This window comes from Crocodylus siamensis, chromosome 8 (assembly GCF_052110815.1).
Source record: "Crocodylus siamensis isolate JL-2025a chromosome 8, ASM5211081v1, whole genome shotgun sequence".
In the NCBI taxonomy this organism is placed as follows: Eukaryota; Metazoa; Chordata; order Crocodylia; family Crocodylidae; genus Crocodylus; species Crocodylus siamensis.
Window position 1 is genome coordinate 41,939,667 of NC_143402.1, and position 72,089 is coordinate 42,011,755.

Genomic DNA, 72,089 nt, shown 5'->3' on the forward strand with positions numbered 1-72,089 from the left:
CTTTTGCTGCTTGTTTTGATATCCAGTTCTGAGTCTTGATTTTTGGCCCTAGTTAACTCTTGGCTTACCCTTGCTCTGACTTCAGGTCCAGCACCAGACTCCTCTGTACCTCCAATTTCTGGGGATGTTGGCTACAAAGGATCAATTTGCAGGATCATAATAAATTCTAACTTATTGTACAGGATGTGAAGTTATCAATACAATCATAAATGCAAACTTTGAGTTATGAGGGGTACTGGTCACCTTGGCACACACGTGTGCATGCACTTACTCATTCAAGCCATGTCATTTAAACCCATGTAGGATAGTGTCTAGTAGCTGCTGCAGTGATTGTGAGAGCACTGGTGTCAGTATATCTACCTATCTGAGGCCCTGGAGCCTGCTGTCGATGGTCAGCTTCCTTTAAGGTGATGCCTCCAGAAAGGGGTTGCCTGCTTGTCCTTCTGTCTAGGTAGCTCAGGTGCTGGATGAAAGGGTACCACTGGGAGTCGTGCTTCACTGCCTTTTTATCCCTTTCTAGCAGACGTGTGTGATTTCCCCCCCCCCCCCCCTTCATCTTGGCTGCCCGATCTGGAGGTTGCTGTCCCATGTGGGTCTTAAGTAGTGCATGACAGCTGTCAGTCACAGAGGCCTCTGCCTGCTGGTATGTGCAGTTTTGGGAGTCTACCCTTCACTTAATTGACTCAATGGCTGTATTGTCATGGGTTATAGGAATAGTCAACGGAATGGGTGCTCAGTTGCAGGAATCAGTTCATTGGCTTGATTAGCCTAAAATGGCTTGTAGAACAGAGTTCTGTAATGTTAAGTTCCTCTGTCTAGGCTATTGTCAGTTAACAGCCAGAGGTTCTTGCTTTGTCACTTTAATTATCTGATTCATACATACTTGCATTCACTCAGGGGGACCAGCCCAATACAGCAATATAATTCCAGTGATTACAATTTCAATGCATTCTTACAATAATAGTTCTAGTAATACAAGGTATGACTTTAAAGAAAAATACATTAGCACTGTGAGAAATATATAAAAATGAAATGCAAGGTAGTGAGGATCAAAGAGTACTGGGGACAGTGAGTTAGGTTAGCACCAGGATATATGTACGGTCTTTTTACAGTGGATATTTTGGTTATTTTGTTTTCTTTAGTGACATTGAGCTTAATTAGTATGTAGATGTAGCTTCTAGGTTTCTCCTACAGAAAGCCACTTCAGTTTTCTGGCTTGCTCCGAGCCTTGTGACACCCATGCAGTGAGCATGCTAGGTCTCTGCCAATACTCAGAAGGAAAAAGAAATACACCAAATGGGGGGTGCAGGCAAGAAGGGGCTTCCTGTTATAGAGAAACTAACCTGGGCTGCACCTGTGCTTCAGGTGCCCAACTACTAAGTAAAACTACCCGTGCCCCAGTCCCTAATACCCCGCTGCTGCTGCAGCAGCAGCAGTAGAAGTAATGGGCAGAGCAGTAACTTGGTGTGAGCCTACAGGCCATTCATTAACTCTTCAAAGGCTAGATGCAGCCAATGTGCTGCCAGTTGGATAGCCCTTTTCTAAAATAATGGATTATGGGTCAAGTGTTGCAAGCAAGGCATTATTGGTCAGGAGTGGTGAACGGAGAGCTGCTCTGCTCTGGAACATTAGGAAGGCATTTGGCCTCAGGGTATCTCAATAACAAGATTGTTTGCCTTGGAGCAGGGGTTCTTAGCTGTGGTGCCATGATGCCCCGAAGTGTCATGAGATCCTTGTAAGGGTGCTGTGGTACCTAGCCCATGTACAAGGAGCTAAGTGCAGCACTTGCTACTCCTCCATCCACTCTAGAGTCCTGCAAACAAGGCACACCCATGTGTGTTCCTCCCACTTCCTGGCAATGCTTCTCAAGGCAGCTGGTACAACTTGTCCCACTGTGGGCAAGTGGATGTGCAGCTACAGAACCATGTTTTGTTTTGTTTTTAGCCTAGCTTGTCCATAGTTCTTTACATGCTCCAAGCCCTGGTGGGAGAGGCCACAGGTGCAGGTGGTTCTGGTCCTAACATGCAAATACCCGGAGGAGCAGCTTTGGATGTGCTTGACCCCTCGGATACGAACTGGAGGGTCCCCTCCCTGCTTCTTCACTTTTCTGGGCCTCATGTCCTGTTGGCCTATTGGCTTCTCATCCCCCCTCTTAGCTGCCCACTCCTATCACATGTGTAGCCTACCACCTCAGCCCTGCCAGCTGGGTATCCATGGGCATTTGATTTTTTTGCCTTGGGGGCTGCTATTCAGGTGGGATTACCCTGGGATAATTAAAGGGCAGAAACTGACTTACCGGCTCCTTGTCCTCAGAAGTGATCTGGACCCAATTGTAGAGAGTCCAGGTGCTGTACTGTGATCAAATGTGGGGGACCAGGCAGCACTATGGGAGCAGCCTGAAGGGGTGACTATTGCACTTATTACTATATATTAATATAATATAAAATGTACAAGACAATTGATAACACTTTCTTTCATCAATACAATTATAATGCTTAAAATATTCATACATTTTAGCAGTATCCATTTTAAAAGTTAATAAATTCAGAAGACTTGCAGAAGGATACCTTAAGTCTAAAAAGGTTGAGATCCACTGCCCTAGAGAATAGGGACAGCTGGCAGGCCCATGATGGGCTGATACAAAAGAGGAATGCATCTGTGCCCTTTTGAGGCCATGTACACTTCTAGAGGGCGCCCAGGGGCTGCAGCTGTAACTGGTTCTCATGTAAACAATGCAAGAAAAGGAAGATGCTTGGCATCACCTCCACCAGGTGCCAAGCCCTGTACCTTAAGTATCCACATCATTTTTGTACCATTGGTAATGACAGAGTAGTAATGGGTACGACGGTAAACTGCATTCAACCAGAGGGCCTGGTGGCAATGTGGTCGGGCTATGCTTGGCAGGATAGCTCCTATAAAATACCCCAATGTTGCAACTTTCAGACTAAGGCAAGTATAGGGTGCCTCAAAACTGTAGAGCCCAGTGCCTTGTAGATACTCCTAGGTTGGAGAAGGGTGCATTTCTGTCAGGATGATATCCCTTAGCTTTTGCTGAGATGTTAGGTAGTCAGCAACAGTTCTAATCTGTTGTTATCTGGCAGAAACTACAACTATCGAGGCACTGAATGTCTAGATTTGTTCTGGACTCCATCTCAATGGTCTAAAAGAGGGATGGTAGGTCTAGGGTAGCCTTCACTTCTCCATACTCTTGCCTAAGTGTACATGCTAGAGGGCTTACTGTGGTGGTCGCATAGACCTCTTGCGTGCACAATATGATCCAGAGCAGGGGTTCCCAACCTTTTTATGCTGAGGACCATCAAACTGCAGACTGGAAGTGACCGTGGACTTGTAAACTACAGACCAGCAGTGACCAGCATATTAGTAAGGCCAGCCAACCCTTTTTTATACTCGGTACTGGCTGCCGGTCCACAGTATGCTGGTCACTTTGTGGTCACCGGTGACCACAGACTGGCAAACTTCCAGTCTGGCAGCCAGTTCTCGTGCAGACCAGCAGTTTACCCTTCCCGGCCCAGCACTGAGCTGTGGCCTGGGGGTTGGCAACCCCTGATCCAGAGGATCGACTGTTGCCAAGAAGTAATGAGTAAGGAGTTCTTGCAATAGGGCAAGTAAAAAATGGAAGGTGAGGTTTTTTTTTTTTTTTTTTTTTTTTGGTCCAATCTTCCTGCTGTTATGCACCTACCTGAACCATAGAAGTACTCGCAGTCACGCATGTGAACCATTGCAGTAATATGCGGAATAGCAGCCTGGCTGCAGAGCTGTGTGGGACTGTCTATATCCACATGAGGGTGCTTCTTGCCAAGCTTTGCTCCAATGGTGCCTCAGCGTCTCTTATTTAGAGAAGGCATTAGGCATGGGTGGCTTTTACTGTTGAAGGAAATAAAACACAGTTAAGAGCAAGTGTAATTTAGGAATGTGAAATGCAGGGGAAAGAGTTTCCCTTTCTCTTAAACCCACCAAGTGAAGGAGGTAACACTGGTATATGCCAAGTTGATTCCAATAAAGAATAAAATCCATTTGCCCTGCCCTGTGCATCCACTCCATCTTCCCGGTGGCTCCATCACCCTCTGTTATACAGTACGCTGGGGACTCACCTTCCTTTTTTCCCCCCTCCAACCTTAGAGGTTGGTCACTTACCTGTACACATGCCCTTGGGGCCTCATTGCTTCACACTCAATTCAGTGGCTACTCTGAGAGATGCTCTTGCTACATTTTTCAGAAGCAGAATCAAAATATGCAACAGTTTCCAAAAGCAGCTTTTCTGGACCCAACCACCCCCTTCTTCCCACTATAAGTTTCTGCCATTCCTTACTCTAAAATTAAGGGGTTTTTTTCTCCTCACAGTAGTGCCTTTTGTGTTTCAAGCGGTGAACATAAGTAGCCTATCAGTTCCACAAAACTTTCTTTTCTCTTTCCAGTCTGCAAGCATGGCTGATGTGTGCATAAAATTCTCCTATGTATCTAAGGTAATTGCTACTACCAGATAACTGGCTCTGGATTCCAAACCCTAAGAATGCTAGCCACTGCCCATGAAGAATGTCACTGCCTTACCATGACTCCATGTGACTTCATACCATGAACCCTCTCCTTCATAGGATGGTCAGATCTCTGGGTACTGGCAAACAGGCCAAAGCCATAAACTGCATGCATATTCCAGATAAGCAGCAGTTCCTGCAAGGAACTTAACCAGTTAGACTACTTTTAAGTAGTTAAAAGAACTCTGACAGGAAGTCAGTGTTGAACCATCTCTCTAGTGAGACTTTCTTGGTTATCATCTATCAGTGATGATACTTATGTCATCTACAGCTGCATGTCATCCTTGCTTTACAAAACTGTTTTTTCCCCTTTGGGTTGGAACCAGATGTTCAGTTCAACAATGAGCCATCATATCCAGACAGAAGTTTGCAGAGTTTGCCCAGTGTCTGGATATTCATCCAAGCAAAATCACTTCTTGTTGACCTTAAGCAAGTAATTAATAGATTCATAGATGCTAGGATTGGAAGAGACCTCAAAAGATCATTGAATCCAACCCCCCTGCATAGGCAGGAAAGAGTGCTAGGGTATGACCTCAGCCAGATGCCTATCCAGCCTTCTATTAAAGACCCCCCACCCCCCAAGGTAGGGGAGAGCACCACCTCCCTTGGAGGCCTATTCCAAATGTTGACCACCCTTACTGTGAAAAAGATTTTTCTGATATCTAGCCTAAATCTGTTCTCTGTCAGTTTGTGATCATTGTTCCTTGTTACCCCAAGAGGTGCCCTGGTGAACAGAGCATCTCCAATCCCTTGCTGCATCCCCCTAATGAATTTGTAGGTGGTCACAAGATCACCTCTCAGCCTTCTCTTGTGGAGGCTGAAGAGGTCCAGGTCCCTCAGTCTCTCCTCATAGGGCTTGTCCTGTGGCCCTCCTCTGGACCCTCTTGAGTCTATCAACATAATTCTTGAAGTACGGCACCCAAAACTGGATGCAGTACTCCAATTGCAGTCTGACCAATGCTGCACAGAGGGGACGTATCACCTCCTTGGCTCTATTTGTCAGTTAAGTGCAATGAGCTTTGCTGATGATTTCATCACTATGACGACTCATGTTCATCTCGGAGTCCACTGTGACTCCGAGATCCCTTTCTGCTTCTGTGCTGCTGAGAGGGTCACTTCCCAGCCAGTAGATGTGCTGGATATTTTTACGCCCTTGGTGCAGCACTCTGCACTTGTACTTGTTGTACTGCATCCTATTGTGTACTGCCCACTGTTCTAACCTGTCCAGGTCTGCCTGCAATTGTTCCCTACACTCTGGAGTGTGCACTTCACCCCACAATTTGGTATCATCTGTGAACTTGGACAGAGTATACTTCACACCCACATCCATTTTGTGACCCTGTCATAAAACAAAATCAGATTGGTCAGGCATGAACTACCTGCTACAAATCCATGGTGGTTTCCCTGCTGCATTATTTTCCCCACTGGACTCCCACAAATATGATCCTTCATAATCTTTTCAAAGACCTTTCCAAGGATGGAGGTGAGACTGACTGACCTATAAGTACTGAGATTCTTCTTCCTCCTCTTCTTGAAAATAGGGACCCCCAGTCCTCTGAGACCTGACCTGAGCACCACAAGTGCTCAAACAGCTGTGCCAGTGGTTCTACTATGACACCAGCCAACTCCTTCAGTACCTTTGGATGCAGCTCATCTGGGCTTGCTGACTTGAACACATCCAGTCCATCCAAGTGACTCTGCACCAAGTCAGCCTTGACAGTTGGTGGGCTGATGTCCCTCCGATGCCCATCTAAGAACCCATTAGGAGATTTATCTTGAGCCCCGTTCAGGAACACTGAGGCAAACTCATTGAAGAGCTCAGCCTTGTCCCCCCTGTTTGTCACTAATTGCTTCTCCTTGTTCAACACGGACCCCCACCATCAAGTCCCTTTCCCTATGACCTCCATGTAGCCTAACCCATAATGCCTCAACTTTTTCCTCCTCTGATCCCATTTTGATTAGGGTAGATGTATAATACTCCTTTACATAGAGAGCAACCCCACCCCCTTTCCTCCCTACTCTGTCCCTTCTGTATAACCTGTAGCCCTCAGTGTGTACTGCCCAGTCATGGGTGGTGTCCCACCAGGTTTCCGGTAGCCCCACTAAATAGAAGTTATTATCCACAAGCAGAAGTGTGAATTCTTCCTGCTTGTTCCCCATGGCATTAGTATAGAGGCACTTCAGCGCCCCAAATGGTGCCTTTGCCCTCCCATTCTGATGCCCAAAGGGCCCCTTGGTCCTTACCTGGGGTGTACTGCTGCATGTCTTGCAGTTTGTAGGTTCTAGACGCTCTCCATCTCTTGCTTTCCTGCCCCCCATCGTGCTTAATTTTAAAATCTGACGTAGGAGGCTGGCCAAACCTGTAAGAAAAGAGACACTTACCTTTTGTGGAGAGATGAATCCCCTCATGTTTCAGGAGGTCGCTTGCACAGAAGTGCAGGTCATGGTCCAGGAAGCCAAAACCCACACAATGGCACTAACTCTGGACCTGTGGGTTGACTTCCCTGACACAGATGATGTGATGTCTACTGCGACTGCTGACCAAGAAGATCGACGAGAAGACCACCTGCACCCCTGTTTTCCTAAGTCTGGTCCCCAGAGCCCTGTAGTCACTTAGGATATGGTTTGGATTACTTCTGGCTGCATCATTTGTTTCTACATGGATGAGGACCATAAGATAGTTGTTGGAGGGCCAGGTGAAGTCAGGAATTCTCACCGTGATGACCCTGATCCTGGCTCTGGGCAGGCAGCAGACCTCATGTGCTGTGGGATCCAGACAACAGATAGGTCCCTCCGTTCCTCTCAGCAAGGAGTTGTCCACAACGATGACATGGCATCTCTTCTTGTGCTTACCTGGCTGGCCCTCAGCTCACTTGGTGATGGTGGCAGGCCCCTCCAGTGCATTTTCCCCCACCACACACCTCTCCAGTGCAGCCAGGGGCTCATATTTGTTCCCCAACTGCACTGGGGGTGCTGTCTCTGAGGCCAGAAGCCTGGCCCCTGAGATGACTGTCCTTCACTCGCCAGCATCTGCTTCAGGGCATTCCCTCGCAGCTTCTCCGCCAGGTGTCTTGTCCTGCAGAGAATGAAAGTAACCATCAATCTCTTCTTCAATTGCTCTGATCCCCTGCCTGGAGTTCCCTCACCTGCCCCTCCAAGGCCTCAGTCTGAGCACATGCGGGACAGCCATGGGAACCCCTGGCCCCCACAGGCCTCAGAGGTCCTGCCAGCCAACCCCTGCAGACAGGGGGCCAGGGCACTGCCAACCGCTCCGAGGCCTGTCTGGGTGGAGGCCTCACAGGAGCTCTGGGCTAGAGGCAGCAGCAGGGCAGGGGCCCTGGCTGTGCTCTGTGTCACCACCCCATAGTAGCCTCCCCCCTCATTCACTTACCTGAAGTCTGTCAGAAGCTCCCATGTACTCCTGCCCACAACCAGCCTGTGAACTGCCTGCAAACTGCTCCCCTGTTGGCAGTCCCTGGTTGCCTGTGGAGTTTCCTGTTATACCCTTCTAGGCCTGGGCTGACTCAAGCCCAGGCAGCAATCCCACAGCATTCACTCCCAGCTTCTCAGAGCACACACCCACCAAACAAACAGACAGGCAGGCAGCTAAAGCAAAGGTACAGGCAGCTGAATCACTTACCTTTCCTGGGCAGAATCTAGTGTCTGGCCTGTCTCCTCTCTTCCTTCCTCCCTCCTCTTGCCTCCTGCAATTGCCTGCAAACTGCTCCCCTGTTGGCAGTCCCGTTCTACCTTTGCTCTGAAAATCTTTGAAACATCTTCATGTGACAGGGGCTGCCAGAGAATATAGTGATGTTAGCATTAGTGGCATTAGCTTTTCCCTTTTTGTCAGCTTCAAGTCTAGTTGTCAAATGGCAGGGATTTCTAAAATATTTTTTTTTATTTCTGCTCTTGCATACTCAATGCCATATGAACCATTGTCTAATCTAATCTATCTTTTTGTCTGTCAGTATTGGTAGAGGGTTTCCTAATGCAACTTCTATACTTTGTAGATGAAGATACTAAACTGAGATTGCATGAGGTCATAAAACACCAGTTCATTTTATTGGAATTTGGTTGTGTAATTCTGATGGATTGACAGAAGGACATAAAGAAGCATGACATTCTACGTCTTATGCGGCAGTCCCCGCATCATTTTGTCGAGTCACCTTGAATTTTTGAAACTGCAGAGATTTTTATTTTCCAGACATAAAGCACTTTTCTTCCACAGCCACAAAATAATGCATTTTGCAGTGGGGTCATGACAGGAACATTAGAACAGCAGAGGAGACATTGTGAGGAAATGTCAGACCAGGGGATGGAGGGGCCTATAATAACAGTGAGTATTTTAGAGGCAGGAATTCTGGAAACCTTCCACTAGGGGGAGTGGAGGAACTTTCCTCACGCAGCCAAAACTGAAGCATGCAGTAACTGAGGCGTCTGTGCTGAGGTCTAATGGAGCGTTCTAGTTAGTCTTTTAGTGATCTGGCCTTCCCTTTGCCCTGCCTTTGACTTGCTGTCATGGCCTAATTGCTGAACTGCCCTAAGGGCTTATGAGCTAGGTGCTGAACTGCATGTGCAAAAAGAGATAAAAGCAGGAGGACGCCTGTAGACATATGGGGAAGCTGCTGCAATGCCCTGTAATTACAGTGCCAGATTCAGTTAAGCGAGTGTGGTGCAGCATGCTAATCAGTGTCTTCCAGGAGCCTCTGCATTTCGTGTGTCAGTGTTCCTGCACTTCAAAATGGCAGCAGGGTGCTTGTTCAGCAAGCTTTAGTTAAAGCACCCCGGCCACCATTTTTGAAGCATGGGGATGCTGATATGTGAGATGCTGCAGGTGCTTTAATTTGAGCAACTCTCAGAGCCACTCTAATTAAAGCTCCCCTACCCTGCCAACATGTGTAATAATGCCTGGAGAGCCCAGGCACCTATTGATGAGGTTATAGTTTCCCTCAGTAGCCGTTACTGAACCCTCCATTCCACCCAAGCTGCAAGCTGGTAGAAACGCCTCTGTGCAGGAAACGTTTAGAATGTCTGTCCAGGGAAGTAGCAGGAGTGATGGGGACATGCTTTCTGAGAGGGACACTAGTTTTCCCAAAACAGAGACTGACCTACCCACTTCTGCCTTTCTCCTTGCCCTGAGGTAGTATTCCCAGTATTTCCCCACCCCCTGCCCCATAAGAGGCCCTCCAGAGTCTGAGGGGAGATGTAGCTTTAGCCAGAGCATCCCAGCCTTGGGTACCAGCCAGTTTGGCTCAGCACCTGGGGCATCCAGCTGATCCCTCACACAGGCTAACACTTGCTGGGGAGAAAGACCTCTCCTAGGTGAAGTTGGGATTGATGGGGCAAACACCCAGGTATGGGGAACAGTGGCACCTTCTACAGGGAGGAGAAGGAAGGCAGGTTCTCTTATCAGTAGGCCTTGAAGGGCCTCCCAAGTGTCTTCATTAACTAGCACCCTAAGGCAGTGCTGCAAGGTCATGTGACTATTTGAAACTGGCTCAATAAAGAATTCAGCATTGTGGATGAAGCTGTTGATCAATGACTTCGGTGTGCCATTAATGAAATTCTTGTCACTGATCCTAGTGTCTTAACGATTGAAAAGATGTTACTCAAAGCACGTGGCTCTAATACCATTCTGGCTGAAGTCCTACATGGATAGTGAGTGCTGTGTAATCCAGCGTCTCATAATAATTTTGGGTAGAGCTCTCTTTCCCTTTGTGAACCTAAATGGCAGCTTCCTAGCCATGTGAATGATGTTTTGGCCCTTATGATAACATAATCACAGCCTGAGCATAAGTATATGGGCATAGACTAAGAATATGCACTAGGCTACTGTTGTTGAATATTCTGGGCTGACACAACAAGGTTTCTGGCCAAGCTTTTGACCGGGCTTCAACCTCCTCATTCTTACTTCTGGGCTCTCTGAGGTCCTGCTGCCTCATGACTATTTCACCTGCCACAACTTGATATTATAGGTATAATGTTTACTCTATGGCCCTGGGTTCCTGGGATGGGGCACTCACTCAGACCTCCATGCCGTTGGGGTTCTGTCCTTGAGTCAGCATTCAGCAGCGACCCGTGGGGTGGTAAACAGCTTTATCTTCATTAGGAACAGGATTCAGCAACTCACATGCTCACAGCTTGCAGGGAGAACTACAACTACCCACTACCACAAACTATACCCACAGGGCATCAAGGGGAGAGGCTGGGTCATCCTACTGCTGGCATCTTAAGGTACATTTCATATACCACATCCCCCTTCTTTACTCTGGGAGCTCCCTCTTAAACAGCTGGGTTTTCATCAGGTGCTACTTTAACATGAAACGTTTCAGGATCGTGGAACCAGAGGTTGCTAGCGCTTGGCTCACTGGTGGGGTCTAGCCTTTACTACTATCCCATTATATAGTCCTTGTACTTCACAGGCAATCTCACCACACATCCACTCTTAGTTTGTGTGGTGTCATCACATTCCTCTGTGGGTACTGGTGGATTCTCTGGACTGTGATTAAACTTTTGCTTATGGTAGTTTGGTTCTTCTTCTGACGTTTGTTCTGCTGCCATCTTTTGAGGTACATCAACATGTTCTGCTGGTACTGATGAGTAATCCTTTCTTAAGTGTCTTCTCTTCCTCCTGTAGACATTACTGCTGGGGTTTGTTACTACATAAGAGCATGGTTCAGCCCTTTTTGCTGTGACGGATGCTGGTGTCCAACCTGTACTTGTTTGCATCCTTACTTTCTCCCCCTCTCGTAGAGGTGGCAAGAATGCAGCTGTGCAGTCATAGTGCTCCTTTTGGCGCCTTTGAAGGTTCTGCAACTTGTGGGAGGCATTTGACAGTAGTCTAAGAGTTAGCACCGCCGTTGTAGCATGGAGGGTACTGTGCAAAAGTCTCCACATCAGAAGCTACACTGGAGCATACTCAAGACTCAGTGGGCGTGTTCCTCAGATTAAGTAAAGCCAGATATAGATCAGAGCTGTCCTGCAAAGTTTTCTTAAACATTGATTTGATGGTCTGAACTGTGCGTTCAGCTTGATTATTGGATTGTGGGTAACCTGGGCTACAATGGGTGATGGTTATGTCCCAGTCAGTCGCAAGTTGTTTCACCATGTGACTTGTAAATGGCATGTGATAACAGACAATTTCTTTAGGTCTGCCATGGCGAGCAAATGCAGACTTCACTTGGCTATTACCATGCCAGCTGTTTTGTCTGGCAGGTGCAAAACTTCAGGGGACTTGGAGTAATAGTCAACTACAATCAAGTAAGACTGTCCATGTAGGTCAAAAATGTCTGCTGCCAGTTTTAGCAAAGGCAGGTCTGGGATCTCACGTGAGAACATGGGCTCTTTTATGATTACTGGGTTGGAGCTCTTGACAAGGTGCACAATTTGCAACCCATTACTCAATGTGGGCATTCATTTTAGGCCAATACAACATTTGTCTAGCTCCTGCTTTTGACCTTTGTATACTTTTGTATACCTTGATGGGGCGAGTGGAGCACTGTCAACATGTTGGTCCTTGCACCACTTGGAATGATTATTTTCAGCCCAGTCATAAGCAAATCATCCTGAATCCGGATCTGGTCTCTGAGAGGCCACTGGCACCCAGCTGTGTCTAAACTGCTGTATTATTGTTTAACTGTTTAAACAATATAATTAGAGGAAGTTAAATGGATGATTTAAAAAATTATATTTACATCCAGAACACCATCCCATCCAAAAGCTGTGTTCATACACATTGCTTCTTTTCAGAGGTGACTGTTATTGTCCATCTTAAATGTTTGACTTGAATACAGTAAATAGCTTTCACCTTGGGAAGAAGGGAAAAATAGAAGAATTAATTAACACATTTAATTATCCTGTCTCGTTAGTTCCTGCTACAGAAAAACAAGAATGAAGAAGTGAATCATAAAATTACAAATATAATGACAAGGGTTGTGGCTAAAATAACAAATGTCTTGGTATAGGAAAGCGTGAAGAGAAAATAACAGCTACAAGAGAGTCAAGAATTGAGGAGACGGGACTCTCTTTAGATCATTCTGGTAGCTGTGCTGTGTTTGGAAATCTTCCTTCTCCTGTCTTTATAGATGCAAAGAGAAAACCCAGCAAGTCACCAGGTCATGTTGAGACTGTAAATTTTAAGGCAAGGAAGAAACAGAACAGTGTTGAACAGCCTTCCACAATGGTGAAGGAAAAGAGATGAGAAAACCTTCCTCTTTACTTTCCCAAGGACATTGATCCCAACTAATTGATACCTTCCAAGTCTACAAGACATCAGTCTAGTCCCAGAGTCTCAGTGAAACAAAAAAAATTAAATAAAACCAATCGGAGAACATTTGTTATAATATTTAGAACAAGCCGTCTCTAAATACGGGGTATTGGTTAAAGGGAAACTTGGAGAACTCGGCAAATTCAAGAAGACCTGCTGCCAGCCTGCATTCCCTCCCCCACGCCACTTTTGAGTCTCCCCAGCTGGTATAGGTATGTGGTGTTTATGTTGTGCTGTCATGTATGGCCAGAGGGACTTTGGGATAACTGTTTTTGTGTTCTGGGGTGTAAGCAACAAAAGGTCAGGCTGTAGACCTGTCTTGTGCCTCTTTTATCAGTAGCCAACTTGCAAGGGTACTTGTATTCCAGGTAACAAATTATCTGCAGAACAGTACTCCACAATAATTTCAAAAGCATAGTCCAAGCAGAAGTACAGTTCAGTCAGTCAGAGGTGCAGTTCAGTAGTCTACTGTTTCCCAATGAACTTCACAATTTAAACTTTACAGCTTATTTACTATGCATAACCCCTTACAGAATTTGTAAGATACTGCTACTCTACTGGCAGTGCAGTTTTATGCATGCACGTGCATAAAACATTCTCAGAAATATTCATACCTATGTGTGTTGTTACTTCTCCTTCTGCCTAGCAACAGGATAAGCAAGCTCTCTGTCTGGAGCCAGAATGATGTCTAATTGAAACCAGGGCAACTGTTTATCTTGTGGCTAGATGGCTATATCACCCAGCATCTCCCCAGTTCTCTGCATAGGAAAAGCATGAAATTTACTATCCCTTCCATTTTTTTATTATTGTATTTGAATATTCTTGTTATCCATGCAGCTGTCCAGTCTCTTTTTGAATTTTGCTATTTTGAATTGTCCTATGGCTGGCTGTGTGTGAGCGTGTGTGTGTGATTTTAGTCCTCTTTGTGTTAGAAGCACATGAGGCCAGATGAGAGGTCTGGATGTGTTAGAAGCACATGAGGCCTCTGACAGATGGACAGTAATGGCCCTCATGACAACTCTAATTGCAGAAATAGTCTTTAATTTCCCTTTCTATTACTTTTTTCAATGTCTTCTTCATCACTTTCCTTTCCCTGTTGGTTTCTATCTTAAAACTACATTTGGTAGAGCAAGGCTGCATGAGTACCTTTGCAGTACCTGAGGCCTTCCTGCTACAGTCTATTTAGGGAGTTTGGAATTTGTTTGCTTTCTTTTGCAATAAATTTCAAAGATGTATTTATTACCTAAAAGCATAGATGACAGTATAAGATCATCACTTTCTGGGAAGGGCCATCCAACTGTCATCGATGCTTATTCACCAACCATAAGAAACCCAGGTGACATCAACTTTTTTTTTTAAGATGATCAGGAATATACTGTCTCTCAGCTATCAAAGAAGACCAAGCTCCTTATACTCAGTGATTTCAATACTTGTGTTCGGTTATACCACCAAACCTGATGGGGGTATTATTGGACAGTCGTGGTATTGGAAAGTGTAGCAGCACTAGCTTTTTTTTTCTCCTGAGAGAGTTTACTGAATACAACCTTTCCTATCATCATTTTTGGCTCCCAAATAATAAAACTTCCTGGCTGCATCTCCATTTTAAATGTTGGCACCGGATTGCTTCATGATAATGTGAACAAAGAAACATTAATGTTGTCAGGATTACCAAGTTAATGGGAGCTGAATGCTGGACAGACCGTGGTCTTATCCTTGTAGAGTTCAGCATCTCTGTCAGATGCATCTAAGACTCAAAAAAGAAAAACCTCTGAAGAAGCTAAATATCAACATGCTGAAGACTGACACTGTAAAGCAAGAGCACTGTAAAGCAATAGAAATGACACTGTAAAGCAATAGAATTATCACCAGTACAACTTCTGCTAATGATGAGGCATGTTCAACCTGTTTGACTATCTGTTTTCAATTCTCTGGATTCAACAATTTAAAAATATTGACTGGTTTGATAAGAATGGGGAGGCTATAAAGAGATTGCTTGATGAAAATCACCATTGATATTTGTCTTTTCATAGTTAGTAGGGTCGGAAGGGACCTGAGCAGATCATCAAGTCCGACCCCCTGCCACGGCAGGAAAGAGTACTGGGGTCAAAAGACCCCAGCAAGGTGATTGTCAAGCCTTGTCTTAAAGACCCCCAGGATAGAAGCCAGCTCCACTTCGCTTGGAAGTTGGTTCCAGATCCTAGCCGCCTGGCCCTGAAGTCGCACCTCCTGATATCTAGCCTAAATCTACCCTCTGCCAGCTTGTGACCGTTGTTTCTAGTCACTCCTGGTAGTGTTCGGGGGAACAGAGACTCCCCGAACGCTTGCTGGTCCCCTCTGACTAGTTTGTAACAGGCCACTAGATCCCCCTTCAGCCTTCTCTTGTGGAGGCTGAACAGGTTCAGGTCCCGTAGCCTCTCCTTGTAGGGCCTGCCCTGTTGTCCCCGATCATGCGAGTGGCCCTCCTTTGCACCCTCTCCATGCTGTCCACATCCCTCTTGAAGTGCACCACCCAAAACTGGACACAGTACTTCAACTGCGGCCTGACCAGTGTCGCATAGAGTGAAAGGATCACCTCCTTGGATCTGCTTGAGATGCATCTGTGGATGCATCTCATGGAAAATATGTGAGTGAAACTAAACAAAATTAATGCACGAGAATGAACTTTCACAGGGTCTTGGATGAAGAGTGAAGCATTGGTAGGCAAGAAACTTACCTTTTACACTGTATATACTTTTTACACTGTAAGTACTTTTTAATCTAAACTGAGAGCCAGGTGTGATATTTCATGAAGCAAAAAAGCAGAACAGCTGTAGTCACTCTCTAACCAAAATAACACAGAATCAGAAAGATAGGGTTGGAAGGGACCTCAGGAGGTCATCTAGTCCAACCCCCTGCTCAGAACACGACCATCCCCAACTAGATCATCCCAGCCAAAGCATTGTCTAGCTGGGTTTTGAAAACCTCCAAGGATGGAGCTTCCACCACCTCTCTGGGTAACCTGTTTCAGTGTTATAATACCTTCCTAGTGAGAATATTCTTCCTAGTATCTAACCCGGGGCGAGCAATTATTTCAGGCGGAGGGTCTCTTATTGAGTGTTGGCAAGCCATCAAGGGCTGTATGACAGGCAGCCAGGGGCAGATAAATATTCATTTTCTAAATTCTTAGGGGCCCTGCGGGCCAGATGGAATGGCCTGGTGGGCAGCATTTTGCCCACCCCTGATCTAACCTAAACTTCCCTCTCTGCAACTTGAGACAATTGCTTCTTGTTCTGTCATCTGCTACCACTGAGAACAATTTAGGTCCATCTTCTTTCAAACCCCATTTCAGGTAGTTGAAGGCTGCTATTAAATCCCCCTCAGTCTTCTCTAGACTAAATAAACCCACTTCCCTGAGTCTTTCCTCATAAGTCATGTCCCCCAGTCCTCATACCATTTTTGTTGCCCTCTGCTGGACTCTCTCCAATTTGTCCACATCCTTTCTGTAGCAGAGCACCCAAAACTGAACACAGTACTCCAGATGTGACCTCCCCAGTGCAGAATAAAGGGAAATAATCACTTCTGTTGACCTACTGGTAACACACCTACAATGCATCCTTGTATGCCATTAGCCTTCTTTGCAACAAGGGCGCACTGCTGGCTCATATTCATCTTATTGTTCACTGTAACCCTCAGGTCCTCTTCTGCAGAGCTGCTGCCCAGCCAGTCAGCCCCCAACCTGTACTGGTGCATGGCATTGTTATATTATAAGTGCAAGACTTTGCATTTGTTTTTGTTAAATCCCATGAGATTCCTTTTGGCCCAATCCCCCAATTAGTCTAAGTCACTTTGAATCCTAGCCCTACCCTCCAGTATATCTACTACTCCTCTCAGCTTGGTGCCATCTGCAAACTTGCTGAGGGGCACTCTATACCATCTTCCAGGTTGTTGATGAAGACATTGAACAAAACTGGCCCCAGGACTGGGGCACTTCACTTGATATCGGATCCCAAGTAGACTGAGCCATTGATTACTACACTCTGAGCTTGATGCTCCAGATAGTTTTCTATCCACCTCACAGTCCATTCATCTAGTTCATACTTCCTTAGCTTGACTGCGGGAATGCTGTGGGAGACTGTATCAAAAGCCTTGCTAAAATCAAGGTACGTCACATCCACTGGTCTCCCCACATCCACAGAGCCAGTCACCTCATCATAGAAGGCAATCAGGTTGGTCAGGCATGTTCTTGCACTCTCAGTAAGGCTAGTACAGCCAGCTCTCCTGGACTCCTCTCCCACTCTGTCTGACTTCCCAGGGGATCCTGCCCATGAGTTTCCTGAGTGAGTCAAAGTCTGCTTTTCTGAAATCCAGGGTCCTTACTATGCAGCTCTCCATCCTTCCTTTTCTCAGGATCCTGAACTCAATCAATTTCATAGTCACTGCTGCCCAAATTACTACCCACTACTACATTACCCACCAATTCTTCCCTGTTTGTGAGCAGCAGGTCAAGAAAAGCATGGCCCATAGTTGGCTACTCCAGCATTTGCACAAATAAGTTGTTCCTAGCACTTTCCAAAAACTTTCTGGATTGTCTGTGCACTGCTGTATTGCCCTTCCAGGAGATGTCAGGGTGACTGAAGTCCCCCATGAGAACCAGGGCCTGTGATTGGGAAACTTTTGCTATCTGAAGCCTCATCCACCACTTCCTCCTGATCTGGTGGTCTATAGCAGACCCCAACCATGAACAACTCTTTTTGCTCTCCCCTCTGACCCTAACCCAGAGACTCTCAACAGGCCTGTCTCCAGCTTCATACTGGAGCTCTGAGCCATCATATAACTCTTTAACATAAAGTGCAACGCCTCCTCCTCTTCTCCCCTGCCTGTCCTTCCTGAACAGTTTGTACCCATCCATGACAGTCATGAGAGCTCCAGTCATGGGAGCTCCCACCAATTCTCTGTTATTCCAATCACATTATAGTTCCGTGATTGTGCAAGGACTTCCAGTCCTTCCTGCTTGTTTCCCAGGCTCTGTGCATTGTGTACAGACACTTGAGGTAACTAGTTGATTACTCCAATTTATCAGGAAGTATGAGAGCACCTCCCCTCTTTTTCCCTCTTGCTTGCTTTTCCTCTAGCTCTCCTGCTTCCCTACCTCAGGGCTTTGGTCTCCATCCCCTGGCAAGCCCAGTTTAAAGCTCTGAAGTTTGAAGCCCAGAGAACATGAAGCTCTATCATGCTCTTTAAACAATGTTGGGTCTTATCCAAGTGCTTGGGTCTTATCCTTGCTAGGAGTTCAGATGGAAGCACCCTATTTATGTATTATTTAGATTTATATCCTGCTCTATCCAGAAAGGGTCATACAAACTTACAGTGATAAACAAGCCACAAGAAAAAAAAATTCTCCAGTTGACACCCTAAAACCAGCCCATCCTACTCACCCCTGCTTCTCTGCCTATTACCCAAGAGAGCAAATCCTGTGGCCCATCCCAACTGTGCTTCTCAATCCCCATATATACAAAACCTATTTCTATTTCCCCTGACTCTTTTTTGCCTTCCCACCATATCCTACTCCCATGCCTAACACTCAGATGAGATCCCTCCCAAACCTACACTTCCCTCCCTTAGAGGGTCCGTGGCTCTGTAGGGCCTGCAGCCTGTCCTGGTCCTTCTTCAGTTCCAGCATCCCATATGATTTCTAGGCTGTCCACAGAAGGGATAGGGTTGGAGGAGGGAGTCATGATAACAGTTTAAAGAAGCAAATTCTGAAAGGGAGGGTTAACCACCTAAACACCTGCTCAAAAAATTCAGTATCATGGATGAAGCTGTTGATCCACTACTTCAGTATGTGGCCAATGAAATCCTTGCTACTGATCCTATTAGTAGTATATAGGGTACACCTCTGACAGGTGCCCCACCCTTAACTGTGTCCTGACCATGCCTCTAGCCCCACCTCTAGCTCTGCCCTCTGGCCACCATCTTGGGGCTGGAAGTCCCACCCCTAATCCCTGGCCTCTGATCTGTGACTTCATAACACCCAACCCCTGACTGCCATGTTGGTGGCCACCTTGACCACCATGTTACATCCTAGAACACCCTGTTCCCATCACATGCCCCTGTGACACAAGGGCCGCTCCTTGACTGGGAAATGCTACCTTTTGTAAGGACTGGTTTGTGGGTTAGGCCACTGGGGGAGTATTGTGTCCAGTTCTGGGTGCTGCATTTCAAAAGAGCTGTGGCTAGCATTGAGAGGGTCCAAAGGAGGGCCACTTGCATGGTCAGGGGGCAGCAGAGCAAACTCTACGAAGAGAGGCTACAGGGCCTGAATCTATTCAGCCTCCAAAAGAGAAGGCTGAGAAGGGATCTGGTGGCCATTTATAAACTCACCGGGGGGGCCAGCAGAAATTGGGTGAGACTCTGTTCCCCCAGGCACCACCGGGGGTTACTTAGAATAACAGCCACAAATTGTTAGAAAGAAGGTTCAGGCTGGACATCAAAGTGGACATCAGGAAACATTACTTCATGGTTAGGGCTGCCAGGCTCTGGAATGGACTCCCAAGGGAGGTGGTGCTCTCTCCTACCTTGGGGATCTTCAAGAGGAGGCTGGACTGATATTTGGCTAGGGTGTTATGACCCTAGCACTCATTCCTGCCCAGGGCAGGGGGCTGGACCTGGTGATCTGTTTAGGTCCCTTCCAACCCTAAACGCTATGATAATATGAAACAGGGAGTGGGAACTGGCCTGCTGCCACTGCTGTCCCTGAGCTTGGGACAAAATCCGAATCCACCCCAAATTTAACACTGCTTCATCCAGGGTTAATGGAGTGGGTTTGCTGCATTTGAATCTTTTTCAGCTTAATCACACACAAGTTAGAATAGGTGTAGGTAAAATACGGCCTGTGGGGTGGATCCAGCCCACCAGGCCATTCTATCCATCCTGCAGGGCCCCTAAAATTTTTTGAAAATTTAATATTAATCTTCCCCTGGCTGCCTGTGAAAGATGTCAGGTAACAGGGGCAGTAGGACCCAGGCGAAGCCATAGTAGAACCCAGCAGCAGCAAGGCCTGTCCCCTCAACCAGAAAACCTTGCCTAGCAGAGGCTTTGGGCCTAGGACCATGAGGCTGTTCATGCCTGCCTGATTCAGGTAAGAAAGGCGGGGAGGTGATCACCCCAGTCCTTGGGGTGAGGCTGGCTCTCGCTGAGTATTGCTATCATGGCCATGCAGCCAGGAGCCATGTGATACAGGAGTGACTGAAGGGCAAGCAGGAAAGTGGGGAAAGTGGTGGGTGTGCAGGAGCATGGGGCCCGGGCCAGTGTTGGCAGGGCCCAGAGTGGTGTGGCAGGAGTACAGGGCATGGGCTGGCAGGGGTCTATGGAGCTGGGCTGGGCTGCACCAGCAGGGAGAGAGGGGAGCTGGCCTGGATCCATAGAGCCCCTCCTGGCCAGGACCCTGCATTCCTGCTCTGGGACCCACTAGTGCTGGCCCCAGGACACTAGTGCAGACCCCACACTCCCACCTGGCTGTTGCTGTGCTCCCATGTGCCCACTCATGCCCAGTCCCCCCCACCCCTGCAGTAAAGGTGGGGACCAGTGTGCACAGCCCCAAACCTGTGCACCCTGCGCTTGCCCGACTGAGCTCAGCAGTGTCAGTGTGGCACAAACTGCTGTTCAGCGTGGGGTGAAAGCAGTCCCTCCCGCTGCTGGTGCTTCCTGGTGCTGCTGTCCAAAGCCCACATGGGGCTACCCTGCATCTCCTCTGTATCACCGCTATCTCTGGGTTGCCCTGTGGGGCAGGGGTGGCAGTGCAGAATAGATGCAGGACAGCCCCGGATAGGCTTCGAGCAGCTACACTGGGAAGCACTGGCAGTAGGAGGGAGAGGGGCCATTTTTCCTCTATGCTATAGCAGCAGTTTCTCTCCCATGCTGCCACTGCTGAGCCTGGGTCCTGGAGCCAGCTCCAGTTTCACCGGTTGAGGCTGAGTGGCAGCAGCAGCTGGGCAGAAACTGTTGCTTGGTGTTGGGGAAAGCAGCTCCTCCCCCTTGCTGCCGCTAGACAGTTTTTGGTGTGGCCTCCTGGAGCCTGCGCCATGCCATGCTGCCCTGTGGCTTCATCACTGCCACCTCTGGGCTGCCCAGTACAGCAGTGGTGACAGTGTGGAACAGCCACAGGGTTGCCCATCCATGTTGCTGCTGTTGGTGTCACTGAGCATAACCCTAGGTAACCCTCTGCTCTGGGCCCAGGTGAGCCAGGGCCCCCCCACTCCTGAACCTTTGTAACCCTTTCTTTGAACTTTTGTAACCTCCTGTAATACTGGAAAACAGGATGAGTATCAAGCAAACTGAAACTCCCTAAAAACTGTTATCTGTGGAATGCAAGAGCACCGCTCAGAGAGAGAAGGGAGGAGGGAAAGTGGGGGGGTGGGAACCAGCTAGTGGAAAAATACTGCAGAAAATGACCAAGGTATAAATATACACTGTTGCAGGGCTAGGGGCACAGGATTTGAGACCATACAGTCTTCCTGCGCCTTTTACTTGAGCTCAAATAAACTCTGTCTACTTCTCCCCCCAGTGTGTTTATTTGGCGTGACGCACACCGGGCGACGAACCCAATTGTTGCCTCCCTCGGGCACCTTGTGCCGGCAACAACGGTGTTATAAAATAGAACTAGAAAGGCCTTCTCTCTGTAAGCCAGCCATGGAGAGCGATGATACCTCACTGTATACACCACTGGGGTAGAGAATAATTCTTTTGTTTTACTACCTTTTGTAAGGACTGGTTTGTGGGTTAGGCCACTGGGGGAGGGCAAGAGCCAAACCACAGGTCAAGTCAGGGTCAGGGTCAGGAACCAGGGACAACCTGATCAGATCCAAAGGGAAATCCAGGGGTAGAGTCCAAGTCATAAACCGAGTCAGAAGCTGGTGTTGAAGCCAGGATGAGCCAGGAGTTGGAACCAAAGTCAGGGTATGCCAGGAGGTCAGAGCTGAATTTAGGATGAACAAAGAGTCAGAAACTGAGTTACCAGATCCAAGAGGAATATGCAAAAAAGCAGGAACAGAGCAGAGTAGGGTCAGAGAACCAGGAGAGCAGGTTTCAGAGATTTACCTTAGCAGATCTTCAGAAAGAGCTCTTGGCTGGCCTGCAGCCTGCTGCCACAGGTGGGATTAGATGTGGAGGCTGCTCTTCCCAGAAGCCAGTCAGAAGGCTCAGATGGTGGCTGGAGGTATCATTAGCTGAGGTAGCGCTGCCAGTCAGAGACCCAGGCAGGTGTGGCCCACTAGGCAATTAGCCCAGGCTGGGTTGCCTGTTAGACTCCCTGACAGTTTTGTTCCTGTATCTTCAAATAAACCTTGTTATTAAGATGGTTATTCTTGTCTGGGTAGGTTCATGAGCATACTCTAAAGAGAAAGACATATCGATATCTTCGAAGATGCACAGCAGAAAAGCCTTATCCTCAAACTCATCATGGTCAGAGTTGTCTTCTCTCCTTGGGAAAATCTGTAGAAAGTGCACATGAGGAAAGTATAAAACTCCTAAGGAGAAAATGTGGGTGGGCACAGCAGCTGTTGACATTGCCCATGACCAAGCACCAGGGGATATGTCCAAAGGAAAAAATCTGTAAGGCTGTGGAATTGTCTCCTGATGGAAAAGGCAAAACCTAGTTGTATTGGTCTGTTAAAACAAGAATAGACATAGCAGAAGACTGTACACCACAGAGCAACCTTACAGTGACAGGGAAATGAACTCAGTGATAAAATATGATTAAGAGAAATATAAAGGTTCTGCAAAGTAAAAGGTGGATTGCTTCTACTTGTCTCAAAGTATACCACAAGGTATTTGAATGTGTCCCAAAGTGTCCAAGTCAGTACCAGGTTTGTGTCTGAGAGGTGTCAGACATGTCTATTAGAAATTCATTATCTTTCCTGCCTCCCAGCTCCACTGTCTCATTGCTACTTTGGGGCCATTCATCACTCCATCTTTTTTATTTCTCAATTAAACATTTGATTAATTTTCTCTGTTTCACCCATACACATTCTTGATCTGTGAGTCCTGAGTTTTTAATAATTACTGAAAACCTCTGGCATTGCCTGGTGGCTGAAGACACCAATCATTCAAAATGTACTTACAGCTGTAAAAGTGATGCAGTGCCAATAGCTCCTAGTTTTCATTTACTCAATTCACCAACTGAAGGATGGTATTTCAGATTTCTAGGGCTGGTGCCTCCAAGTGGATATGCTGTGTCCTGTCTGCTCTGGGTAATATGCCAGGCAGAAACAGTTTGGGTCAAGATTGTCAAAAATGACCAGTGATTTGTGGTACTTCAGCACTTAGGAGATACCCAAATTGAGACATCTTAAAGGGACTAAGAGCACATTGCTTTCTGAAATACATCTCCCTTCAAGTGTCTCAAGCTGAGCACCTCAGATCACTACTCACTTTGGAGAATCTCAGACTGTATGGCAGGGATTCAGCTGGAGATGTGTTGGAATGAGTATCTGGTTGCTCATTTTCTCTTGTGAAACAGGAAACTGGTTTGCATCAGTGAAGTGGTCACAAAGGACCCCAAGTGCACAAGGAAGCCAAGATACTGGGTAAGAAATGGGCATAACTGGCCACTTTCCTTATCTATTCTTTCTTTACCACATGCCTCATGTTCTCCTGTGCCAAAGGTCAGTATTCTCTAGCTTGCCCTAGATATTTAGCAAGCATGGCTTACACTGAACAACTGAAAGAGAAATGATATCCCTGGCAGAACCTATAACCAATAGGAACTCCCTGGATTTAGTTTTCATTGTAATCCTGCTGTTTGGCCCTGCATTTGGGTTCATGCAGTCTCAGACCCAGCACCCTCAAGAGTCACCCCAAGCCCTCAGCAAGTCACCAGATTCTGAGCATTGAAGGTTGAGGGCTGGCCCTCCCTGAGCTTACTCCCAGGATCTCCAGGGATGCAAACTTATTCACGTTATTACTCACTCCCTGATCATTGTATTTTAAATTCAATTTATTGTTATTTGTATTGTACTTTAGTTATAGCTATCTGTAAAATAGTGGAAGCAACAAATGAATGAACAATATGTCTTGCTATTATGGAAGGAAAACAATAATAGAAGAATAGTAATGTATTTTTATTTCCTTGTTCTCTTTTAATGTATAAATTTAAGAAGTTTTAATATTAGTAATATTAGTCATTCTTAGCTTAAATATTATTGGCTATAGCCGTATTTGTACCGTCATGTTATATATGTCACTTATGTAAAATTTAGTGGCCAGGCCAGGTGCAGAAACCCTCCTGTGCAAAGGATGGTGGTCAGGGCAAGACTGAGTTGAGGTGGCGTGACTGCCACGAAGGCAATCAGTCTTCACTAGTGGTTGCGACCATTAGGCATAGAGAAAGTAGAGTTTGTGGCACCCAGTACTAGACCCATGCCATAAGATGGTAACAGTTATAATAGAGGCCAGGGCATGAGTGGATGAGGATAGTGAGAGAACTATCAAGAGGAACTAACAGTTGTTCCCCTGCTGGCTGCAATCCGGTAGGCATTGAGTTGGATAGGCCTCAACCCTCTACCACACCTGAAACTAAACATAAGAGTGAAGGCTCCTTTAAGGGGGGCATAAAGGAGGGGATTGTTGGCAAAGACCTGGCACAGTCGTCATTCAAAATGGGAGAAGGTAATGAGACTGTCAATAGGCCCTGTGCTATAGCCAAAGCTGGGGCTCAATGTCTTTCCCTTCTCCCCTACAGCAATAGGACATGGAACTTCAGGACTTTAGTCTGAAGGCTCCTGTCTGCCTATGCAACAACTTACTCTACCTTGGCATGACACTAGAGGTGCCTGTACACATCACAGGGTTTAAGCCTCATTAAATTAAATAGGTTTATAAAATTTAAAATGGTTCATTTTAGAGCGTTGTATCAATGTTTGTACATACTAGGCTTTTGAATTAATAAAGCCTGGTGTGCAATTCCCTGTAAATTCAGCAGGGGGAGCTGCTTACCAATCTACCCTGCTGTTGTCTTCCCTACCAATGTTCCCTCTAAGGTGTAGTGATCCGTGAGCACACCGCTTCAGTCTGTGAGCATACCACTTGTAGTGAAGTTCCCACTGAGTCTGAAAAAGGAGCCTCCCACATAGACTTAGCTTTACTCTGAGGTGGCCTTGAAAAAAGGGCCAGCACTATTCTGAAGTTTGACCCCAGATTGAAACAGGATGGTCAAACAGCAGAAAAAGCCCTGACCTGGATTTCCAGAGTCTACAGTCTGATGTGGCCAACCTGGGAATGCACCCTGGCCCCACCCTCCTCCCAGGCTGGGGGGAAAGCTCCTTCAGAAGGTGTATATATGCTGAGGTCACTCTCGCTGTGACTTAAAAATGCATGAGTGGGTCTGAGTGATTCTCTTGCATCAGAGGGAGTGTGTTCTTGGCTGAGCTGCACAGCCAAAGCCTCCTGAATGCTCGGAAGTCAAAGATCCGATGCCGATTATATATTTATTCCACCCCTCTTTGCAAATGAACTCCGCCTCTGGATGAATGCCAAAGTAGGCAATTGCTTTCCACCTACCTCAGGTTGAATCTACCCCAGCCCCTGCTCCACCTCGCCTCAGGGAGGCTCGCTGCGGGGATGCCGGTGCAGTGAGGAGTAGAGTGGAGTGGAGTGGCCCCCATGCAGCTGAGTGGTAACCTACCACTGGTAAGATGTTCCATGCCGGCTCCAGTGCCTTCGCCACGCTTCACACCCAAGGTTTATGGGAAGCTGCAGCCCAGCTCCTCTCTGGGCGGGTGCATGATATTAAAAAATTAGTGTGTGACAAGATTTTTTTATTGTGTGCTGCCGTGCACCTGTGCAGCTTAGAGGGAAACTTGTTCCCTACTGAATTACAGCTGGGGCCTCATGTAAACCAGTAATCACCACTAATCCCCTCCCTCCTCACTCTCAAAACTTACCTCCAGGCAGCCTCATGCTAGCCCCTCAAGCTATATTATATGCTGCATTGCTAAGGAAAGGGGCAGCCCTGAAAGCAGCAATGGCAATCTTTATACAGAAGAGTTGACTTAGACACCTTTTCTTCTACATATTGTCTTAGAGAAACAATTTCTACATACAGCTTGTGTGTGTAACCTTGAAGTGTTCTGTACCTGAGAGCTGTGGTCTCCTCTGCATGCAGATTGTTGATTAAGAGAGCTTCGATGATCTGGGCAGTCCCTGCCCACTGCAGCAGGGAGCTGGAGCCGGACTCAGAGCTGGTAAATAGGGGTGGGTGAGGGGAGCTAGAAGACAGGGGAGGGGACCATGGCTGCCCCACCAATGGCTGCCCCACCCACCCCAGATCCCAGTGCTTAAAAAAAAGCCCACACTCATCAGGTACTGCTGGGCGGGCGGTGATCCTCACTGCCCCCCACTGCCCCACGCTGTGTGGGGTAATCTGCATGAGCCCCCAAACCCCCTTCTCTCCCAACCCCCACATGGCTGCCCCACCTGCCCCAACTACGGCCCTTTAAGAAAGAAAACCCAACCCCCCCCACTGGGCTCATTAACTCCTGCAGAAGCCTTGGGGCTTCAAGGGGCTTGTGGAAGAGCCCCCCATGTGGCGGAGGGCAGCGGGCATTGCCCCCCACCGGGCAGAACTGGTGAGTCCAAGGTTTGTTTGTTTTTTTCCTTAAAGGGCTGGAGCCTTGAAGGGGTGGGCCTGGGTGATTTGGAGATTCAGCAGCAGCTGAATTTCCAAATCACATTCAGCCGAATCAATTCGGGATAGTGATTTGAATCACCAGATTGAATCACTGTCCCCTGAATTGTCCGAATCCAAAGTGAATACTAGCTGCTTTGCACAGGCCTAGTGCGCAGGGTCAGTGGTAAGTCAGTTGGTCCACATGGTGACTAGGAGGCCGCTGCAGCCTCCCCCTTCCCCACTGTGTCCATTGTGGGCTGTGTTCCGTTGGCCTCAGGCAACTGCGACTGCCACCCCAAACACTTCCCCCCTCGCCCCATCTGCCCTTGCAGGACAATTGCTCTAGTCTGCTGCTGCACAGCCCTTGGCATCGGTGGCCATGTCACTAGGGGCTGCAGGACAACCCTCATCCTGCTGAGCAGCCAAAACCCCCCTGGGATCCCCCCTGCCCCACACGCCAACGGGCACAGAGCGTTCCACTGCTGCCTGTACTCCAGGCCATGTATGATGAGCTCTTCGTGCAGGCTGAAGGTTGCCCTAGCCACTACACCCTGTGGCTGCTGATCCTGTTGGTGCCCTGTGCACACCTGCACTCGTCATTTGGGACACTTAGCTCTGACAGTGCGGGGGCCAAGCCAGGTCTGCCTCCCAACCTCCACAGAAGGCTGGATGAATACCTGTCACAGTGCTACATGACCCTGACCCCTGGTACTGAGGACAACATTGCCCAGGAATTGACACCTTCCTTGGCATATGAGGGGCGCACTTGCTCTCACCCACTTCTGGGGAAGGGAAAGGGCATTTTTGACATGTAAAATGGAATGTGAACCTTATCTTGCCTGTATGTGTGCTGTGCTGCCCTGTTGTGAGTTGTTGTGACCTAAAGGGGCCAGGGAGGGTCTGTCGTGCCATTCTGCCTTCCCTACAATGAGTTCAGTGTGCATTCATACATGCATGTTGGGAGATAAAATAATCCATTATTCATAAAGTGGACAGCCATGCTTAATGGTCCTGTATTACACCAGTTCTTCCTGTCATCCACATAGCTAAGATGTTTTTCACAACCCATGTGAGCAGGGACCAGTGCCCTGACACATGGGTGACTTGTGTCTAGGTGTCAGTCATGCCATGGCCCAAAAGGGACCCTGTTGGTGACCCTCCTTAGCATACCTGACAGTACTTGAGTCATTTGTTACCTAGGCAGATTTCAAGAGCCCTGATGCCATGAATCTGACTGTGGGGTGACCTTCCTTGTGTAATCCCAGACAGCACAAAGGGAAAAAAGTGGCTATTGCACTACATTCAGTCAGAGTCAGGGGAAGATTATGGGGTGAAGGTGCTGTTTTCACCCTGGTCAAGGCAAGGCAGGGGCAAGCAGTAGTGGGGAGAGGGGGTGGTGCAAGGATGTGGGTCTGACTGCAGTCGTGATTGGCGGCAGCACAGGGAAGCGTGGTGACTATGGGCTGCTTGCAATCTCTATGTAATGCTTTGACACATGGGTGACTTGGGGGTAGCCCTTGGGACCCTGTGGGCAACCCTCCTTGGCATACCCATTATTACATGGCTCACTTTTTACCTACGCACTTTTTGGGTGCTTTTTTCAAAAAAATGTGCCAGGATGGTGCCAGCATGTCTGCACTGAGTGATTGTTCTGCACCCAAATTTGTGGTGGGGGGGGAAGAGAAACTAGGCAAATTTTGGGCACCCTGATGCCATGAATCTGACTGCAGGGTGACCTTCCTTGTGCAATCCCAGCCAGCACAAAGAAAAAAAACCCTGTGGCTATGGTGCTGCATTCAGCCAGGGACAGAGGCAGATTATGGGGTGAAGGTACTGTTGTCTCCCTGGCCAGGGCAAGGCAGGGAGAGGCTGTAGGGTGGTGGGGGTGAGGATGTGGTTGTGATTGTGACCTGAGACTGTGCAATTGGGACTGGTGGCAGCACGGGGGAGCATGGCAGCTATGGGCTACCTGCAGTTTCTACATAGTGTCTTGACACATGGGTGACTCGTGGGTAGCTCTTGGGACCCTGCAGGTGACCCTCCTTGGCATACCCATCAGTACATGGCTCATTTCTTACCTACACAACTTTTTGGTGCTCTTTTGCAAAAAGAATTGCCTGGATGATGCCAGCCTGTCTGCATCAACTGATTTTTTTGCACCAAAATGAGGGTTGGGGGAGATGAACTTTTCCTGACCCACTGAACTGTAGCCCTATAAATTGAGGGATCAGTGGGCAGGGTACGGATACACTGTAGTGATCTGAGATGTCTGAGGCTGAGAAGAGAAGACATCAGGCCAGAGACAGAAGACAGCTAGCCAGGGCATATAAGACTAGGGCAATGTGGTCCTATGAATGTCTTGGATGTCTCCAAGGGGAGTTGCCCAGTGGAGGCAAAACAAGATAGTGCTTGGGTGCAGGCTGAAGTGTAATATAAGAGCTACTTCCTGACATGAAGCTGGAAGAGCTCATCATGACGGAGGAGGAACAGGGGCATTGTCCTCCTAAACCAGTGCATCAAGCCATTGGGAACTGACATCTGACATGTGAAATGACACCTGAGATTAGGCTGGGCTGTGTGGGGGGGAGGAGGGGAGCGGGATGAGCGATTGCAGTCAATTGACATGATACTTGGGGGGTTGTTTACTTCAACTGACAACTAACTAGACAGTCCTAGAGCATAGGATTTGATTGTTGTGCAGGAAGATGAAGTGCAACACAAAGCATGGAGGCTCTGCTTGCCAGTGAATACTTTTCAGGCATTCAGAGCCTGAAGTCCCAACAATTTAGGCAGGGAGGCTGGCAGGCAGGCAGGCCCTTCTTGGTGGTTTTTCCAGAAACCTTCTTATGCGCTCATCTGATCCCACCCCACATTCCTTCCTTCCTGTTTTCAGCTCTGATTGATATACTGCCACTGAAGAAGAAAATCAGACCACTTACAAAGCTGAGAACGGTGCCTGGACACGCGATCTCTACCTGAGTAGTGTGATTGAGGCATTTCAGTATTAAATTGCAATGGTCCTACAACTGCCTTCCATAAAAACCATGCATTGTGGACACATGGTGAAGTCCAATAAATCAAGTGGTTAGTAACCCATGGGTGGTGGATGCATGGTAAGATCTGATAAATCTCATGGTTAGGTCTTGATCACTGTAACTGTTTCAGTTGGTCGGTTGCATGATGTGTGTGTGGGGGGGGGAGGGGGCGGGATTCTAGGTCTGTCTACCTGCCTGCTGCCTCTCCTCTCTGCCCCACTGGCCATGGGGTACCCTCCCTGCTTGCAGGTAACGGCCGATAAATATCAATGTGGTTTGCTCCTGATCACTTTTCCCCACATATAACTGTGTTGGTATGATGGTGGGTGTAGGTGTAGGTGTAGGCAGGTGTAGGTCTAGGTTTGTCTGTCTGCCAGCTCCCTTTGCTCTCTGCCCCAATGGCTTTGGGGTCCCCTCTCTGCTCGTTTTTCCCCAAATGTAACTCTTTCATTTCATAGATTTCATAGACATTTGGGCTGGAAGGGACCCCAGAGGATCATCGAGTCCAGCCCCCTGCCCAGGGGCAGGAAGTCAGCAGGGATCATAGGATCCCAGCAAGGGAAACATCCAAAAGTGTCTTGAAGGAGTTCAAAGTAGGTGCTTGAACCACCTCTGGCAGCAGTCTATTCCAAACCTTGGGGGCTCAGACAGTAAAGAAGTTCTTCCGTATGTCCAGTCTGAAACGGTCGCAGAGGAGTTTGTGACCATTCTCGGGCCAGATGCTCGCATGGCGTCACTTGGTTCCATGGGTTTACAAAACTGAAGAGTGCTTACTGCTTCTTGCAAATTGTTTACTTTGGAAGTTCTGTAATGGTTGGGTTGTTATTTATGTAAGTTAGGGTAAATAAATCATTAAAGGTTAATTATGTAGAAGAGAATGATCTGTCTCCTTTTTTTCAATGCGTGTACTATCCTCACTTGCAAATAAACAGTTGTTTGAAACAGCAGGGAAAGTTGTGTAACCAATACTGGAAAACCCCATGCAGCAACAACATGGCAAATGGGGGGCGGGGGGAGTGGGCTGGGGTTGTTAGGTAATAAAAGCCTAGGATTCCAGACTACCCTAGGGATTGACATGACACCTCATTTGATGAGTGACAGAAAGGTTTTAATTACTACAAGTATTCAAAGTCAACTGAGCCCAAACTAAAGTGAAGTCCAGTAATTAGCTATAAGGTGATTTCTCACCAAACAGGCGACAAGAGAGAAGGTCTGTTTCTTCCAGCTTCTTGAGATAGCTGGGGTGCAGCAGCAGTTGGAGTCAGAGATTTCTCACTCTTGAGGTGCACACTGTTAGCTGTTTTCACTTCATTCTTATAACCTTAGTCCAGCATCTTAAAAGTGTTCTTTTAGTTGTATAAATCAAGAAAGAGTCCCAAACAGTAATTGATAGCAAAATCCTGTTAATCAAACTGCTTGTTATTGGTTGTCAGAAAGTTCCAATTTGAAAGAATTATCTTCCTCAGTGACAAGGGGTTATCCATTTCTACTAACTTTGGAACATATCAAGAAACTGATTAACAACCAGGAAAAACACAAGGTTTTGGGGAATGTCCTTGGAAAATCCAGGGAACCTCTAGCCAAAACAGAAGAAAGACAAGAGAAGACATCTATCATATATGGAGAATGTCTCTTCCTGTACATAACATGAGTTAATTGCAAGAGCAATATTTACCATACTAATTAATCAAGGATAAACATTTCACACAGTTACACGCCAGACAACTGGGAGCCTGCTTGAAATCATCATGAATATAGTAAGATAAGCTGGAAGGGATACCTCATTATTTCTTCTCAAATGGCCTAGCCGTGAATTTGCAACTTCTTTCACTATGAAGTTGGCATCAGTATTTTGTATTTTAACTTTTGTGAATAGGCCCCAGCTTAGCATGAGTTGCAGTTATCAGGGGTGGATTAAGATTCTTTGGGGCCCTGGGCCACCCCTACAGCCTAGGCTCCATTCCCAGCCCGCACTGCAGGAGCAGAACATGCTACCCCCCCCGGCCTCCACCTGCAAGTCCACGCAGGAGCTGGCACTGGGGGTGCAGAGCTGCTTAATCCAGCTGTAGTGGTGCCCAGCAAACGGCACCCAGTAGCCACGGCCTGCTGTGTAATGACATGTCCAGCCTGGCCTGGTCACCGGTTTCATCCACACTGCAGCCGGGGCCTGAGTCCAGCTGGTCCATGTGCTAATCTGTCTAAGGGGCGGGGTGGGGGTGGGATTCACTGTCAGGGCCAGGAGTGCCATCACAAGTTAGGGCCAGCAAGATGGGGTGAGACTATACAATTGTGACTGACACAGAAGGACAAGAGGTCCTGGTGGCTATAGGCAGGCTGCATTCAGTGCTAGGAGTAGGTGAGCACCAGCTGCTATCTTGCTTGCTGCTGTCAGTCTAAATTACACCCAATTATTGAAAAGGAGCAGCTGCAATTAGAAGCCATCTGGTGGACAAAGGGGTGAACTACAAAAAAGTTGCTGTGCCATCTGGTGGACAAAGGGGCTCATAACACATCTTTGAGTGCCTTTGTGTTTACACATAATGAATCCGTGGACACAACATTTTGTTGTGAACCAAACTGAAATACGTCTGAGGAGTCTTACCTTAATGCACTAGAAAGACTTTTAAAGTGTCCATAAAATGCTCTGGTTCAAACAGTTACGCTGTTGGAGAGTAAGAAAGGGCAAAAAAACATGACGTACAAATGCCCTAGAAACTAGTTTGCATTGGTGAAGCGGGTACAAAGGACTCTGGGTGCATAAGGAAGCTATGTTGAAAAGGGCAGTTAGGTAGGGAATATGCTGGTACTGATCTGAAGCTAAATGCAAATGTGAAGGCACTGATCCTCTGCAAAAACTTCCTTGCTTCACTTCCAGACAGCTCAGTTCAGAATATTTGAGCTGGTGCCAGGCACATATGTCTTGATGGGACAGTTCATCAGGCAGAGGCTTTGTTCTGTGTAGCATGGAAAATCCTCTCTACAAGCAGGAACTGATTGTAAAGGCAGTACTAGCACTAGGGTATTAAGATATAGCATCTGTTCACTGCCCTGGGTTCCTGCTAGCCACCATGTTGGACCTGCTGACCCACTGTGGGGACCACCGCCTGGCCCAGGGCAGTCTCAGCCCTCGCAGTCCTGCTGTGCTATGTGACCGCCAGGCCTGCCCCCTGCAGTGTCCCAGACCCCCAGCTATTACACTGCTGCTGTCCGGACCTTAGCAGGATACCACCAACGTGCTCCTGGACACCACCAAAGGGGTTGTTCATTTGTTCATGCACTTCTACGCCTCCAGCCCTGCCACCTCTGGGCCTACCTGGCCAGCCAGGACTAGTGGCTGCACATCACCCAGACCACCTGGAATGACAAACAGTGGCTTGAGTCCTTTCAGGTGTCCTGAGTCACCTTTTAGGACCTCCTGGAGCAGCTCCACCCACACCTGGAGCAGCTCCACCCACACCTGGAGCAGCAGACCACCACCATACAGTCACCCCTCCCTGCAGACACCTGAATGGCAGTCACCCTGCTCCAGTTGGCCATGTCTGCCAGCCTTTGCTATGTCAGCCACCCCCCTGCCATGGGCAAGGTGACTGCCAGGGAGGTTGTACTGGAGGTGTGTGGTGCCCTCCAGGATGTGCTGGGGCACACCGTGCTCCTCATGCATGAACCCCTGGCAGTGGTGGTGGGGTTCTGTACCCTGGGCACCCAGTGCATTGAGGCCCCAGAAAGGACCCACAGCCCTGTAATCTGCCTGCCCCACAGTATCAGCTTCTACTACAGCTGGTGGGGCTTTCATTCCACTGTGCTCCAGGCCATTGTCAACCACCACAGTGCCTTCACGAACACGAGTGCTGGCTGTCCAGGCCGTGTCCATGGTGTCCATGTGTTCTGCAATTCCACCCTGCCAGCCCTCATGGAGAGCAGACACTTTGTGCCGGAGGTGCTGGATCTCCACCTTGGTGACGTGGTCCCACTCCTCCTCATTGGGGACCCCACCTACCTGCTTCTCCCCTGGCTCATGCAGCCCTACACTGGCCAGTTCGACCCCTGCCAGGCATACCTAAACTGGTGTCAGGGCTGGACCTGTACCCTGGTGGAGTGCATCTTTGGCCACCTCAGGGGACACTAACAGACCCTCACCACTTGCCTCAGGGTGACTGAGGCCAACATCCCCTGGGTCATCATCATAGCCTGTGTGCTGATAACATCTGCAAGGCCTGGGAGGTGCTCTTCAGTCATGCCTGGGTGGAGAAGGCACAGTGGGTGCAGGATGCCTGGCATGGAAGTGCCAGCTGCAGCAGCAGCGATGAAGATGAACCCCTTCCACTGAGGCCCTGGGCAAGCTGCACACCCACTAGTAGGGGCCAGGGTACTGGGTGCAAGAAGTGCTAGCCATCCACCTCCTGAACTTCCTGCTGTAGCCTACCTCTGTACCATGGACCTCTGTGTCACCCTCAGTACCATGTTCACTGTAGACAGTTCTCAGAAAAGCAATTTACCGTATTTTTTGGACCATAAGACGCACTTTTTCCCCCCCCCAAGTGGGGGGAAAACGAGGGTGCATCTTATGGTCCGAAGGTGTGTGTCCCGGGGAGACGGGGCGGAGCTTGCCCACGGAGGCGGCGGAGCCTGAGCGGGACACCCGCCGCTTGTTTATGCCGTGTCCCGGGGAGACGGGGCGGAGCTTGCCCGCGGAGGCGGCGGAGCCCGAGCGGGACATCCGCCGCTTGTTTACACCGGAAGCCGGCGCCCGTACCGGTGGCCGGGAGCCGGCAATAAAAATGGCCGGCCGGAACAGACGGGGCAGGAGTCCGAAGGAGGGACTCGCTGCCGCGGAGACTGAGGCTCCAGGAGGGGAGCCTGCAGGCGGCTCCGCACCAGGCGGGAGCGCGGACCCCGGCGGGGAGGGGCCGTCCGCCCCGGCGGAGAGAGGGACAGCAGCAGCAGCCAGACCCAGGACCCTGAGCGGAGAGTGGTGGATTGACCCAGAGGAGGAGGACGCCAGTGACGGGGAGTACTGGGACTGTGCCCCGCCAGCCCACGGAACTTACAGGTCGGGGGTTTGCGCGGGGGCCCACGAGGGCGCCGGCGAGGCACTGTAGGCGCCTAGACCGGTGCCGGACACTAGCGACCGGGAACCCGGTGGGGAGTACCCCCGGGAGGACCCTGAGCGAAGGCTTGGTGCTGGCCGGATAGGTTCCTGGCCACGGACAACGGATCCGGCAAGGAGCATCGCCAGGGAGGTCCGGGCGAGGGCCAGGGCCTCGAGAACAAGAGGACCCAAGGGGGCGTGAGGCCGGGATGTGAGGGGGTGGCGCAGCCCCGCAACGTGACCGTCGGGGACCCGGGCTACGGAGAACCAGGAGCCGTCCCACTGAACCTTACAACAAGTCGTGGCGGGCGAGAACCAGGGCGGGAGCCTGGTGACCCAACATCTATTCCGGACCAACGGCGGCCCAGGGGAATAGCGGCACCCTTCCACCGTGAGCCGCTATCCCGAAGGGGGGTTCACCCTTCCCCTTTCCTAGCCCGACGGTCACAGTGTGGTACCCCAGAACATTTGTTTGCGGTCCCATGTGCCCGCTTACTGTCTGCTGTCCGCTGCCGTTCCCATGCTGTGGATTGCTCTGTGTGTGGGGGAAGTCCCGCCTCCTGGAGTCTCAATGTCAGTCAGTCAGTCAGGTCACATGATCGGCACAGCGCACACCTCCCCTGCGTGTGTGTGTGTGACACTGACAGACTGACAGGATTAGAACGTTGAGACAGGAGGCAGCTAGGTACGGTACCAGGTAACGTCCCAGCCGGGACTATGTGATGCAGCACAGTGCCCTGACAGGCAGGCAAGGAGCCCATCATGGCAGGAGAGACACACATAGTCTCTCCTGCCATAAAAACTGGGTGTGTCTTATGGTCAGGTGCATCTTATGGTCTGAAAAATACGGTATTCCCCTCCACAGACACTTCTTTCCCCCTCCCTCCACAACAACGGACCCTCTTCCCCCTCCCCCATTCTTCTGCTCCCCACAAAGCCTCTTTCCTTCCCCCTTCCCTGCTGAGCGTCTCCACCACCTGCCCCACCCACCACATTGTCTTCCCTGTGCAGACTATTTACAGTGCATGCTGTGTGTGTGCCCTCTCCGGGGGGGGGGTCATTACATGGGGGCCCCTATGGGGTAGATCCTGGGGACAGGTGCCCAGCACTCCAGCCTTTGGCTGCTCCCCTGTGGGTGCACATACCATGGTAAGTCTGGTGGGTGGAGGTTCACTTGGGGGTGATGTTGGGCACTACTCTGCCAGCGTGCCCATCTCCCTCTCCTGTAGCCTGTAGGATGGGCCAGCAAGACCTGCACATGGCTCCACTGCAGGCAGTTCCTGCTCCAGGACCACATGGAGCTGGGTGAGTGGTGGGGCTGGGTCCAGATAGGGGAATGGGCCCAGGCATGGGGGCTAGGTGGCAGCGGACCTGGGATAGGAACCAGGTTTCCTGGCTGGTGAGGTTGTCACTGCAACTTAGCCCAGAGTGGACAGGCCTGCTTGTGGGTGGTGGGTGGCAGCCAGGGGCCAGGTGTGGCTAGGGTCAGCAGCAGGGCAGTGGATGGCATGAAGATAGCCACCAAGGCCAGGACAGTGTCCAGCCCATGGCAATCCTCCCCTGTTGCTGTCACTGCCCTGGTCATCAGGACAGCCTGCTGCTCTAGGGCCTCCACGTACCACTACTCCAGGACCAGGAGCCTCTCCCAGAACTGCTGGGCTGCCCAGGCCTTGCCTCCTCGTGCCAGTCCCCAGTGTCCTCATGGGCAACATCCTCCACCCACCAAGACCATGAGTCTACCAGGTGCTCCTCAGCCATGATGACCAGGTGGTCCAGCAGCCAGGGCAGGCCCTGTGTTCACTGCTGCTGGAGCTGGTGCAACAGCAGGGCCCCAGCCAAGTCTGCTGGTGACCCTGATGGTGCCTCCTGACTGCCAAGTGATGCCTCGCCCCTGGTGCACTGCAGGGCCTACAAAGCCAGGAGAAAGAGTTTGTTTGTGAGAGTTTGCAACATTTCTACAATAAGATTCTCTGTACTGGGGGCTGAGCACTGCTCAGCCTCGGATCAGGGGTTGTGCATCCACGGGTGCCCAGGCACCATGGTAAATCAGCTGGGTAGGCCCTGACCCAAGTGCCTGCAGGCTGAGCCTCTCCCCTTCCCCCGCCCCAACTCCGCTTGGTCTGCAGGAGCAGGTGGGCCACTGGGTGCTTCTTGCAGGCAGTTTGCCTCCCCAATCCTGATCCCAGGATGGGATAGCCTGGCTACTAGCACCTGTTGCCATGGCTCCGGAGTCACTTTCCCCCAGTTCCCCTCCTGTAGGCTAACCTGTCTTCTGTGTTGCTGCCAAGCCCATGGTGCCCAAGCATGGGGGGCATGGGGCTCACAGCCAACTGACACAGAGCTGACACAGAGCTGGTGGCATCCATGCCCTCCCTCCAGGGGGCCTTTCAAGAGAGGTGTCCTTGGACCTGCACTTCCCCCATGCCAGCACCATGCCCCAAGTGTAGCCCCTGCTGCAAGTGTCCTGGGTGCACCATGAGGACCTGTTTCTATGTAACAAGTGGTGCCCAACTCACTACATCCTGTGCAGAGGGCAAACCTGCCCTGCCTCTCAACCTCTGCTGCTACCTGGAGGGCTACTTGTGGCTGCACTACAAGTCCCTGACATACACAGCTGAGGAAAACATCATTGCCAGCATTGACATGTTCCTTGGTGTGTGACAGGCCTGGTGATCACCTAGCTGTGGGGGCATCGGATGCTTAATTCATTTTACACTGTTTCCTGACTCCGTGAATGCTGGGGGTGGGGGGATGCAGCTTGCTCTGGGGAAGCATAGGTGGGCCAGACAGGGAGAGGGGGCAAGGGCTCGGAGGGACCTCCTCCCACAGTAGGGCTTACCAGGTGGCTGTGGCAGGCATGCCTGGTGGCCCGAGTTAGTTCCTGCTGGCGGTGAGGATGGGTGTATCTCAGTGGTATCCTGGGACACAGTAGCATGGTGGCCAGCTGCCCAGGCAGGAGCCCCCTCCAGGGAGGAGCTGGAGCTGCTGGCAGCCAGTGGTGCCATGGCCAGCCTGGCCTTGTGGGTGGGGCTGACCACATGGAGCTGCTGGGGCTGGTGCTGGACAGGGGTCCCAGAGATGCTGGAGGAGGCCAGGGGCAGGGAGCTCAGTGGGACAGGCTCCTAATAGGCTGAGGGGCTCTCCCGGGCAACAGGTCACCACAGGTGCCAGGCTGCAGTGGGGGCTTGGGAAGGCCACCTGTGCTGGAGTAGATGCATAACTCAGGCTAGTGTCCTGGGGTGCGAGGATATCAGGAGCTTAGGCTAGATATCAGGAAGCGCTACTTCACAGTCAGGGTGGCTAGGATCTGGAACCAACTTCCAAGAGAAGTGGTGCTGGCTCCTACCCTGGGGGTCTTTAAGAGGAGGCTAGATGTACACCTTGCTGGGGTTGTTTGACCCCAATACTCTTTCCTGCCATGGCAGGGGGTCGGACTCGATGATCTGCTTAGGTCCCTTCTGACCCTAGAAACTATGAAACTATGATATCATCCAGCTGCCACATAAAGGGCATGTGGTTGTGGTTGGTGACAGTGACACATTGTACCTGCAAGGCCTTGACCTTTATGTGGCACTGGCACACTGACTGGTCATGCCCTTGCTCCCACATGCAGCTGACAGGCACTCAGAGATGTATGCATTGGAGCACCCATGCCGTGCAAACTGGGTGAGGACCTTGGCCTTGCCCCACTGTGTGATGAGGTCTGCAGTCTCCTCCTGGGACCAGTTGGGGCCCCAGGGGGTGATGTGTTGCATTGGGGAAGATGCCAGTGTGGCTTCCTCACTGGTTTGCTGGGCCTCTGCATGGCAGTCCTGGTGCTAGTGGGCCTGGGCAGCTGCATGCAGCACCCAGCACAGGAACACGGCATGAGACAGGTAGGTGCACAGTGAGGGTGTGCTCACCAGTGGTGGGGTCTGGCCAGGCTGATGCAGCTGGCCTGGGGACAGCTGGAGTGAGACCTGGTGGCCAAAGGCTGACTGCAGGTGTCCCAGGTTGCTGTTGGGCCTGCAGGTGTCTGCAGCACCCAATGCAGTGTGATAGCATGGGCCTGCCAGTCACATGTGCCGTGGTGCCAGGAACTAGTGCTGGAGCCTGGGCAGGCTGCTGCAGCTGCTATGGGGCCTCTTCAGGGTTATGCAGTAGCCTGTGACTGGCTGTAGGTCTCCCTGGGTCCTGGTGCCCCTGCAGGCTTTTAAGGGCCTGGGGTTTGGGAAGGCAAAGAGCCACTTCAGCCCTGGGGCCCTGGGGCTGGGCTGAGGGTGGTGTCCTGGTGGTGGGGCTGATTGGGAGCAAACTTGCTCCTGGTCAGTGTCTACATATGCGTTACTGCACAGGAACTAATCGCGAGTAAATCTGCTACTCGCAATTAGGGCAAATTACTGCCAGGAAGCATGTGCATATGTAGATGCAAATGCTTACTATGCAGTAATTTGCTCTACTGTGCAGTAAAGCATTTTGGGTACATGCGCCCTGGGAACACTATCATTCTCGGTACTGTTAATCTGATTACAGTATGCTCTTACCATATACACCAAAAATTTCATAGGACACAGCATTACCTTCAGGTCTTTAATATGCATTGGGTACAAGGAGAGATATACAAAGGCTGTGAGGCTGTGTTTAGAACAATGATATTCTCAAAGTACTTTCATACAGCTGAGTTAAAATAATTGGGTGATTATCACATGATAGTGCAATATAATTAATACATATAAGTTTCTACCCTTCTCTCAAATGCCCTTCCTCAGCAATCTTTTTCACATTTTAACAGGTGTGCTATTCTGGCATTTTCTGCTCTATTGCAATCCTTGTAACAGGGAACAGTTATCTCCTAATTGTAATGAATTGTCTTTTGCATCCTTGTGATAAAAACTGAAGAAAAAAGGCAAATAAAAAAAAGGTACTGAAATAAATCTCAGTCTTGTGACAAATATGGGGTTGTCTGAGTGCTCTTGTTGATTGCTACTGCACTTAACGCTTTGAAATACATTCTGTGCATTTGATGCAAAAAAGGAACTGCTAGGATCTACCACTCTGGAAACTGCCTCAGTGCTCCAGATACCCCAGTATAGGGGGTTATTTTAGCCTAGTAATAGTTTGCATGAAACAAGCAACTGGCAGTAGCTTCTGTTGTGAATGAGTGAGAATAGGGTCAGAACGAAGCTTTGTCAGAATGCTCAGTGTAATCTGTGTTTCCAAGTCTAAGCCCTACTCATTGAAAAGCCTTTTTCATACCATAACCTAAACTGGGGAGATCATATGAACTGGCCTAAAGGAGAACTCCAACAGTCTTTACAGCCCTGCTGTTGGCTATGGTTTCTCACTTCACCGAGGTCTCTGGTATTCTTACTTTTCTGACAGACTCCTATCTTCCACTACACTTGCATCCTGCTGTCATAGTGACACAAGCTGCAGCTGCCTCTGAAAATGCTAGTACATTGTTAGGCTTAGGTAGTGCATAGACCTTATGCAGGCCATCTACAAAGTGAGCTTTACACAGAATAAAAGCAACAACATATTATTCTGGGTCAAGGGCTAATGCTGACTTTAGTGATAAGTTACTTGGGGTCTGTAGATGGCTAGCATTCTCAGAAGCAGAGAAGGAGCTGTACAGATTCCCATCAGGCTGCCCTGATGGAACATGGAAGTTTGGCTGTCACCAAAGCAGTCTTGATTCAGTAACAGTAATGGACTTGGTTAAGCCTGATGAAGGCCCAGTAGAAGAACATTAGACCATCTATGTAGGGGGATAACAGATGACATTGAATTTTAATGCCCAGACTGTAGGGCTGCAGACCAATACCTGATCAGAGTTAAGCACATGGATTGAGCAGTTAGCTGATGCTAAAACATAAGGGTTAAACATTTGGATCAGTGTGCCTGTGTAAGGTACAGGAAGCCAGAAAAGGCATTGTGAGTCTGATCCAAGGAGAAAGCAGAGAGACTGAGCTTCTTGGGTGCACAGCTCCCCAGAGAGGTAGAAGCAGGGAATTTCTTCGCAGAGACACTGCCTACTGTTGATCCTCCTGCATTTCGGGAACTCTTGGTATTTGATTGTAAATAAACAAGACTGCATAGAAATACCTGATTCAACATTACTTTTTTCTCTTAACAACATAGGCAGATTAATGCACGGGCCACCTAGGCACTAGCCCAGGGGCCCCTACTAATTTGGGGTCCTGGCCCTGGGATCCTCATCAGCAGGGAAGTGAAAGCCGCAGTTTTAGGTTTGGTGCCCATTTTTGGTGCCAAGTTTAAAACTGCATCTTTCATATCTGCTTACCTGGGAGTTGGAAGTGTGGCCCCCCCCCCAGTGGGGCTGGGTGGAGGTGGGCGGGCTGGGGTTGGGCCAGAAGAGCCATGCTGGACCTGGGGGACAGGTGCAGGCAGAGTGGTGCAGTGTCTGGAGAGGAGGGGGCGGGGCCAGGCTGGGAGAGCTGTGCTCCACCTGGCGGGGGGAAGCTGGGGTGGTTGGGCCAGGTCAAGAGCACCATGCCGTGTTGTGCCTTTATGGGCAGCAATGCTGGGAGGGCCTTGGGGGCTAGAGCCCCCCCAAATTCATCTGAGCTCCCCTGCAGCCACTCCTCCTAGTGCCCCTGCTTGCCCATGGCACGGTGCTCCTGGTTTGGCCCACAGCAGGTCCCTGCAGATAAGTGTGACAGGGGCCCAGGGGAGAGAGAAATCAAAGCTGAGCCACAGAAGGCTCATAGCGGGCGGGGGGGCTGCCTCCATGTGATTGAGACTGCGGGAGGGGGGAGGTCCTCTGAGGGGAAAGTGTGTGTGTGGGGAGGTCTGTGTGTGAGTCTCTGTGTGTGGGTCTCTGTGTGCGAGTCTGTCTGTGTGGGTTTGTGGGTCTGTCTGTGTGGATCTGTGTGTGTGCGTGTGCGCGCGCGCATGATGGTCTGTGTGTAGGTGTATAGGTCCATTTGTGTGGGTCTCTGTGGGTCTCTGTCTGTATCAGTCTGTCTGTCTGCATGTGTCTCTGTGTGTATGGGGGGGTCTGTGACTGTGGGTCGCTGTGTGGGGGTCTGTCTGTGTGTCTGTGGCCATGTGCAGAGTGAGAGTAGAGTGCACACACCTGTGTCTGCACGCCTGTATGTGCGTGCATGTGTGTGTGTATGTGTATACATTTGGCTGTAGCAAGAGTGGGGATCAAGAAGAGGTGGGCATGTGCCCCCCAGGCTGGTGGGGTCCACCCAGCCTTCTCCTCCAGCACTATGAGGGGAAGGGGTCCCTTCCAGCCTGAACGTCTATGAAATCTATAAAATTTCCAGCCAAAATTTCTTGTGCTGTAGCTTGGGACCATTGCTCCTAGTTCTGTCCCATACAGCCAAGAACATACTGTTAGTTTATATTCAGTTTATGGTCTGCTGTAACCCTCAGGTCCTTCTCTGCAGTACTGCTACCTAGCCAATCATTCCCCAGTATGTATTTGTGCATCCAATTATTCTGTCACAAGTGCAGGACTTTGCACTTATCCTTGTTGAATTTCATTTGGTTGATTGGAGACAATTTTTCCAGTGTGTCCAGTAGGGCTTGTGTGAAGCTTTGAGCCAATTTAATGAGGAGGAGATTCGGCTCGGTTCAGTGGCCAAATCTGAATTGCGTTGGGAGACCCATTAAAAGCTCTGAATTGAATCGGAAGCCTCTGAATTCATTCAGAAAAGATTTGGCACCGATTCAGAGATTCGGCCACAGACTAAACAGGCAGCAGTCCTCAGGGACAATGGATGCAGCGGCCTCCAGCTGGTAAGTCTGTTGTGGTGGCTGGGGGGGGGTGTGGGGGGGGGTGTGGGAGGGGGGAAGGATTGAGGCTGGGACCCGGGCTGAGGCAAGCGCTGCCCAGGGAGGGGATGGGGAGGTTCACATCACTGCACACCGCTGGTTTGGTAGTTGCTTGTGTGGTGGCTTGTCCAGTGGCTGTCACCGCTGCTCCCACCACCAGCCCGGGAGGGCATGGCCCAGGATCTGTGAGGTGTGGGTGGGGCTGGGGTTGCACCAGATGGATGGTAGAAGGTAGAAGGAGCTGAGAATGGGGGCTATGCGCCCCCACCGCTCACCCAGACAGTGCGGGGCTGGTGTGAGACTGAGCCACTGCGCTGCCTCTGGACAAGCGGTGTGCAGTGGCAGGAGCTGGCCCTGCCTCCCTGCACCTCCCAGACAAGGAGCAGCTTTGCCTCGGCTGGGCGAGCAGTAGCAGGATATATGTGTGTGTGGGGGGGGCGCATGTGCCTCTGGATCAGGGTGGGGCAGGCGGTGGAGCAGGGGTATGGGGGGCTTCAGTGAGTTTTCAGGTGGCACATGCCCCCACTAGGCGCTGCAGTCCAGCAAAGCTGCTGCTCATCCGTAAGGTGTGGGGAGGCTGGACCAGCTCCTGCCACTGTATACTGCTTGTCCAGAGGCAGACCAGTGGCTCAGTCTAGCGCTGGCCCCATGCTGGCTGGGCTAGTGCAGGGTCGGGGGGGCATAGCCCTCACTCCCAGCACCTTCTGCCTTTTGCCCAGTGCAGGCCTGACGTTGCCCACCCCACGCAGCTCCTGGGGCACATGACCCTGCCCCATGCCCTCCCAGACCAGAGGAGGGAGCAGTGGCAAGAGATGCCAGACAAGCTGCCTCATGAGCAGCTCTCAGACTCGTGGTGTGCAGTGGCATGAGCCGCCCCACCCCTGCCCTGGCCTGGGCGGCACTCTGTAGGGTAGGTGGAGCCAGGGCTGCGCTCCAGGAGACTAGCTCCAGTCACCCGCTGCCAGCCACAACCCAAAGTGCAGCCTGGCAGTGGGGGCTGGTCAGTGCAGCCTTGGCTCCACCCGTCCCACAGTGGAGCCCAGTGGTGGGTGTCTGGGGCTAGTCTCCCAGAGCACAGCCCAGCCCAGCCCACCCTGCACAGATCCCGGGCACACGCCTGCTCCCATGCCCTCTTAGACCGCAGCACACGGTGGTGTGCAGTGGTGGGAGGCCCCCTCCCCAAGTCCAAGTCCCGTGGCCTCCTGCCCTGGCTGGGCAGCTTGTCCCAGCCCCAGCCCCAGCCCAAATCCCTCCCTCACTGTGGGAGTGTTGATCTGTCCCCACCATGCCCCTTCCCTCCCCACTCTATGCACCACAAGAAACTTACCAGTCTGATGCAGCTGTGTCCAGCGCTGAGGACTGCTGCCTGTTTAGTCTATGGCCAAATCTCTGAAGTGGCGCTGAATCTTCAAATCTGATTCAGCTGAATCGAATTGGGACTGTGATTCGAATCACTGAATTGAATCACTGTCCCTTCAAATCAGTTGAATCTGAATCCAAATCAAATACTTGACACTTCACACAGGCCTAGTATCCAGGTCATTTTGGATCCTAGCCCTACCTTCCAGAATGTTTGCAATTTCACTAAACTTGATGTCATCCCCACATTTGCTAAGTGTGCACTCAGTCCCATCATTTAAATAATTAATGAAGATATTAAACAATACAGATCCCAGGACAGACCCATGGGGCACCCCACTTGATATCTCCTCCCAACTAGACATTGAACCATTGATGATTACTTGCTGAATATGATGATCCAACCAGCTATATTCATATTATGATAATTTAATCTATTCTGTATTTCCATATCTTATTAATGAGAATAATGTGGGAGACAGTGTCAAAAGCTTTGCTGAAATCAAGATAGATCACATTCACTGCTCTCCTCATCCACAGAGCCTGTCCCTTTATCATTGAAGAAAATCAAGTTGGTCAGGCATGACTTGCTTTTAGTGAATTCATGCTGGTGGTTCCTGATCACCTTGTTTTCCTCTAGGTTCTTCACAGTAGATTCCTTGAGGAATTCCTCCCTGAGGAAAACAGGTGTATTCCCCATGGTCCTTTCAGTACTTGGCTTCTGTAACAATCAAGGGCACAAACAATGCCAGCAAACACAGCTTTTTGGTGATTATGTCTCCTGTCTATTGGGGTATATGCCGGAGGCCCATTTCAGATAGGTCACCCATCAGCTGTCAGAAGCAATGTTCAATCTACAGCAACCCAAGATAGATTTAGTTCAGACACTGGGAGCACAATAACTTCATATTTCACTCTGACTTTTCTTCAACCTCCAGTCTATGTTAGAAATGGGTCCAAGGCACACCCCTGCTCTAGAAAACTTGGATCTGGATTTGCAGTTCATGGTTCTAGTCAGTTTCTAATCTAAAGTTTTAATATATTGATGTGACCATAAATGGCTGAGAAAAAGTCATATACAAAGCAGCAATGTATTTAAATATAGTCTAGTTTGTATGCAACATATATTTTAAAGGCGTACTAAATTACCAGCACATTTTTTGCATGGTTTTATGTAAATATTTATAGCACCCAGGGGGTGACATCCCATGCTGGAAATAAATAGTGTTATTTTTCGATAGTGAAATACATATTTCTAGAGAAGAAATGAATTATTTATTTCCATGGAATACAAAATGTGTGCAACATCAAAGTGCTTCTCAGAACAGCAGTTTCAGCCCTGACTGCATCTGTCTTGGATCTCTTGCATAAGCCTTTCTAAACAACCAGGGTTTTTTCTCTAGCACTTTCCCAGATAGTAGGATGGCTGTGTTCCAGAATGCCTCTGCTGTGGCTGAAAGCAAAAACCATCACAGTGCTGCTTTTGGCTGCTTGCACGTTACGGCAAATAGCTTTGGCCAGCCTGTAGGTGACACTGTTCAGTCATGTTAGAAGTGATGAGCGTGTCTCAGAAATTGAAGACTAGGTTTTGAGAAGAATTTGGCCCAAACTGAATAGGAAAATATTTCTCCTTGTTTGCTGTGAACTCTGGCACCAATCACTAACCAAGGACTTTTCCAAGACCCTTAATCCAGTTTGCTTCTCCTCCCCCTCAAACTTGGCTGCTTCTGTTTGTTTCTCTTTCAGCAGAATCCCCCAGCTCTTTTCTGCTGCAATACTAGGTCCCTGTCTCCTCTTTTGCCTAGTTTCCTCTCCTCTTTTACATTTTCCTAGGAAGCTGATGGCCAGAGTTCCTGCACAGCACATGCACTAGGCATCCTGGCTTCCTTAGCAAACCTGGCCCTGAGTGTTGTCATCTGCTACTTTTTGCCCTGTGCTTCCACTGACAAATGAATAAGTCTACTGGATTCCAAGGGGAGTGGGTTAAGTTGGTGGGAGGTAGCTGCTCCCCTCAGCCTTCCTAGTTGCCACTTCAAGGAGGGAAAGAAGGTTCAGCACTTGAGGGTCCTTTTTAACCAGGAGCAGTGCATGAAAAATATGCACCTGAGGTTGTTGCCTCTCCCCCTGCCTTGTGGCTTACAGGAGCACAAACAACAGCAAGCAGAAAGTCAGGCAGACTCATGGAAAGCAAGGCATATTGGGAATCACAGTACACATATACTAACTTTCTGACAGTTAACCCAACTTAGCTTTTTAAAGTCAACTTAACTATCGACAGTATGTGGAGCAGAGTCAACTTAAATACAGTGCAAGATAATACACGTCTGAGATGTATTATCTTGAATCACATTAGTTAAGTTGACCTAGCTCACAAGATGTTTGGCAGACCTCTACCTGATGTCATTTAATATGGAGAAATGTAAAGTGCTCCATCTCAGGAGAAAAAATCCACAACACATTTACAGGCTCAGCACCACAAGTGAATGAGACCTGGGTGTTGTGATAGCAACAAAATGAACATGAGCCACCAGTGCGATGCTGTAGCTGGCAGAGCTAATCAAACACTGGTATGCATCTACCGAGGCATCTCAAGCAAGGCTCAGGATGTCATCCTCTCATTCTACTCGTCCTTGGTGATACCACAAGTGGAGTACTGTGTCCAGTTGTGGATGCCACACTTCAGGAAGGATATGAAGAAGCTCGAGAGAGTCCAAAGGAGGGACTCACACATGATTAGAGGCCTGGAGAGCAGGTCATACGAAGAGAGGCTGAAAGACTTGGGACTGTTCAGCGTGGAGAAGAGAACGCTCAGGGGGGACTTGGTGGCAGCCTATAAGAATATCAGGGGAGTACATCAGGGCCTGTGGGAGCAACTATTCACCAAGGCTACCGAGGGGAGGACTAGAAATAATGGGCACAAACTGATTGAAGATCGCTTCAGACTAGCCAAGAAAAAAACTTCTTTATATTTCAAGTACCAAGGGGTTGGAACAGGCTTCCACTAGAGGTGGTACAGTCATGAACTCTGGTGATCTTCAGAAAGTGTCTTGATGCCCATCTTGCTAGGGTCATCTGACCCCAGCAGTCTTTTTTGCCCAAGTGCAGGGGTGCCAGACCCAATGATCTGTAAGGTCCCTTACAGGGCCTGACAACTATGAAACTATCAAACTATGTGTGCCACCATGTCAAGGAGCTGTACGTGTGCTTAACTTGACTTAGTTAAGTTGACTTAGTTAAGTTGCCTTACTTTAAGTCAACTTAATATGTGTGTGTGCACCCACAGTTCTCTAGGCTGGCAGTGGAGGTTGCTGCTGCTCCTGCTTTTATGGGGATGCTTCTGCTTTTATGGGAAGTGGTCTGTGTCATCTCATTGATGCCAGGGCTGTTTGGGAAACTTACAACACAGCAATTTTTCCCTGTCTTTCCCAATTCATCCAAACTGAAATACTGAGGAGCCTACCCAGGAGCCCCACAAAGTTCCTCCAAAAATCAGACAGGATTCTGTTGGAAACCACTCAGATTTCCTACCTGCTCACCTGTCCAGCTCCTTGGCAACCCGTGGCAGGCTGATCCAGGGCTCAGGGGTTCCAGGGCTTTCAAAATATGGGTGTCTGGACATATTTGGACATAAAGGGTTTGCATCACTGGCCAGCATGACATAGGGATGGATCCCAAGCAATACCTAGGATATCCAGAGGCCTCTGCTCTGGGGCAACTTGTCGAGCAGACTAAAGTGGAGCTGAAAGCCTTCTGCATACAAGCTTCCAGGCTCCCAGGTCAGGCTGAGATTCTAGTATCCTGGCTTCCCTTTAGCCCAGGAAAGATCATTTAATTTTTAAATGATTGAAAAGAAACATTTAGGGATTTTCAAATATTTTTGCCTTTCCATTTCATAGATAATGTTTGGGACTTTGCTTTTGTTCAGAATTGGATGGAACAAAAAAAGAATTCCAGAACTCAAAATCTTTTGTAAATCATCATTATTGCTCTGTGTTCAGCTCAAACTCATGTAATTGAGGAATTTTTCCCTTTATTCAGTAGATAGTAGCTCTGTCCCCGAGCAATGGTGACGTGTAGGGAGTGCATGGGGATGGATGTGCACCTCCTGACAGCCAGTGTTCCTGGGCAGGTGGGACAGGTAAGAGTGTTGTCAGGGGGCCCCTCCAGGGAGTGGGGGCACCAGGAGAAGCGGACCCCCCATGGCTGATTGCGCTTACACAGAAGTGCCAGCAGTGCTCCCAGAAGTGCCACTTGCAAGTTGGTGGGATTGGTCGCGGGGGGACCCCCCTCACCCAGTCGCTGACTGTCCACTGAGGGGGCAAGTGCCCACCCTGACTCTGGAGGCAGCAGTTGCCCATGCCCCTGAGCTGCACTGTGCTCCTTTGACTGGGTGCCAATAGATTTTTCTCTCTCTACTATATCCATTAATTGTGGAAACTCAATAACAGAAGAGAGCAAGAATGATATAGAATAAAGCATTCTGTATCAAAGCATGCAACTTTCACAAACAGATAATCAGCAATAGCTAATGGGAGGGAGAGAAAAAAAGCAACATCCGTCTCACACATTAGAGATATCACATCTCAACAGTTACTGCCTATAGCCTCTCAGTCAATAATAATTTGAAAATTGGAATTTGGGAAAATCATACATTTTAACACTGAGGCTAGCAAGAGATAAGGCAGATCACATACAGCTGATTTTCAGAAGCCTGACAAGTAGGAGTTTGAGCTAATCCACATCAGATGACTCAGCACGAAAGTCATTTTTTCCTCCTAGTAAAATTGGACAAGCTTTCTAAGCTAACCTCCCCCCCATACTCTCAATTGTGATTGGTTACAAGTTTAACCCCGTCATGTGCCACTCAGTGATAACTCCTTATTCTTGAAGGACTTCCCAGGGTGCAGGATCAAAAGTGGTCAAGCAAAGTGTGTCCTGGTCAAGAGAAATTCCAGGGAGGGGAGACGGAGGGAATGCTTGCCCCTCACTGGCAGCTGCAGGCAGGAAGTTCAGTGCCTGGACACTGGGCAGGGATAGAGCTGGCTCACTAATCAGGGGCTGGTTTTACCAAGCTTTGGGATTCCCATTTTCACCAGACCCACAGTAGAACAAACCCAGTGATGTCCCAAATGAGATATAATCTGGGAGTTTCCATGGAGAGCAGTAATTCAGTCAAATCTGCTGTGCTTCAGTAACCCAGACCCTGGCAACTCAGTAAAATACTTTTACCATGATTTGAAATGTCAGATGAAGCAAGTGCAGCTTTTTAAAATGGAAGTGAAGTGTGGGACATTCTTTATAAGCCCAGCCCTGGTGATCAGATGGCGGAGCACTGCAAGATATAATAACCTGTCCTGTAATGAATATAGTTCTTGGCAACCCCTGCTCACTAAACAATAGCCTTAGTCAGGGGATAGTTCCTCCTAGATGAAATGACAGAAATACACCTACGAGGCTTCACTGAGCCTGGAGATGGGAAATGATTGTGATTTGCCAAGTGAAATTATGGCAGCTAGAATGTTGCCCAATGACAGCTGCGAGTCAATAAGCAAACCCCTCCTCCACTTATGGTTCTGCTTTGAAACAGAACAGTGACAGCTGGCATACAAGGTTTTTAACATCAAAAGGAAAAAAGCAGTCACTGGAACTGGAAGAAGCAATAATGCCAGTGTATGAGAGCTCATGGATGTGTGGGTTCTGACCTACTCATCCATATCCATGGGTCTATAATAGAACTGCTCTGTAGTTACCGTAATTGGCACCTTATCAGCGCGCTGCATTTAATGGTTAGATCACTAGGTTGAAAGGTCCAATCCTGACTTAATTCCTGGCTCACAGTGGGCACACCTACATGTTCATTAATGTGCTGTAATTACGGCTCATTAAGTTCTTACCTGTAATAACTTAAATCTACTAAGGCAACTGAACTAAATCTACTTTGCATTAGCACAATTTTTTCCAGCCACACTAATTAGTCTAATGAGCATTAAGTATCTCATGTAGATGTGCCTAGTGTGAACTGAGTTAAATAACTTACGGTGGCATTCCGTTCCTTTTGTGTACCTGCGTGACAGCTTTCTAGCCATATAAATGCTACTTTCTGCACTTCCGTGAAGATAAAATTTTAATTTCCTCTGCAGCCTGAACACAAATATGTGCACATGAACTAAGCATGTGCACCAAGCTATACACTGGCTGGGCAGGTATGCAGTATGCACATATGCCCATTCTGGATGGACAGGTGCATCTAAGTCCAAAAAGACACAGCTGGCCAGAAAACCATTACTAACAGCTCACCACTCAGGTGATGGGGCTAACACATGGGAGGCCCTCCCGTCTTCTCCTAGACTTCCCACCAAGTATGTACCTGGCATGGGGTCCACCTCCTAAGGAAAGCCATGGTGTCCCCTGGCATCCACTCTAATCCTGTCCCACCCATTCTGATTTCCCAGGCCACTGACCTATGCTCATCTGCCATGCCTTGATATCCAACTAATAAATGTGGGAGGCTGCCCTCAGAGACCAGGGTAAGCCTTGGGTACTTTACTCTACCTTGCTCATTCCTGGGCACCTGTGTTCTGGCCCCTAATCCCTGCCTGAGCAAGAAGCTTCTGTCTTGCTGCTCCAGGCCCATGAGCCTTGCCTCACTCTGCCTGTGGGTTCCAATCAAGCCCAGCTAAGCACAGGCTTAGTGGCCCTAATCATGTCCTCCTGGTCCTAATCACTTTAACGGCACTAATCATGCCCTCCAGCCACCCCCCATAGCCATGCCTATGCTTCACATGCCTTACTCTTCTAGAATCTTTCATCCCACTGGGCTGTATGTAGCCTGTGGTGTGCACAGTAGGAGGCACTACTATGCAGAGCCACCCACCTCACTGTGCCAGGCCCCAAACCCTGCTTCAGGAGTCTCCCTCAGGGAGCCTACAGCTGACTGTCCCCACTTCCTGGACAACACCTGCCCACAGTAATATTTCTTTCAGCCAAGATAGTATCAGGTAGGGCTGTGCGAGGCTTCTGACAGAGCTTTGGCTCCAGAGAAGCTTTGGATGCTTCAGGGTTCGGATCAGCATGTCCGGGTCGAGGCGCCGCCTCGTTTGGCTTCCCGAAGCGCTTCAGGGCCGCCTCAGAGATCCAGCCATAGGGTATAATGGGGAAACAATATAATATCTATAACTTTGTTGGTTTTTGTCCAATTTGGATGACATTTTCAGGGCTGGTAGATTCTGCAGAGAGCATGAAGTCTGCCAAGTCTCAAGGAGACCGATACGGGGGTTTGGGGGGAACTGCACCCCAAATTCTTGAAAGCAAAACTCATGTCACGTCTATGTGTTACAACACAGGGAGGTCAAAACTGCAGGGGTGGTAGCTCTTGCTGAGGCCACAAAGCCTGCCAAGTTTCAAGCAGATTGATGCAGGGGTTTGGGGGGAACTGCACCTCAAACTGTGGACAAGCAAAACTCGTGACATGGGTGATCCTGTGTGTGTTAAGACGCAGTGGGGTGACAGCTGCGGGGATGGTGGCCCCTGCTGCGGCCACAAAGTCTGCCAGCTGTCAAGGAGATCGGTGCAGGGGGGTTCTGGGGCCCTGCACCCCTCGCTGCTGACAGGCAAAACTCGTGCCATGGGTGTTTGTGGGACTGACTGTCTTCCAAATCGGACCCCCCCCAAGTTATAGATTTCACTGATTCCCTCATTATACCCTATGCCCGGATCTCAGAGGCGGCTCCAAAGCTTCGGAGTCGCTTCGCCTGGATCGAGGCAGAATCCCAGTCCAGAGCTCCGGATCGCATCACTGCCATCTGAAGCCGGATTGGATCGCTGCCGACTCGCGCAGTCCTAGTATCAGGTAGAACTGGGGGAAAATGAAAAGACAAACTCCACAGGCCAAGCTGGGAGCAGAACGCCTCTCTCTCCCTCCCCTCCTCCATAACGCAGCAAGGCAAGCTGTAACCCAGCACCTTTACTGATGGGGCTGGGGGTGGTGGGTGGAATGAGGAAGTCAGAATACACTTTCAGCAAACACAAACACCTAGAGTCTTATATGGTCTGGATATAATGACCCTTTTAAGACACAACTGGCTAAGACATAATTACTAACTCTTGGCTAGTTTCCAGGTTTTTACTTACAGAAAATCACCAGGCAGAAGCCGGAGGCGTTTGCTTGCTGCTGTCAAGATCCCCACCAGAAGGAAGAGAGCCCCCCCCCCCACTAGGAATTTTATCTTGCCAGGTCACCTGATTCACCAGCCCGAACCAAGAAGAAAGCAGGAAGGGAGAGAGGGGTCACCTGGACCGACCCAAGTGAGGGGCAGGGAGAGGGGGAGAGGATTTCTTCACACAGCCCACCGGGCCCTTGGCCCTAGCAAGGTTGTCTTTACTTGCAGACTTCCCCTGGGTTCCTAGCCCTGTCTGAGCATCATCCACCTGGTATACATTTTCCCTCTCAACTTAAACTCAGTCTGCCAACTGGACCTCTGGTCATAGCAGGTATCCACCCATTAACTGGACCTCTGGCCCTGTCTCAGCTCCAGCCCCCACAGTCCACTGGGCCCTAGACCGGTGCAGGGCTTTATCTGGGCTTCAGCCCTTTTTAGGCCTGGAGTACTTCACAGGCATCCAACCCAAACATGAACTCCAAAGGTAGACAACTATAACACGAAACATTTAATTTTCAAAGGTGTTCAGAAGAACTCTTCTCTCTAGGAGAATCAAGGCTAGCTGGAGCCTCTACCCCTAGATCCTTTCTCATCCCCCTCCTAATTACCTGACCTGGACCTGCTGGTTACAGGGCCCAGGTGCAGCTTCTTATCTCTGTCAGCAGCCTCATCCTCCCCTGCCTGTCAATTGAAGTCTGTGGCTGTTTCTATGCTGTTTGTCTCTGCTGTTCTTTTCACGTAATCTTCCTGCTAGCTGCACTTGCTATGTTGGATTTATCTTACAGCCCTGGGATTCCTCATTTACCTAATTTTGAACAGTCTGCCCCAGCAGCTTATTTCCTTGTACACCGCACTCATCCAGCCTGCTTCCTGCCTCTATGTCATTACAGCAGCAGGGGGAGGAGTCCACTGCTACCCCTGGGTAGTAACTTACTGAGCGGGCACAATCTGCAGGCACACATACATCCACAATGCAGAAGAAATCGAATTGTTACCTTTGCATAAAGGTACTTATGTGGCTAGAAAACTGCCATTTAGATTTGCAAAAGGAAGAAGAATTTTGCCCATAATTTCTTTTAATGTTAATTACTCCAGTTGTAAGCAACAGGATGGTGACACTGGCCCCTTTTTAATCTTCCTGACACAGCCTGCAGGTTCTCTCTTCTTGGCCCTGTCTCCTGCCTTTGTGGGTCTCCTGATTCCTCCAGAGTCAAACATGGCTATTGCACCTTTGTAGGAATACCGGGATATATCAGCTTCCTAGGTCATGATATGGGCACTCATTGTACCATCCTGGTAAAGGTGCAGAACAAAACTTTCAGGGCATGATTGGTGCAGAGCCAGCATACCACCAAACCCTGCCCTGTTGCTAAGCCCTGAAGTAAGTGTTCAAGTCACAGAACTTTTTGGTCCATTTGGAATAGAATGGGCCAGCAAAGCCAGCTGGGCTCGTACAGCACTGAGGGGGATTTTGCTGCCTCACCCTAACTCAGTCCTGACAGGTGCTACGCTAACACCCTTTTCTCTGGAACACTGGAACAACGTTGGCACAAGAAAGTGTTGATGAGGTGGGTGCTGTGAAGATCAATAAATAACAGAGGACATATCCAGATGGCCTGCAGCAGCACTGATGTAGAGAGGGGCACAGGGACTTGGGAAGTGGCCACAGATGCCTCCATGATGCTTTTGGGTCCCTGCTCTTCTGCCATTTGTCATTTCCCAGTTCTGAGAGTTTGCTTCTTTGGCAATGAGTTGATGGAGTTTCCTCTATGGCTCGGGGTGGCTGCTGTTTGCTGTGTCAGTATGCAAAACTTAAGAAATATTTTTGGCTAATTGCCTCTAAACTCTGTTGTAATTTGCTGTTGTCTGATTTTATTATATTTGATTTTGCTTTGTGCAATTTGATCTCTTGCTTTGATTGTGCTGTTATGAAGTACTGTGACACAAATGGGCCTACATACTCACAGCAGGGAAAAAAACCCCAAACCTTCAACAACACAAGAAGCCCCTTCAGGCATCAGATACTTCAGCAATAGTACATCTTTGCCATGCTTAAACTGTTGAGAGAACAAATATAAGTAATCCAGCAGTGAATCACACTGTAGTAGGCTAGCAAGCACATTCCGACATGTACAGATGTGTGTTTGGGGGGAGGGGGAAATAGTGAAATGGGCAAGCTCGGGCAATTAAAATTACTGGAAGGTCAAATATTTCTAAAGGTCTCCAGCCTAGCTCCCATGCCCCAGTCTGTTCCACGCCACACAGCTACTTCCTGTCTCTCCCACTGCCACCCTCATAAGCAAATCTCTGCTTCCCAGTCCCTTCTCCCTCAACACCCTAAATCTCCCTCCTGACAGCTCCCACCTTTTCTCTGTAAAAGCTAGGAGCTGAGGGAATAGTTTATTACTACTTGTTTATTTGATACATTCTTCCTGTTTTTCTGCACATGAATTAGCCACAGAAAGCATTTGTCATTTCAGTTTTGCCACCTCATTTCTTTGTACAACTCTAGTTGTGTGGTATTTGCATGGATGTGTGGCATTAGAATCAAGGCATATGTGCTTATGACAGTGGCATATTGGCTCCCTGCACACCAACATTAATGTTCTCTTGCAAGCAAACACTGCAAGCATTGTGGTGATGATCATCTGACATTAATTTCACAGGGCCAGTTACATCATCTAGATGTGAACTCCAGACTCCTAAGCAAGTTTTATTCTCCCAGCTCAGTTAAGGTATACACTCAAGAGGAGGGCAGAGAAAATGCTTCGAGGACGTCCTCAAGGTCAACTTGAAAAAAATGACACATCAACCAACATCAGTTCATGGGAGACTATGCCCAGGACTGCCCCAAATGGAGGAAGAGTCTGCTGCAAGGATCTCAGTACTTTGATACCTCATGATGACAACAGGAGATGGAAAAGTGGGAGCAGCAGAAACTGTGTGTTATGGACCAAACAAGAATCCAGGGCCACCCACCCCACACAGAAGCACATGCCTGAATTGGAATAGAATCTGTCAACCCCAGATAGGCTTTATCAGTCATCTTCAGACCTACAGATAAGGCAATCATGGAAGACAGTTGTCCTCAACTGAGGGTGATTCCCAATACTATGGGTATGGAGTAGAAGTCAGTCCCTGCCCCTGAGAGTTTGCAGTAGATATGGGGATCAGGCATGACTGCCTAATGTGGATTACAGTAAATGCTGGAAATAAACAAGGTAAGAGTAATAGGAGCACAAAGGTATATACAGTCTCCAGGAGAAATGTGAAGTGCAAGAGGAACGTTGACTATTGTAGCTTTCACTTCCTCTGGCCTTAACCGTGACTCTTCTCGGTTGTGGACCTAGGGCTGCAAGTTCCCCATTTTCCACATGGAAAACTATGGAATCATAGGAAGAACCTCCAGGCTAGGGGTAGACATTCATAAAGCCCGAGCTTGAACTGATTCAATCTTTGCAGGTTAGTCTAACCTGGCTAGGCTGAACTGGTTTGTAACTGTACAGACATCCCGTCTGGACTGAGGAAATTCAGACATGCCTGCAATGGTTTAGGCTAGAAGCTGGGAGGCACTAGAGCAACCCTCCCTTCCCTTCTACAGTGCTGAGTTGAGGGGGGCATGGCCAGGCTCCAGCAGGATGCTCTGATTAGGGAGTGGTTCCCTGCCCCCCCTCTTGATAACAGAGCATTTAATAGACATGATGGCTAGAAGGGACTTCATGAGATCATTGGGTCCAGCCCCCTGTGCAAGGGGGAGGAAGTCATCTAGGGTCAAAGGATCTTAGCAAGATAAGCATTCAAATGTTTCTTAAAAGTGTCCAGAGTAGGTGCTTGCTAGGGGGAGTCTGTTCCAGGCCTTGGGGGCTCAGATAGCAAAGAATCTTTTCCTTATGTCCAGCCTAAAATGGTCTTGCAGGAGTTTTAGACTGTTGGACCTTGTCATCCATTGGGGTGCTCTGGTGAACAGACATTCCCCCAGATCCTGATGCACACCCTGTACATACTTATAGGCTGCCACCAAGTCACCCCTGAGCCTGCACTTCTCCAGGCTGAAGAGTCCTATAGCTTGCAGCCTCTTTTCCTAAGGTCTGTTTTCATGCATGTGGCTCTCCTTTCAACTCTTTCAAGCTTCTCCACGTCCTCCCTAAATTGTGGAGCCCAAAATTGGATGTAATACTCCAGCTGTGGCCTCAACAAGGCCAAGTACACCAGGAGGATGACATCTTGGGTCTTGCTCAAGATATATTGGTAGATACAAGCCACAGTTTTGTTCACTTTGCTGAGCCTATGAGTGTTATGTACCACCCCATCAGAACACAAAGCCTCTCTCATTAGTTTCATAGTTTCATAGTAGCTAGAGTCGGAAGGGACCTAGGTAGATCATCTAGTTCGACCCCCTGCCTTGGCAGGAAAGAGCACCGGGGTCAGATGACCCCGGCAAGGTGCTCATCTAACTTCCTTTTAAAAATCCCCAGGCTAGGACCCTGCACCACTTCCCCTGGAAGCCGGTTCCAGGCCCTAGCCGCCCTGACTGTGAAGTAGCGCCTCCTAATATCTAACCTAAACCTACAGATGCCGCTGGCGGTGCTGGCAGCAAGGTGGGGGGATGTCAAGTGGCAACTGCCTGCAGGCACTGCTGGCAGTGTCAGTAGTGCCTTTTTCCAGGGGTTGCACTGCCAAGCTCAGGGGGTGCATGTACACCCACATGCACCCCCTACACATCACCAATGTTTCTGGAGGTACTTATGGTAGTCCCTGGCATATCAGTCATGAGGGCAGCAGTCAGGTGGCCTTTAACAGAGCAAAGTGACATGGAGGAGCATCCAGTCATAGAAGGAAAGAAGGCAAAGACAGCCAGGAGTGTATGAATCATTGGAGTTCTGCTATGTCTTCTTCCTGGAACCAGAGCCCTTGATATAGGAGGGGAAGTTGTCCTGGGCTTCCATTTGCTTAGGGTTTGCTGAATGCCCTCTCCCCACAGGACTTACCTCACAAAACAGGGAGCTGCATCAGATTTTTGCTTCTCTTTTACAGAACCTGTCCAGGTTTTGCTATGGCATTGTAAGCATTATGCATAATCAACATTAGCCCTTGTTTCCTGTCATGATGGAACTTGTAGTTTACAGAGAGAGAGAAGTTACCTCTCTGTGCTGTGATATACATATTAAGAAGGTATTGTAAAGCTGATGAAACACTCCTGCACTGTTAGTTAAATACAGTCATTTGGTATCTAGGCACCAGGAAAAACACAGCTACAAGGGCAAACTGAGGAAAGAAAAAACAATGGTAGGAAATGGATGGAGCTGTGATTCCTTTTGTTGGAAAATCAATAAGTCAGTGGGTCTTGCAGTCCATTTGGCATTCTCATTCTACTTATAAATCCAAGCAGGAGACAGGCAGCAAAGGGAGCGGGTGACATTTCAGAGAGAGACAAATGCTGGATTCTGTCAACATAAAAAAATACAGGACATTTAAAGATAACAGTTGCATAGCATTGCCCTGTGCTGTTACTCAGCCTTCTCCTTAAGAAAACAGGAGACCAGTCCAGGCCCCGCAAGTCTGTCTGCCTGCACTGAGTAAGCAGGACCCATTAAAACTCTGCAGGTGAAATAATGCTTTTTTGTCTGCAATGGCCCCCTGCACAAAGGACAGTTTGTGCAAAGGAGCTAGGGGTTCTCAGGCTTCCTGAAAGAGGCACTGAGACAGAGGCAGGGTAAAGCAATGGGGTGCCTGGGGCAGCAATGACATATGGAGGCAGCAGCAACTTCCAGCTGCTGCTGTCACCAGCATGATTGTGCAGCTGACATAACACTTATTTTTTTGCTCTCCCTTCCCCAAGGTCAGTGTCTGGGATAGCTTCCACTAGTAGTAGTTACACTACTGCACCAAGACACCTGTATCTGGCTTTTGGAACACTCTAATTTAGGTCCAGACTTGGCATAGGCACCAACTCTGTGGGTTCTCCAGGGCTCAAGCACCCACCAAAGAAAATGAGTGGGTTCTCAGCACCAGTGGAGCTGCTTGCAGATGTTAAAAAAATGTGCGTTAGCAGAAGGAACAGTGGGTCAGTTCAACCTGGCTCTGCAGCATCTGTAAAGATCAGGTACTTCAGCAGGACTTTTAGGTACTTTTAATCAGCTGTTAGATAAAAGTCCCTAAAAAGCCCTACTAAAGCATCCGATCTTTACAGATGCTGAAGAGCTGGCCAGAAATAATGAAGTAATAAACTGCCTCTTCTGGACATATGTGGGGCTCTGCACAGGAACGTACTGAGTTAAAAGTAAAGAGCTGGGGTTTTTTTGTTTGTTTGTTGTGTCTTTTTTTTAAATGCCTGCAAGCACCCAGTGGCAAAAAAAGAGAAAAGTTAGTACCTATGAGATTTGGAAAATTTTGGCTCAAGTGTCTAAGAACCATCATTAGTCCAACAGGATTCCCAGACCATGGGTGAGGACACATGGCATACATCATTGTAAGAGTGTGTGATTTAAAAGGCATTCATATCATGTGTATTATAAGAGGAGCTGATGACTGCTGGACCAATTGTTGCTTTGCTGAAACATCAAAACCAACCCAAATCAGCCTGAAGACAGTACATCAAATGCCTTCAGACCCCTAGACACTGCAAAGCCCTCCAAACATCTCTCAGAAAGAAACTTATTACATTTAGGATTGAAAATGATGACACTCAGGTTGAGGAAGAGTGGCAAGCTCTAAAGAAGACCATCCATGAGGCTTGCACAGAATCAGTTGGCTTTATCACCCAATGCCATCAGGACTGGTTTGATGAAAACAATGAGGAAATCAAAGTCCTTCTCAATTGGAAGAGAAAAGTTTTCTGTGACTGGCAAAATCATCCTATGTCCAGTCAGAAGTAAGAAAATTTTTGACAGCTTAAAGTTGAAGCCAAGAGGAAGATTTAAGAAATCAAAAACAAATAGAAGAGAAGGTAAAAGAAATCCACCAATTTTTTGACAATCATGACATGGAGGTTATTCAGTGCAATCAAAGCTATATACAGATCAAGCTTTTGTGGACTCACCCCGCTTAGAACCGAGGATGGCAGTACACTCCATCAAAAACCACAGAAAGGAACACTAACAAAGCTCCTGAACTGAGAATTGATGGTGACTGATGAAACCATCGAATCTATCCTACAGCATCCATTAAGGGAAGCACTTACCTGTCCAACAACCTCTGAAGAAGTCCACCAGGTGATAAGACTGATGAAGAACAATAAAGCATCTGGCCCTAATGGCATACCAGCTGAGGTCTTCCAATTCAGTGGGGAAACTCTGACCAACAAGCTCCTCACACTGTTTCTCAAAATCTGGAACACTCAGAAAATTCCCTCTGGCCCAAGGAATGCCAATACTGTCACCATTTTTAAAAAAAGAGATAAGTCTGACTTTGGAAATTATTGAGGTATTGCCCTCCTCTCCATCATTGGGAAGCTACTTGCTCAAATTTTGTGGAATCAACTGCTCCCTCTTGCTGATGAAATACTTCCTGAACATCAGTGAGGCTTCAGACCATTGAGAGGCACCATGGACATGATTTTTGCAGCTCGGCAGATCCAGGAAAAATACTGAGAACAACACCAGAAATTGTATATGGTCCTTATTGATTTGACCAAAGCCTTTGACTCCGTTAACCATGAGGCTGTATGGAAGATCTTATTGAAGTTTGGCTGCCCAAGGAAATTTATCACCATCCTATGTCTTCTTTATGACCAGATGAATGCCTCCATCCTATGCAGTGGCTCTGCTATGGAGCCCTTTGTTATTCAAACTGGTGTCAAGCAGAGCTGAATGATCACACCAATTCTGTTTTCCATCATGTGGTCACCAAGATGCTTATCCATGACTGTCTGCCATGTGGACCGCAGGGTTACAGTGGACAATAAGTTGAATATGAGTCAACAATGTTCCCTTGTTGCCTAGAAGGTTCACAGCATACTGGGTTGCATCAGTAGAAGCATTACCAGCAGATTGAGGGAAGTAATTATATCCCTCTATTCTGTACTGGTGAGGCCACATTTGGAGTACTGTGCCCAGTTTTGGGCCCCTACTATAGAAAGGATGTGGACAAGTTGGAAAGAGTCCAGCAGAGGGCAACAAAAATGGTTAAGGGGCTAGGGCACATGACTTTTGAGGAGAGGCTGAGGGAACTGGATTTTATTTAGTCTGCAGGAGAGAAGACTGAGGGAGGATTTGATAGCAGCTTTTAACTACCTGAAGGCTTGGTCCAAAGAGGATGGAGCTAGACTGTTCTCAGTGGTGGCAGATGACAGAACAAGGAGCAATGGTCTCAAGTTGCAGCAAGGGAAGTTTAGGTTGGACATTACAAAAAGACTTTCTCTCTAAGAGGGTGGTGAAGCATGGGAACAGGTTACATAGCAAGGTGTTGGAATCTCTATCTTTGGAGGTTTTTAAGGCTAGCTTGACAAATGGGGATGTTCTGACTTTGAGCAGGGGGTTGGACTACATACTTCTGAGGTCTAATTTTTAACACTAATTCTATGATTCTATGGTATCAGCATCAAATACAGGATGGATGGTAACCTTTTCAATCTCTTCTGACTCTGTGCCAAAACCAAAGATACTTCAGGCTTGATTGCGGAACTTCAGTACTGATGATTGTACTGTCATTGCACAGACCTACAAATGATCTATAACAGCTTCTCTCAAGCATACTAGTTTGTGGGTCTGACTCAACATGAGAAAACAAAGGTGCTTTACTAACCTGCTCTGGGTCAATCAACTCTCCTCGCCTCCCCCCCCCCCGGAAAAGATGCTCATTGACAGACATGAGCTGGAGAATGTTGAACACTTTGCATACCTTGGCAGCCATCTCTCAGAGAAGGCCAAAATCAATTAGAAGATGCAGTATAGGATCCGATCTGCCAGCTCTGCCTTTGGAAGACTAAATCATCATGTGTGCAATGATCACAACATCAGAAATCAAACAAAGCTGTTACTATAATAAGGCTATGGTAATCCTAATTCTTCTCTATGGCTGTGAAGCTTGGGTCACCTACAGGGACAACTTGAAACACCTTGAGTGCTGTCACCAGCGCTACCTTTGGACGATCCTTGGCATAAGTGGGAAGATAGTCACACAAATGCCAGTGTCCTCACTGACAGTGGTTCTTAACCTTTTTTGGACCAGGACCCATCTGTAAACATTGATGGCCAGTCCCAACCCAGTGCCCCTCACTCCCAATCCACTGCCCTCTGCCCCTGGGCCCCAGACCCCCAGTGTGTGGGGCAGGAAGGATGTGTGTGGGGCAGGAGGGTGGTATGCGGCATGGGGGCCCCTAAGCAGCCCCTCACAGGCTGGAACTCTGCCAGCCTGCAAAGGAAAAGCCACAGTTTCCCATGTCTTTCTCCCTTAAAGGAGAATCCACTTTTAAAGTTCATTGATGCATTTTTAAATTTGTTTACAACCCTTTCATATATTCTTGTGACCCACTTTTGGGTTATGACCCATGGGTTGAGAAATGCTCCTCACTGACATTTAAGACAATCAATGACACTTAAGAAACATTGATTATTCAACATCAGCTGCAGTGGACAGATCATTGTGTGTGCATGCCTGATGTATGTTTACAAAAACACCTGTTATATTTCCAACTCATCCAAGGACAAAGGATACATGGGGGCCAGGAGAAATACTTCGATGACACCCTTAAGGTGAACATTAAGATGTGTGGCATTGACATCACAGATTGGAAAAAACTTGCCCGGGACAGGGCTACATGGTGACATCTTGTGAGGAAAGGTACATCTTCCTTTGAGGAAAAATATCTCACCCTGAAGGGAGAAAAAAGACAGACTGGAAGGAAAGGAAACAAGACCAAAAAGTCTTGTTCAGCTCTCTCGCTAACCATCATCTCATTCAACTCTCTCATTAACTATCATCTATGGCATTTGCCAGAGAGTCTATGACTCTAGGATCAGCCTTTGTAACACTGAGGCCACATGCTCCAAGACCATGGTTGTCATGGGTGACTTCAATTACCTGGACATAGAATCATAGCAGTCCGGTCGGGAGGGACCTTGTAGATCTTCAAGTCTGACCCCCTGCCTGGGCAGGAGAAAAAACTGGGCTCAAATGATCCCAGCAAGGTAGGCATCAAGCCTCCCCTCAAACACCCCCAGGGTAGGAGCCAGCACCATTTCCCTTGGAAGTTGGTTCCAGATCCTAACCACCCTAACTGTGAAGTAGTTCTTACGGATGTCTAATCTAAACCTACTCTCCAACAACTTGTGGCCATTATTCCTTGTTATGCCAGGGGGTGCTCGGGGAAACAAAGCCTCTCCCAAACCCTTCTGGTCCCCCCTAGTGAGTTTATAGACGGTCACCAGGTCCCCCCTCAGCCTCCTCCTGCAAAGGCTGAACAGGTTCAGGTCCTGCAGTCTCTCACTGTAGGGTCTGCCCTGTTGTCCCCAGATCATGCGGGTGGCCCTTCTCTGGACCCTCTCCATGTTGTCCACATCCCTCCTGAAGTGCAGCGCCCAGAACTGGACACAGTACTCCAGCTGTGGCCTGACCAGTGCCGCATAGAGGGGGAGGATCACCTCCTTGGCCCTGCTTGAGATGCACCTGTGGATGCACGACAAGGTCCGGTTAGCCCTGCCGACCGTGACCTCGCATTGTCGGTCCATGTTCATCTTGGAGTCAATAATGTTGGGAAGCAGGAGCAGAGGGAGCAGGGTGCACGTGTGTCACACGTGTACCCACCTTATGTCGCCGGCGAAGGCAGCAGCTTCAGAGGAGACAGCGGCAGGGGCAGCAACAGCTGATTTGCTCCTAAGGTAAGTGGGGCAGAGGGTACAGTGCACCTGAGGTGGATCCGAAGGGGAAGCCCTCCAGAGCCCTTTTAGCTCACCTGACGGGGAGCCGCGCAGGACATCTCGTGGGAGGATCACTCAGCAAAATCCAAGCAGTCACAAAGCTTCCTCTCGTGCATGGATGACCTCTACCTGACTCAAGAAGTCTATGGGCCAACAAGAGGAAAAGTGCTGCTCGACCTTGTACTGGCTACAGGGGATGACCTAATCAGCGACCTAGTGATCGATGGGAAGCTGGGTGACAGTGACCACAAACTGATCACCTTCACCATCTGCCGTAAAGCTGGCAAGTCAGTCAGCAACACAGAAGCCCTTGACTCCAGGAAAGCCAACTTTGACAAGCTCAGGAGGCTTGTCAGTGAGGCCCTAAGGGACCATGACCCCAGGGAGAGGGGAGTTCAAGAAGAGTGGTTGCTCCTCAAGGGAGCGATCCTCAATGCACAAGCTAAGTCTATTCCATCTCGGAGGAAAGGCAGAGGAAAGGCAGCAAGAGGGCACAGCAGCCCCCCTGGCTCTCCAGGGACCTAGCAGACCTCCTGAGGCTAAAAAGAAAGCCTACAAAGGATGGAGGATGGGATTCACCTCCAAGGAGGATTATTCTGCACTGGTCCGGTCCTGCAGGGAGCAAACCAGGACAGCCAAGGCTGCAACTGAACTCCAACTAGCTTCGAGCATCAAGGACAATAAAAAGTCCTTTTTCAGATATGTGGGGAGCCGGAGGAAATGCAAAGGCAACATTGGACCCCTGCTGAACCAGATGGGGCAACTGACAACTGATGTCCAGGAAAAAGCCAACCTATTAAATGGATACTTTGCGTCGGTCTTTCATCAGTCCCATGGGACGCCCATGCCTGCTACGGGACAGGGTGGTCTGGAAGAGGGAGATCTCCTGCCCTCCATTAAGGCTGTTCGTGAAGGAACACCTTGAGAGGCTGGATACCTTCAAGTCAGCCAGCCCTGATGATCTACACCCCAGGGTACTCAAGGAGCTGGCGAGCATCATAGCCCAGCCCCTGGCACGGATCTTTGAGAACTCCTGGTGCTCTGGTGTAGTGCCCGAAGACTGGAAGAAGGCCAATGTGGTGCCTATCTTCAAGAAAGGGAGGAAAGTTGATCCAGCTAAGTATTGGCCCATCAGCCTGACTTCTATCCCAGGGAAGATCTTAGAAAAGTTTATTAAAGAGGCCATCCTTAATGGATGGGCCGACGCCAACATCCTAAGTTTTCATCTTCTGTCCAAAACCATCTCAGGGTATGTTTGTGATCTAGGGTATGTTTGAACCAGCTGCTTGCCTTCTATGCGTGAGGCCAGTAGTCATTTTAGTCTGCAACTTTAATATTTGGTTCACCCTCCAGTTCTGCTTATGGGTAACACAACTAAGGATTCTTTATCTACTCTGGTTTTTATTGTACGAAGTAGGCCTGTGTGAATAGGGAGCTATTTGATTTGGATTTGGATTTGGCTGAATGGACTCAATATAGATTAGACAGTGGCATTCTGACACACTGCAACCTGCCAGACATCTGACTCCTCAGGTACCTCTGCACTTTTACCTGTGCTGCTACATCCCCCTTCCCCTTCTCACCCCAACCTGTCCCTCACCTCCTGACACCTCCATTTCCATTTTCAGTGGCTGGATTTCTTGACTGCATTGCATGCCAGGCCAGCCTCTGACTTCTTTACTATTCCTTCCATCCAGGACCAGCAGACAGACAAACTGCAGGTGCTTACTCAGCCTGACAAAGGGTTTTTCAACCCAAAAGCTGGCATCCCAGGCAGCTAAGCTGAGCTCACCTGGAGCCTCACAACTCCACTGCAACTGGCAAGCCTCAGGCCTGTCAAAGATGTGACGGGTCTGGGCTTTCTCCAGCCAGGACTGTGCATGTGTGTGGTAGCCGGATGTTATGGTGCCTCCCAGCCACCTTTCACCAGAGGATCCTTGGTTCTGGGTGTCGCAGGGCACTTCAATGCCCTGCTCCTAGAAAGAAGGCCAGGTGTTGGTTGCTGGGGTATATAAACAGCCTAGGCTGAGGCAGTTCTCCTCAGGTAGCTCATGGAGTGGGAGCTCTGTGGAAACACTGCAGTCATAGAAGCCCAAGGGCCTGAAACGGGTTTAGCCAGAGGGCTAGAGTTTGCATTTTGGCCACGAGGCTTGGGTTTTGTGTTACAGCCGCTTGGCTTATGGTTTTGGTTATTGTTACGCCGGAGGACTGGGAGAGGTTATAAGGGGTTGGAGGAAGCCTCATAGGAGCTCCCCAGTAGTGTGGGGGTTCCTGGCGCCGGAGAGGGTGCTGTGTTTTGGGGGTTGTATAGACCCCGGCCCCAGTGGGGCAGCGTCGTGCAGGGCGAGGAGCCCCAGTTTGGGTGAGCGACCCGAGAAGGCGGGTCGGGGGGGGCAGGCACGGCTACGGCCACCTGAGCCCCAATTGCGTATAGCCTGGGGAGGGTGACTGTATTGTATTAGGATAAGCCCCAGAGAGGGCGACTGTATAGGAATAAGAAGCCCCAGGGAGGGCAATTGCATAGAGAGTAGCAGATAAGCCCGGAAGGTGTCCACGAGGGCACAGGCACCAATAACTGACTTGACAACATCCGGTACAACTGAGAGGCTTGGGGCATGGTATAAGGGGTGGTAGGAGCATAACCCATGAAGCTGGGTGCACCAATTCAACATATACAGGACAGCGGCCAGGGGAAGTAAGAGCACCATGTCCAAGGGGACAAAAGGCAGCCTCCCTTATAATACTTGTGTCATCAAAGACGTGGCGGGCAAGAATGAGGGTGCTGGATCACTAACTTGGCATGGTAGGGGACGCCAGGAGAGATCACGGCTGCTCCTGGGTCCCCGCCCTGTGACACTGGCATTTACGGGGATGCCGTGCTGCCAGCAGTCCCACCAGGCCTCCCTGACCCTGGCAGAGTGCAGCTTTAGTGGTTATGCCTAGGACCTGGGGCCTCCTCCTTCCCCATAGCCTGAGCCAATACTTCCAAGTTTGTCCTGGCACAGGAGCTCAGCAGCGACATGTTCTTCTCCTGCTGGCTGGTGATGCAGTGAGTGCACCCTCCAGCTCTGAGAGTGGGGCAGTAACACTAACTGGTGGAAAAAAAATTAAATGGAAATAGGTGCAGATGGACTGAGGAGGATGGCACTCAGTCTGTCTGCAGGTGGAGCTTGGGGAACCCCAGCAGTGGAAGGTTCACCTTTAGGAACAGCAGCTGCTCCACCAATGTAGGATCCAAACCAGTGTGGTGGGGTGTCACAATATCACCAGCAATGCTGAACACCATCTCGCTTGGAACACTGGTTGATGGACAGGACAGGTGTTGCCAGGCAACTGTGGATAGATCCTGCCCCATCTGGCTGTGGCTTGCCCAGTAGGCCAAGGGGCTGCAATACAGTGGCTCCGTGTCCTCAGTGAAATAGGTATCCACCAAAGCCTTGGCGTTACCTGCCTGAGGCTGAGATCTGGTGCGTTTGGACCTCAGCATTGAAGCCATGCCCTTGACCCAGATTGGCAGCGACTGGCATGGGGGAGACTGGCTGGTGCCGGTGCTGGGAGTGCTGGCACAGGAAAGTGGATCCCCCTCTTCCACATCCCCTTGCCTCTGCCCTTCTGCCTCTCTGACTCTGTTGACCAACACGTGCATCCAGTGATCAAGCATTTTGGTGCTGCCAGTGCACAAGCTCCCCTTCACCCTTGGGTCATACATGCCTGCCAGGATGTGGACCGTACTGGACCACAAGGGATCCAGCCATCTCCTGATGTCTTCCTTCAGCCACCTCACCAGTGCCTGCACATCTGATGACAGTAGCTTGCCCCAGCCAGGAACATTGATCCCCAGGAATTTCTCCATTTGTTTTTCCAGTTCCCTCATTGTGGGGATCACCTGGCTAAGGAGGGCATTGGCAGTGCTGAGGGTCTTGATGGCCTCAAGGAAGGGCTTGAGGACCACCAAGATCTGGGACCCCACTCACCTCTGTTAAGGGGACCACTGATCCTGATCTCCCTGAGCAACGCCATCTCATGGATGGCCTTCTGTTGCTCCACTAGCCTTCCCAGCATCAGGTATGTGGAGTTCCACCGATTTGCCACATCCTGCATGATTTTGTGCTGTGGGATGCTCAGCTCTGCCTGTTTTTCCCACAGCATCTTGCCCCCCTTGATGCTGCGGTGGAAGTAGCCCGCCACCTTCCTGTATTTTGAAATAAGCTGGCTGGTAGTGGTAGTAGCGGTGTCATCACCAGCAGCCCTGTCCCACTCCAAGGCATCCCTGACTATGAGGTGCAACCTGTGTGACATACAGCGGATGCCAAGAAAGTTGGCATCAGTGATGGCCTTAACCATATTGGCCCTGTTGTCAGTGACCATGAACCCATGGGTAAGCTCACGCTGCCCAATGAGCACCCCTGTACCATGTGGTTCATGGCCACCATGATCTTCCTTGCTGTGTGCAACTCATCCAGCACCTTGGCTTGGAGAAGAGCCCACCGATGGCCTGACTGATTGCACCAGTGCCCTGTGCAGGAGAGGTAGGCATGATCGCAACCCTGGCTGCTTCAGATGTTGGAGGTGAAGTGCAAGGCTACCTGTGGCCCTGCCTTGTGCAGCTCCTCCCTCAAGTACTCCCTGCATGCATCATACAGGGAGGGCACCACTGTCCTGGTAAAGGTGGTACATGCAGGCACTTAGTAAGATGGGGCCACAAGCGCTTGAACCCTGGTCACTCAACTAAGGAGAAGGGCTGGCTGTCCAGAGCAAGCATCTCTCCAATGCTCTGGCTCATCTCACTCATCTTGGGCATGTGCCCCGCTTTGTCTGCAGCTTTCCCCCACAACTCCAGGGTGGCCTGCCTCTGTTTTGTGGGGACAGGAGCTTTCGAATCAGAGGGAGACTTCCCTTTGGGCATGCTTGCACTGGTGCTAGCCTGAGCAGGAAGGAGGGCAAGGGGGTCCTGCCTCCTGAGATGCAGCGGCATTGCTGTAGTGGTGAAGTGTTTCACCTCCTTGCCCTGGCTGATCTGCCTTTGGCAGGGCTGGCATATAGCAAACCTGGGATCATCTTCCACCTCAGACTGATCCCACACTACACTACTCCCCCACTTCTGGGTTGAGGGTGGGGATTCTGCCTTAACCCTCTCCTCAGCAGGCTGAAGTGCAACAGCAGGAGAAGCTGACTCAGCTGAACCACTTGTCTGAGCCTCCACAACCTCAACCTCCTCTGAGGTACTTTCTGGAAAAGGAGACCTGGGTCTAGGGGAACTCTGAGGGGTGTGAAGCACAAAGTCAGATTTCTTTTTGGTCCCCATAATTGCTTTAGCTAGGATGCTGAGGTCCCCTGGTTCCAGCTCCAGCTCCTCTGGAAGTGGGAGGCTCGTGCTGGGAGATGAAATTGGGGTGGAGGAGATGGTTATTCTGCTGCTGGTGCCGATTTCTGGTGTTAGGGGAGGTGGTGCAGGTACAGAGACGTCAGATACTGCTCCCTCCTCCTTCCTTCCACTGGCAGCAGAAGCCTCATGGCTGCTTGGAAAGAGGATGCATCTATGTTCAGGGGAGGGGGGTGGAACTTGCAGCTCTAGCCCTCCCTTTATCCCCTCTCCCTCCTCTGCCAGAAGACCTGGGACCTGCCTTTCCAACATGGTTCATATTAATCTTTCATTTGCTGGAAAGTGTGTGTGTGTGTGTGTGCATGATTTGTTCTGTGTTGTGTTTTCTGTACTGTGTTGTGTGTGGACTCTGCTATGATGATTATTGCTTATTAATATCTATATATGGTATCTTCTGTGATGTGATTATATGAATTAGGAATATGAATGTGTGACTTCTTCTTCTTCTGTGTTGTGTTTCTTTCCTGTATTGTTCTGTGTTGCGTACCTAAAAAAAATATAACATCATCATCTTCTTCTTCTAGGACTCTGAGTTCTGTGTTGTGTGTGTTAATCTCAATCTGAATCTGTATCTGATTTCTTCTGTGTTGTCTTTAGTCTGTGTGTAAACTAACTATAACTAATTGTATATAGTTATTAGTTATTACTATTATCTTTTCTTCTTCTATGATATTTGTGAGTGTGTGTAATGTGTGCTTCTCTGCACAGTGATGGATCACACTGCCAGGGGAAACACTGAGCTTTCTTTTTAAAAAGTATTGAGGGAAAAAAAAGAGAAGAAATATAAATTGAAAGAAATGAATTGGATAAGTAAAGAAGAGGGCTTCTAAACTAAGCTAAGCTATATTCTATCCAACCCTTTCTAAGAGCAAAAAGGAGCAGGCAACTGACTAGGAAGCCAAGCCAGTCTGGTACATTTCAGATGCTGTTGCTCACTCAGGTGAAACAGCTCACAAAAGGCACAGCAAGCCTGCAGACAGAGGCTTTTATGTTGTTTCTATGTCCCTCCCCCAAACACCGTGATTGGAAGGGGACTCAGGGAGAGACCATATTCACTGGCTAGCTAGAGATGTCAGTCCTTCCCCCCCCGCTCCCCCTCCCTCTTCTAAATGTATGTTTCCCCTGAAACACCACCTCCGAATAGCCAAATCTTTTCTGAATCTTTTCTGAATTAATTCAGAGGCTCCAAATTGATTCAGAAAGTTTTAAGCTTCTAGCAACTCAATTAGGATTCAGAGATTCGGTCTCCGTATTGGGCCAAATCTTCCCCAAATTGAACTGTGAACCGATGCTTATAACAGCCCTATTACAAAGCGCCCCCTTAATCTTTTTACTGGCAGATTTTTCTTGAGATGAGAGGTGAAATTTCTCTGTGATTGCCTGTTGAACTCTCACCAGAAATGTATCTTTTTATAGTTTCACTGTAGTTGGACATTTGTTGTCCCTAACTGAAGTCGCAGTGAAAACAACTTGGGAAATTGATTTCAGTCCAATGATAATATAACAAGGAATTCTTCCCTTCTTCCCTCACCACCCCAAATCTAGCATTACTGTAGCCTGTGTTTTGTTTTGAGTTTTAGGACTTGTTACTGATATTTGAGTGTTTGACAGTTATTTCCTGGAATGTGCCTGTCAATCCTTACTAAGGGTTGTTAGCTTCAGGATGATTTATTATGCAAGCACAATGCTTACCAAATGGAGGCATTGTCTTTTTTTCTTTCCCTGTGTGTGAATTGCTGGTATTTTATTTGTATACCCTTCTTAATGTTTGCATACTGATTGGTACTTATCTGTTACCATTTATTTTTTATTAGCTTGTGATGGAATTAGCACATTCACTAAGAACATGAACATAAACACCAAGTACAAAGAATGTAGAAAATGAACATGTAATACTCTGACAAATGACAACTACATTCCACTTCCATTTAGTTCATGACATTTATGAGGATAATAGTATTTCTCTAATTTCTCTCTAATTCTTTAATTCTCCTAATTAATGTACTAGAAACACAGAACATATCACATAAAACATAGAAGGATCTTCTTTTCTAAATCACTTATGCCCTGCTAGAATCATAGAAAAGTAGGACTGGAAGGGACTTCAGGAGGTCATCTAGTCCAGCTCACTATTCAAGGCAGGGTGATCTCCATCTAAATAATTCTAAACATTTGCTTGTCTAGATGCTGGCAACTTTTCAAGAATGGCAGGACAAACAAATGCAGCTCGATCTAAGCAGGCCACTGCTTATGACCTGACCATTGCTGCTACTACTGCTTACCTTGCTGCTGAATTGCTGCTGATATCTAGACTGTGGAGCCCATATAAAATCTCTTGGTTAGATGGATCTGGCCCACAGCCATAGGTTGCTGACCCTATTCTTTAAAAATTTGTGAACATCCCTCTTGTACAAATATCAGGTGCAGTATCTGGCAAAACCACTTCAGCTTGTGTAGGAAGATGAGGGCACTGTCATGCCACTCCAAAGAGAGGAAGTGGTTGTTAAATATGCTCAAGAAATCCATGGAAAAGAACCATGTTTCCCACTACAGAGGAAGGCAAAATCCCCCACCGTCTGTGTCAAACTTACTGTGGGAGAAAAGTACTTCCTGATCCCAATTGTGACCATTGGCCTGACTGATCCAAAGAGCAAAACTCTCTATCCAGGAGCCTTTGGATTTTTCAGTCCAAGCAGGAGCAGTGGCATACCCCAATCCAAAATACTCAGCCTTGGCTGCAGCCAACACCCGATGCTTCTGACGCAGGTGGAAAAAAAACAAAACAAACTGACAACTATAGAAAAAATTCTTCCCTGACCCTATATAGCAATCAGCAAAGCCTAGAAGCATGGGAAGATCAAACACCCTCTACTTTACACTGCAAGGTGGGGACCACATACACACCACATGAATCACGCATCCTAACTGGAGAGACAGAACTCCTTTTTCTATCATCCTATCCACTCCATAAACTTTCCTTACCTCCTTTAATCTTCTTTCACGCCCAAATCAGTTGTGAAGCTTTGTTATATCCTCTCACTGCTGAACAAGATCCTGTCCTATATCCACCTGCTCTGGTTTGCAGAACGCTTCACATGATGTGGATTGTTTGGAATGCAAAGGCATTTTGTTTGGCACGTGTGCCTCAGGTGTGGATGGAGGGGGAGCCATGAAGGGCCTTATCTTTGTTGCAGCAGTGCAGCCCTGACCCCTTCCCTGCCTTCTGCCCCAAGTCGCACATGCACCCACTGCTGGCAACAGACAAGGCTGGGGTTCCGTGGATCCCAGTGCAGCTGTTTGCAGCCTCTCCACTGCCTGCTATGAGCAGCCTGGGCTCTGTAGCATATGGCAGGGGCCCTCCCAGAGCCCAGACCAGCAGTGGCAGGCAGTGGGGAGGCTCCAAGTGGCTGCACAGGAATCTACAGAGCCCCAGACTGGCTTATTGCTGGTGACAGGTGTGCATGCACCTCAGGGCAGATAGAGGGGATGGGGATGGGGTATGTTTCCACAACAAGGATCAGGCCCCTTGTGGCTCCCCTGCTATCTACCTTTGGCACACCAACAACTTACAAGTTGAGGTTGCGGGTGTTTTTGGCACTCTGCCCAAAAACATTGCTGACCCCGTCCTAGATCATCCCTGACCAATGCTTCCATAGCTTTCCTGAGCAGCCTATTCCACTGCCCTACTGTTCTAACAGTGAAGAAGTTTTTCCTATCCAGTCTCAACCTACTTTGCAACTTGAAGCCATAATTACACATCTTACTCTCTGTGGCAAGGGTAAAAAGATGTTTTCGCTCTTCTTTATGGCAGTCCTTTAGATATCCGAAGACTTATCATGTTCTTCTTTAATTGCCTTTTCTGCAAGCATGGCCAGAGCAACAAAGCAGTGAGCTGTGAGTTAGCAGAGCTGGGATTCCATTGGCTGCACTGAGGCTAATGTGCATGTTGTTTTGGATAAGCC

General features: G+C 49.0%; 1 long non-coding RNA gene across 1 annotated transcript; it reads right to left on the reverse strand.

Annotated features, from left to right (window-relative positions):
- Positions 1–557: 557 nt before the first annotated feature.
- On the reverse strand, positions 558–51,912 carry LOC149858342 (uncharacterized). The gene is made up of 5 exons (XR_016443976.1): positions 51,860–51,912; positions 21,895–22,287; positions 10,986–12,360; positions 8,194–8,345; positions 558–7,629 (listed from the first exon to the last, which is right to left on the reverse strand). It is a non-coding gene; the product is annotated as an uncharacterized LOC149858342 (long non-coding RNA).
- Between the last annotated feature and the right edge of the window lie 20,177 nt (positions 51,913–72,089).